Consider the following 72,089-nt stretch of genomic DNA (forward strand, 5'->3'; position numbering starts at 1 on the left):
TCTTTTTCAACTAAATAATGATGGACTCCAATGATATCAAGAATTTTGAAGTTTGAAACCTTTTTGAAAAGTAAGATCATAAATCCAAATTATTGTCGTGTTCACTGTTATCATCAACTATGAATCTAAATCATAATTTTTACTTTTGTTTTACTATAGTCTATTGATGTCATCACCATAATGATTGATGTTATTGTTGATGTACTTCTATTTCTTATTGTGATATATTTATTATTGTTTTTATTATGCCATCATGTTATACTGCTATAACAATGTTGTCATGATATAGTCAAGAAATTTCTTTGAACCTACTGTAATTTTTCAGCAATTCCACAATAATGTAGTATTTTTTGACAAGTGTTCTCATGTGAATAAAGTAATTAACTCTCTGAGCAATGCTAATACTGCCTATCTAAAATTTTCATTGAAAACATCATGTAATGTCATAACCATTCCTAGATATAAATTTTGAAGAGTTGTTGCAAACAATTGCAACAAATAATTGTTATATATCTTGTTCTTTTACAATGTTTGTAGGCCTCAACCTATTAGAGGCCCCAACTACTAAGTGTATATGCACCAACTCACTAGAAGCAACAACTCCAACAATTTGTAGGCACCAACCCCTTAAAGAAAAGAACCAACTTCACTTAAGTCTGAAATTTCACCTTGATAATGTTGCTATCTTTAGCAAATGATGGACATTATAATCTCTTTAAATCTTATACCTTTCTTCTTTCATTTTTCTTATTCAATGATCTTCTCAAATCCACCTTTTATAATCTCTTTTAATATACGTGCCTTTTTATATTTGCTTCATATTAATTTGCCTTGTTTGCACTTAGCCTTTTCCCAAATCAGCACTTTTTATCCTTTAATGTCTACCCTTATTATCCTTTCAAATGTGCACTTATTCATCTTATAAGTCTTCCATAGACATGGTAAATCTACATATAATATCTCTTGTTAGTTTATATGATATATCTTTATCATACACATGACACACACATGTTCCATTTCACCTACCCTCATTATGTCTACTCTTTACTTAGATATTTCTCATTGTACACACCACACATGTACTTCTGTTCTATATTTGCCCCATTTTGTATGATGATATATTGTAGAACTTACACTCTTTTCCTCTCTTAATGATTTTCAATTATCTCGTATACCTTCATGTCTTCATGTAGAAAAATTTCTATTTGAAATGGACATAGCCTTTCAGTTTTATCATCTTTCCTTTAATCACACTTGTTTCTTAAAAAAATATTAATATATCTCAAACACATTTAATTATGCTTCTTTAGTTATGAATCACACCAATTAAAACAATAATCATTATAGTCATCTTTGAAATAATAAAAGATTGATCCTTTCTATGAATCACTATCCTCAAAAAAACTCTATAATTATTGAATCACTATCCTCAAAAAAACTCTATAAGTATTGTATCTTTTCTCTTAACAACTTTTCTACAACACACTTTAATCATTTGTTTCAATTTGTTGACTGATAGTCTTACTAATGCAATGTGATTGTTGTTCATTTTGAATAAACTCAATTTGAATATCCAGCACTGAGATACTTTTGCTAGCTTATAGATATATAATCCAATTGTCAAGTCTGTTAGTAAATTAAAGTCTTTTATAAAGTTGACCATATTAGGCTAAGTTAGCCATGACTAATTTGAAACATTATTCTACTTGATTAGCATTATAATTTACATTTGCTTCTAGGCAGCAAATTAATTGGTCATATTAACAAAGTGTGACTAGTGGTGTCTCTCTATCTTTCATTTCATTTGGTGTTTTCTTTAATTTTCATGATGTTTCAGTTGATAGAGCAACTGAGAGTAGTACTTTTGAAGCTGATCCATTTCCTGGAGTAGTCCATGTGATTAATACTGGTTCATATGAAGGGATATTGTTGCTGAACAAGAAAACTATGTTTCTGTTAAAAGAAAAAAATCTTCCAAGTGCTTTAAAATTGTTATTATTTAAAGTGTAAATTTAGTTTACTTTTACATTACTCATTTTGGACCGATAAGCCATTTATGCTTTTGTAGGTAATAATGCTTTCTTTGATCATCTTTTCCATATGACATTGAGACTATTTGGACCCACCATATGTAAAAGGTATGTAGTTTCATATCATTGCTACATAATTTTTCTGTTCTTCCATTTATTGTAATATATTATAGTTATTAATCTAACAATCTTTTTTTTTTTTAAACATGGAATTTACAAGCTATGGAATTAAAAAATCAGATGATTGCATCTTTTAAGGAGAAATTTGGAAAAAACATTTTTGGCACTAGCCTATTTCTCAAAAGAGCATCAAAGCATATAAAGACTATGAGGGATCAATATAGAAGGGCTCTTAAGTATAACCCAAAGTATGAACATCCTCATATGATTCCACTAATGGAGTGAAATAATAGAAGATCCAAAGGAGAAAAGACTATGTGAAAATAGAGTAATTGAAGCAACATAGGCCAAAAAAAGGTATGTCATGATAGTATTAAGTACATTGTAATGATGCACTAATTATTGGTATTTGTAAATATATAATCTAAGATGTTTTAAATTTTAGGACACATCCATGGCTAGAAAAGCGAGACTAGAAAAGTTTGGCCAACACAAACTTGGCTCTAGTGATTGTATGAATCTCCAGTCTTGACTTGTGAGTAGGAGCAATGAAATTTCATATTAATTTTTTTATATAATGTTGCAAAAATATTTGTTTAATGAAACCATACATGGGAAAATAATGATATTAAGAAAAAAATACAGGGCATAGAATTCAATGTGGATGTCATAGATGAAGATAGAAAAATTGTCGTGAAGGAAGGCTACAAAGTTGTGGCTACATGCCTACACAAAGAATCTGAAAGCCTTGCCCAAAAATCCAATGCACCAAATGATATCTCATAGGTAAAATGGTTAGATGAAAAGTAAATGAAATTGAATAGTTGAGAAGATTCTTTTTTGGTATTAGTTTTGAACATAAATTGATTGCATAACAATGTGCATAACATTTTATTGAAGCCTTTATATCCTACCACAAAACCTACTCATGACAAAGGCCATGATGTGCATTATAGTGGTGGAGGTATTAATTTTCTATTTGAAATTAATTACACAATTATGAATACAATTTAACATCTTCAATTGTAACTTGACGTGTATTCTTTTCTTAAATATTTTAAAGCATGTTGAACATCATGTTGAAGGAGTGGAGTATGTTTCAAGTGTTCAACATGTTGACATGGCAGTGGATCAAAATGTTAATGTACATGATGTGGCATTGTTAGCTAAGAAGAATGCATGTTATGTTATACTAGTACATAATTACAGACTTGTAATAGTTTTAAAAAAATGAGTATGCCAATTTATCCCATTTACTTGTTCTTACAATAGAGCCCCTTTTAGTGCAGCAACCTCCTGCTCCTCCAAAGAGAAGGAGCCATTGTAACTTGACATTACATATGCTAGAAGAGGAGGAGAATGATGTAGATATGGATGCTCCTATGAGAGTTTTTCTTAAGAGAGCTAAGAAAAACAAAAAGAACAAATGATCTTTTAAAAATGCTATTTGATAAACCTTGTTGGATAATGAAAGAACTTTGTTTTAAGTAATTATCTATGAATGATTCATATTAGTACTAATTTTTATTTTATGTTAATGAATATTGTTGTGTGTTAATGAAGTCTTGATTAGTATTGTGTATTAATGAATTGTAACGCCCCGCCAAGGGATCCAAAAGAATTAACCTAAAGTTTCACTAATTTTGGTAGCATTTTTTTTTTTAAACATGAAAGTAAAACCATTCATAACATAGTAGCGAAAGAAATAACATCATTTAACTAAAAATAAACATGAACACACAAACATAACTGGTTACATTCTTAAAGATCCTTAATGTTGAATCACTTCTAACATAACTAATTATGTTTCCACCTAATACTACATCCACATGAAACAATAATGAAAAGTCCAATGTTAATACATTACATTTACGATTTCTCAATCATCCACTGTACATGCCACAGGGTATGAAAGGCTTTAAAGAATATACATATGTGAATATAAAGTACATCATCCTATTCTAATCCATGATGCAATAACATGAATGAAATCCACATATCATACATGATACATCCTCACAAGAGATAACCATAAATCATCAAACATAATTAACTAAGTGCATGGTTCCTCCCAATCGTAAATAGCATCATTAGACTATCATGGATCCTAGCCATCCCTCCATGTGTAACATTCCAAATCATCGAAGAGATCATCAGTATTAACATAGTAGGAATGTCACTCCTAAAACATCTTACATCATATGCAGAAAGAAATCTAACATGCAAAGTAAAGCATAAGATAACATCATCTAACATATGAAAATCATCAATATGAGGATACATTTCTACCATCATAATCCATGAAGATAGACTACAACAATGAATGCATTAGCCATGGTGTCTCAGGATGATCTCAAATGGTAAGAGTGAAAAAGCACTACCACCCAACCACATGGAACCTAAATGGTCCATTCCAACTATGCTGAGGAGATAATCTCAAGTCCCAAATAGGTTATCAAAATCACATAGCATAAATACTCTCTAAGTTCAGGAATCCTAAAAGTATACTAACTCAAAGGTTCCAACACAAAACCGACATCTAATCCCAGAGGCACACAAAGACATGTAGGAAACCTACTATGTAAGCAAGAAAGTGTCATCACATGGATCATGCTAGAGTTACCCTACCAGTCTCTCTATAGACCCTAACCCCCTAATGATCCCTATGTGGCCACTAGTATCCTCTCATATAGACGAGGCATACTACAGAATGCAAGGTCACAACCAAGCGTTCTCTCTACTCCCATCCTAGTCTGTACTAGCACTTGAGGCATGGGTGAGAACAAACAATTATCTTATTAGGTTCATTTAATCCCCATTTAGTGTAAATGTTTTCACTTATTAAAACAACTTACAATGAGTTACCTTAGCAGCCACTTAGGGCTCCGACCCCCATTGCAAGCCACTTTTCGACACTACAAGTAGATAACCTACCCTAAGCTCATGGAATCATAAATCTCAAAATCACCACAATCCTATACAAGAAACTGAAAATAAATACCAAAAGATAATCCATAAAATGAGCATCAGATCTCCATGAGCAAATGAAAAGCATCCATAGATAATCATGACCACAACAGTTCTCTATTGGCAATTGAAGGTATCACTGATAATCAAAAGTATCAATTGGTTCTCAATAACCAAAATATATCTCAAAATCATACTGATTGAAGACTCCAAAATGGTTGAGTCAAAACATGTCAGTACATGACATCATTAAGAAATAAATTAACATTTCAGTCCCATCATGGCAACTGGAAAGTAGCCCAAGGATAATTGATCAATGACTCAAAAATGGTTAAGTCAAGTGTCTTAGATACATATAACTCAACTTCACTCAAGAAGACTGATGAGCAATAAAAATCAATAAATAGAAACATCTCATAGAGCATACCATCACATTACCATGGTTGGGTTGGGAAAGATCGAGATCAAATAACATCAACATGACATCACAATCATAACCCTTGAGCCTCTGGCAGACATCCTATAACTAGTCAACAACTAGTCAACCCAAAACCCAAAACAAGAAGCATAGAGAAAACACAATGCAAGCACATGTCTTGGTTTGCTAAAGTTACATAATTGAATAAAGTATGGAGGTTTCAGTTTCTATTTGCAAGTATACTTCAAGTATATAAGATTTATCATTTTTTTGGAATATTCAAATATGGAAAGAATAATGATGAGAGGGGGGGGGGGGGGGAATCAGAATTATTACACTTTATCCAATAAAACTTTTATCTGAAAGTAAATTGTATGCATGTAAATACATCATGAAAATATGAAACTAAGACATGCATCAACAACACATAACACTGGAATTTGGTAACCCAGAAACCCTCAGAAAATAAGAAGGTAAAACTAGGGTGGGGATGATAACCACAAAAATTCACTGCAGTAATATTGTTTAACCACTTCTGATGATCTGCCCTGTTAAAGGCTTTACATTGTGTCAATAGTGACCTGGTTAGAGGATTTACAAACACTTAACATGAAGTGTCATCCTATTAAAGGATTTAATCACCTTTTGATAATGATCTACAAATAGATGTTAAGCCAACCTATCTACATAGGATTTCCTTTCTAATACAATGGTAAGAGAGTATTAGGTATTATAAACCTGATAGTTTGCAATCCTTGATTGCTGAATGCAGGCACTTGTTCTGGCTCTCTCTCTGATATCGATCCTCTGAGATCTAATTTTTGTTCGTCTCCTTTGCTTTGTTCAGATCAACTGAATATTGAATTACTGTTCTTACTCTCTATGTATTCTTTTACTGAATTCCATTATGTTTTTTCCTTAACACTATTCTCCTTCTCTCATCATCATTATAGTGAATCTTTTGTCTTCCTTAAAAAGACTTCAAAGACTTAGGGTTAGATATGGATCTACAATCCACATTGAATCTCAATTTCCTTCTCAATACTTCCCTTTTTGCTGATTGGTTGCATGCCTTTCCAATTTTCTAATTGGCTGCATGCAGATTGCATAGAAAATGTAAAAGATTTGTTCTTATCTCTAGATCTTTCAAGATTTACCTTATGTCAGCTACAAAAATGGTTTTCATCATAGTTTGTGCAATTACAAACTCTTATGGTGATATCTTGAGTTACTCGGCTTCTAAAGTATACTAATGCTCGACACATGTTGTTTCCTGGATAGCTCGACACCTAAACAAAACTGTATCAGTCGGCACCATATGTTACTTAGCACTTGATATTACTCGACACTTGAATAACTCGGCACTTGATATCATTCGAAACTTGAATAACTTGGCACTTGATATCACTCGGCACTTGAATAACTCGACACTTGATATCACTCGGCACCTACTCTTTTCTCGTCATGTATAGTGAAGAATGGTTAAGTGTATTGACACTCAGCTGTCAAAATTATTCTTTAAACCAGCAATCTCCCCCTTTGACATGAGTGGCAAAAACACTTAACTAAGATCCTGTGATCTTGGCATTATTTCATGCATCCTCTTATTTTCTTAAAAAAAATTTAGAAACAAATAACAATATACCTTATGACTCCCTCTGAGTTGATTATGCCTTGTACACTCAGTGACTTCTGTCCTGTTTTTGCATTCTGACTAATATGTTATATCAAAATTTGTCAAAAATTCTCTATCTCCCCCTTTCATCATACTTACCATTTCATTCTATACTTAACTCCCCCATGCTTAATCTCTACTTAACTCTCATTCCATACTTATTCTCCCCCTTTTTGACACTTATGTCAAGGGTCTTATAAGGAAATGCCATACTTGGCCAAAACTGTACTATTTACTTCAAGGAGTACCTTTAGAGCTGCATCCCAATTTGCTAGTGGAACATCTAATGACTTATGTTGGATGGCAATCTCTACTACTAGGTGTACAAGTCCATAAGTTGTAGAAAGATTGGGGTCTTTTGTGAGGACTATTTCTACATTCATCTGCTCCTTGTGAAGTATTTCCAAATGAGGAGTGATAGGGGATTGAATTTACATCAATTTAGCTTTTGTTGTTGCCTCCTCTACTACTAAGATAGCTAACTGTCTTTGTGTGTGAAGCGATTGGGAAAAATGCTTCTCACTTTGAGCTAGATTTTTAGAGAGTTGCATGCTAGAAATGTTCAAATTTTTCTCCAAGCTCAGTATCTTCTAGCTAGTGTCCTATGTGAATGTGGAAAAGTCACACAACTTGTTGTACAGGGAAACTATGTTTCCAAGTATAGTTTTGACAATTTCAATTTTCTTAGCTAGGACTACTTGTGATAGTGCTATATCATCAGATATTTTCTTGTTTACCTTGCCTTGGATTTTTCTTTCTAACCATTCCAGTAGTTTGGCATTTGTTTCCTGGTCTTCACTAGTCACCTGGTCAACTATATCGGATAGTTGCTCTACAAATGGCCTTGACTCATCTAGAGACTATAAGCAGAAAGCTTCTGTGAATATGTCTTTGATTTCATTCAAGGTAAGCTTGTGCTTGCGTTCTCTTCTTAGTGCTTCTTGTCTCCTTCTTCTTTCTAATGCACTCTAAATTTCATTGATCTTCTCTTCAGTGAGAGTGTTGGATTCATAATATGGAATCTTTATTTCTTCATCAAGCTCAAGAATTCCATAGTGAAGTTTCCTGACTACCTTTGATGAGCTCGAGCCTGGTGTCCTAATTTGCAATTGTAACCTATCGGTGCTCGACTGCTGAAGAGTTTGTGTTGGAGTACCAAATTTGGGTAATGCAACCAATGTTTGTATTGCAGACTCCTCCTTCTTGCTTGTCTCATCTTTTTCTTCAGCTTGTATATCCTTTTGATGATCACTAGGTGGGGTTGAACTTGTTGGCTATTCAGATGTTTCTTTAATTTCCTCTGCTATTGTGCTCGGCATCTGAAGTATGTCAATGACTACACTTGGTGGAGGTGGTGGAGGAAGGAATAGAATACCAGTAGGTTGTATGATTGAAGGTGGTTCTTGTGTTTTCACCTTGACTGCCTTTATTTTGACTACTAGATTTTGCAATTCATCAACACTGACCAATACAAGATTTGAACATAATTTTGCTACTAGTGTTGATTGGTCAAGGATTTCTAAATCCTTTGCAGTTAATGGATTTATGTTTGGACTTGAAGTGTCTATAACATCCTTGATTTTGATAATCTTTGCAGGTGTGATGGTGGCATGAGGAGGACTAGGAGGGGATACTTGTGTGTCTTGCACACTTTGATCTTGCTGCACAACTGTATCTTTCTTTTCCTCTTTCTCCTCTGTATGTGCCTTTTCATCTTCCTTTTCTTCTTCAACCTTCTTCTCCACTTGTTCCTTTTCTTTTTCTTTGATTCCTAATGCCTTCTTCTCCTTTATCTTGGCACTTGCCTCTACCTTATATTCTTCATTATACACATCTTCTATTTTCTTGTAAACTATCTTCCACAATCTTGTGGATTTTCTAACTACCTCCTCAACTTTGTTCTGTAAGATGCTGAAAGCTCTATGTTTGAGAGTGAATCTATTGTTATGCCTCTTTATTGCATTTGTTACTTGATCCTTAGTGAAATCAGGCAACAATCTAGCTAATTTTGATTCCCTTATCTCCCTTTCCATTTGTAAACAAAAATGTCGTTTATCCTCTACAATTTTTTACAATTCTTTAGGCATTGATTCATCTAATTCTAGAGGTGTGTACTTATACTCACCCATCATAGCATACACTGATTCCTCTAATTTATTTTGTTCTTCTTTGGTGAACTTAGAAAAAGTTAGGTTCTTTAAACCTTTCAAATCATCATTCTTGATCTTTGAACATAACTTATCAATAGTAGTCTGAGGTTTGTGCCTTGCCACTTGAAATTGGTTGTTGTCCTCTAACTCAGTCTTCTTCTCATCTGTTTTAGGCTAGGCAACAAATTTTCTTTTCTTCTTTGGCTAGGCAGTAGTCTTCTTTGAAGTTTTCTTCTTCTTTCTTTCCTCCTCTTGGGCTTTTTGTGCTATAGCCCTTGTAGTAGTTCTCTTTGGTGTTGGAGCAGCTACTTTCTTTCCCTTGGGTTGAGGAGCAGGAGGAGTTGTGGCCTTTCTTTTTGTGACCTTGGTTTCAACTTGTGCTTCCTCGGCTTCTTCTTCCTTAGCACTTTCCTCTTTATCTTCTCCTAACCCTTGATTCAAACCTTGTGGTTCATCTCCCTCATCTTCAATGTCTTCTTCTTTCTCTTCTGTTGTTCCTTCTTCTTCAACACCAAATTTTTATTTGATTTTCCTTACCAATTTTTCTTTCTTCTTTACTGCTGAGGCAGTTTTCAAATCGGTTATCACCCTTGATTTTACAACATCATAGGTTCCAAAGGCTTTTGCATCTTTATCAACTTCTTTTTCAAGGAGGGCTATTATTGCTACAGAGGCTTGATCAATTTCAAGTTCATAGCCTAGTGGCCTAAGCCATCTTACTCTAGGTATGACTACTTGTATATAGGTATAATCAATATCTACAAGAAAATAAATGTCCTTTTCATATTTGTCAGTCAATGAGACTGGAATCCTCATTCTTTGTTTCATGGATTGTTTGAAGTCCTCAAAGTAACTAGTCATTTGGGCATCAAAATTGTCACCCATCTATTCAATATATCCATTGATTTATTCAACAATTGTTTTGTCTGGACTCCATCTCACCTTACCCATAGAAGGGAATTCTTTCATCAGATAGAAAAACATGCACACCAAAACTAATCCAAATTTTCACTGAGCTCCCTTGCTCTTCCTTATAGCTCCCAGATTCTCATTAATTTGTTGAAACATGGGCTCTGCTAGATGATAGGTATGATCCTTTTTAATCAATTTGTATGCAACATCAACTGCTATACAAGGCACACTGTTTAACTTGCTTGACTGATAGAATTTGTGCAAGATGATTCTCATAGCAAGATCTAGTAGGGGTTCTATGATTGTATCAATAGTCATTCCCCTATTATTCCATTTAGCACCCGTGTTTCTCTCTATTACTTCCCTTTTATCACTACGCAGGGTCTTTGGCTGATCTAGGGTTGGAATACCAGTAACCCTATGAATAGTTCTCTTGGTGAATTTCACTAGCCCTATTTCTAACCAAAAGGCTCTATCATGTATTCTACTCAAAACTATATGTACCCATTAAACTTTGAAAACAATAAAAAATTCTAGGGTTTTGGTCAATCCTTTTCTCTCGACTATTGCAAACTCATCTTTCAGTATGTTGTTCTCACATAGCTTGTCATATGCATTGTGAATTTCTAAATCTCCTATGGCTCCAATTTTGCAGTTATAGGATCTACGAACATCTTGGACCATAACAACTTTATCAAGAATGACTGATAATGCACCTGTGGGATCATTCTTATATGCAACTTCTGGAATGGGCTTAAATTCTAGTTGCTTGACCTCATTACTAGCCAACTATATCTCATGACTCTCTTTGCTCTTAGTGGTTCCAGAACTAGATGCCATTATTTTCCAAACTAGGGTTTACAGTTTAAAAAATTTTATAAACACTACGTAGCTCGATACTTAAGTAAAATACCTCAAATCAATGAGACTCGTGCTAAATCACTGTGGAAATTTTCACAAGTGGCTTTTGAGCTGGCCTTGATCTTCTACGCTCTTCTCATCTTTGCTTCGTGTTTGAATGGTAAGAAATGATCAAAAATTGAACTATGTACTCTTCAAAATAGAGTAATTAATGCTTAGTGCACTGACAACTATCTACTCAACACCTGAAAGATTTTGACATGACTCGGCACTCATTGTGTTTCACTTCGCTCAGCTCCCATTGATATTTCATAGCTCAGCATCATCTATCAACTCGGTCGCTATTAGCAACTCAGCACCTGAAGACAATTTTGGCAGATTTTGCAAGACTCTCAATTTAGCATCTTTGCTTATGCTAATTTCTTCTTTGCAGTTCTTCTTTGTTTTGGGACTGATGTATGATGTAACTTAGTTTATCAATCCCACACACCCATTCTTGCTTAATTTGATGAAGTTTGATCACTTGACCTATTTGGTGAAGTGATCTCTGCACTTGATGTGCTACACTCATCTTTCTTCTTCCATGTCTTATTCATCTCACTTCTGATGTGTTCAACATCTATCTTTGTCTTTCCATTATTGAACTTAGAACTTGGTACCTTTGACCTTGTTGGGAAATTCCTACTGATATGACCAATTTTTAAGCAACTGAAACATGTGGTTTGACTTAACCATCTTTTATAGTTTCCCCTAAAATGTGTTCTTATGCAATTTTGGGGTATATGTCCATATTCTTGACAATAGTGACAACTGTACCTGGTGTTGTAATCCCAAAATTCATGGTTTGATGTCTTTGCTGGTTGATTTGATGTCCACATAGGCTTTGATCTGCATTCAAAAGCTCTATGTCCATATTTCTTGCAATTATGACAGTGAACCTCAAATCTTGATGTCTTAGTAGTCTTGGTTCTACATTCATATGCTTGATGACCTTGCTTCTTGCACTTGTGACAATAGTTTACATTCTTAGGCTTATCATACTGATGGGCATTCTTGCTTCTACATACATTAGATGTATGTCCTTTCTTTCCATAGAAATGACATGTAAGTTTGACATTTTTACCTTTGTCGCTTCTTTGTTCAGCACTCTTTGATGATTCTCCAACTTCAGTGTTGTTGTATCCAAGTCCTAATGTATCATGGGTTGATCTTGGGGATTTCAGTAATTGCTCAAAATACTTGATGCCTTCATTGGGTTTGTTGAAGCTTTCTGAAATTTTATTTTCTCTTCTTAAGTCATTCTGCAATTGTTCATTCTACATCTTTAGTGTAGAGATCTCAATGTCTTTCACATTAAGTTCATGATGAAGGCTCATCATTTGGGCAAGTGTATCCATCTGCATGTTTGAGATCCTTGTTAATTCAATACATTTTTCTTCAAGTCTATTTGCAAGATTCCTTTTGTCATTTTCTATCATGGCTTTATCTTCAACTGCTCTTTTCTTTTGTTCAGTAATTTCACATAACATTATGGCCCGTGATTCATGTTCCATCTTGAGAGATCTTATCTCATCTATTTGAACTTTGTTTTTCTCCATCAGTTCTGCAATTGCTGCATCAAACTCTTTAGTATCTCCATTGAAAAATATATTTGTGGTATCAATCTCCTTGTACTTTATCTCATTTTCGGCTATGGCTAAATCCTTCCTTCTTTTCAATGAATTTCTCAACTTATCTCTAGATTCCTCCAAGCCATGTAGAGCAAGTTGCACATCTATCACCTGATTCTCAATGATCTTTCCAAGTTTGAAAACTTCCATCTTTAGATATTTTCCTCCAAGCTGTCAGGCTTTTTCTTGTGAGAACCTAATCCACTCTTATACCAATTGTTGGAATCTTCAAATATGGAAAGAATACTACTGAGAGGGGGGGGGGGGGTGAATCATAAGTATTACACTTTATCCAATAAAACTTTTATCTAAAATTAAATTGCATGCATATAAATACATCATGAAAATATGAAACTAAGACATGCATCAACAACACATAACACTGGAATTTGGTAACCCAAAAACCCTCTAGAAATAAGAAGGTAAAACTAGGTTGGGGATGATACCCACAAAAATTCACTGTAGTAATATCGTTTAGCCACTTCTGATGATCTGCCCTGTTAAAGGCTTTACACTGTGTCAATAGTGACCTGGTTAGAGGATTTACAAACACTTAACATGAAGTGTCATCCTGTTAAAGGATTTAATCACCTTTTGATAATGATCTACAAATAGCTATTAAGCCAACCTATCTACATAGGATTTCCTTTCTAATACAATGGTAAGAGAGTATTAGATATTATAAACCTGATAGTTTGTAATCCTTGATTGCTGAATGCAGGCACTTGTTCTGGCTCTCTCTCTAATTTTGATCCTCTAAGATCTGATTTTTGTTCGTCTCCTTTGCTTTGTTCTGATCAACTGAATATTGAATTGTTGTTCTTACTCTCCATGTCTTCTTTCATTGAATTCCATTATGATTTTACCTTAACACTATTCTCCTTATCTCATCATCATCACAGTGAATCTTTTGTCTTCCTTAAAAAGACTTCGAAGAATTAGGGTTAGATATGGATCTACAATCCACATTGAATCTCAATTTCCTACTCAATACTTCCCTTTTTTCTGATTGGTTGCATGCCTTTCCAATTTTCCAATTGGCTGCATGCAGATTGCATAGGAAATGGAAAAGATTCATTCTTATCTCTAGATCTTTCGAGATTTACCTTATGTCAGCTACAAAAATGGTTTACATCATAGTTTGTACAATTAAAAACTCTTATGCTGATATCCTGAGTTACTCGACTCCTGAAGCATTACTAATGCTTGACACATGCTATTTCTTGGATAGCTCAATACCTAAACAAAACTGTATCACTCGACACCATATGTTACTCATCACTTGATATTACTCGGCACTTGAATAACTCAGCACTTGATATCACTCAGCACTTGAATAACTCGGCACTTGATATCACTCAGAACTTGAATAACTTGGCACTTGATATCACTCAGCACCTACTCTTTGCTCGACATGTATAGTGAAAAATGGTTAAGTGTATTGACACTCAGCTATCAAAATTATTCTTTAAACCAACAATCTCCCCCTTTGACATGAGTGGCAAAAAAACTTAACTAAGATCCTGTGATCTTGGCATTATTTCATGCATCCTCTTATTTGCTTAAAAAAAATTTAGAAACAAATAACAATATACCTTATGACTCCCTGTGAGTTGATTATGCCTTGTACACTCAATGACTTCTGTCCTATTTCTGTATTCTGACTAATATGTTATATCAAAATTTGTTAAAAATTCTCTATCTCGCCCTTTCATCATACTTACCATTTCATTCTATACTTAACTCCCCCATACTTAATCTCTACTTAGCTCTCATTCCATACTTATTCTCACCCTTTTTGACACTTATGTCAAGGGTCTTAGAAGGAAATGCCATACTTAGCCAAAAATGTACTATTTACTTCAAGGAGTACCTTTAGAGCTGTATCCCAATTTGCTAGTGCAACATCCAATGACTTATGCTGGATGGCAATCTCTGCTGCTAGGTGTACAAGTCCATAAGTTGTAGAAAGATTGGGGTCTTTCTTGAGGGTGTACAAAAATGGTTTACATCATAGTTTGTGCAATTACAAACTCTTATGCTGATATCCTGAGTTACTTGGCTCTTGAAGCATTTTTGATGCTCGACACATGCTATTTCCTAGATAGCTCGACACCTAAACAAAACTGTATCACTCAGCACCTTATGTTACTCGGCACTTGATATTACTCAGCACTTGAATAACTTGGCACTTGATATCACTCGACACTTTAATAACTCGGCACTTGATATCACTCGGCACTTGAATAACTCGGCACTTGATATCACTTGGCACCTACTATTTCCTCGGCATGTATAGTGAAAAATGGTTAAGTGTATTGACACTTAGCTATCAAAATTATTCTTTAAACCAACACATTTGACCTACAAGTCAACCTATTTGTTCCATCGATAGTGTTGGTGTAAATATGTATTTACTTATTACACTTACTTAAGTTTACTTAATTTAATGCACTAGTTAATTATTTTGCATTATTTTATTATTTTTATTTGTGAGACACTTAGGAGTTTGCACACCTTTTGAGTTGTCATGTAGACAACATAGGACCATGCAAATCTATTTAAGCACATGGTGTCTGCAACACTATTTTGCATGTCCCTCCCTTGTAGGCTTATCCTCTCATCATCGCACTTACTTTTGTGCTTAATGGAGGATAACGCATATCTGGTGGACATGTGCTTGGTTGTATGACACATCATGATGCTAACTTCCATGCATTCTAGAAGTTCTCTTGAGGCATTTATATTTAGGCACTCCTAGTATACTATGAGCAACCAATTATTGAATACATGGTTATTCTAATCATACTCTCTCTCTCTCTTTGGTCTACTGTGTGATTGTGGTTGAGTTCTTAGTTCCTAGATGAATTTTTCTCTTAGGAAAATATTTACATGGTATCAGAGCAACTTGGATATTTTCTCATCACAAGCCATTTGAGACCTCTTACTTGCTTCATCACCTCAGCCCAAATCTAGAGTGCTACAGAAATTGGGAGTGTCCAGCATCAGATCTAACCTTGCCATTGCGTTCAAAATGCTAAACTGGTGAAAATTGACTATAAGCATGCCTACTTTGGCCCAAAGTTAACCGAGAGGCAAAAAAAATTTGCAAATCGAAACTCAGAGGCCTCAATTCACGGTATGGGTATGATCTCTTTTAGATATGTAGTTTAATTTTTGGATCTACATTTTCTTTGTTAATTTTTGTCAATATATTTTGTGAAATTTTTTTGGCCTTTTGGGCACATGACAAAGAATTTTTTTTTTTTAACAGACCTGGCAGTGACACCTCAGATCTACCATTTGGAGGTATTTAATTGTTCACATGACATATTCAATATTAAGTTCACGGCCTTCGCACACAGAACAGGCTGTACTACGAACACAAATAGATCAAGCCATGCCATAGATTAAATCCAACCTCCTCCTATTATCGACGGCCATCTCTATTTTAACTGTCCATAGCTTTTGAGTTATAAAGCTTTCAAACTCTCACCATGGGCTGCATGTGGGATTATACTCCTGAGCGTTTTCCAACTTTTTGGCACAGTCTCTGAATTCTGGCAGTTGCAGACTATTCTCCGGCACTGCATAAAACTCTCACTTGCGATTGGAGATCCAACGAAGCGAAGGTAACCCCCACTCATTCTCGCAGATCAATCTTTTATGGTAATGATGTAAAATTTTTGGCAGCGTCCATCCTTCTCGACCACTGTTTGTGCATTTTCGGTGTCGAACTGCATATTCTGGCAAAGACATTCTATTTTCTCACTCGTAGTCAAAGGAACTCCCACCCAATTTTGGAGAACAAACTGTGACAAGTGGATGCCATGCAAGCATTTTTGCCTTGACCCCAGGCCAAGTATAGAGACCCAAACCTCAACATGTCATAGTATCCTTCACCCATAGAGGACGCAGTCAACGACAGAGTCAAATATAGTCACAGACACACTGAAACACGTGGTCTATTCTCTGTCTGACACATGTACATGATAGTGACACATAGTTCTCACCCTGACATGTAATCCAAAATTTCCATGTTTTCCATGTGGAAAGATGAATCATATTTTTGACATGTCACTATTCCATATAGTACGGATACAAGTCATCTGCCACGTCAGTGCAAGGCCAAAATTTTTGCTGATGTTAGTAGAACACTTGATTAAGTTTGATAGCCAGTTGACCATCATTTTAGGCATTTTTTAATTGCATTGATGATTTTTTGACTGTCAAACTTAGACTCGTAGTTTCTCCTCTAGACCCCTCTGCAGATTGCTTTTCGGTTTGGCAGCCTAACTTTGCGAGCTTGTAACTTGGAGATTCATACTCTGATTTAGGTGCAATTTTTTTTGAAATCAAGTAGAATTTCTTGAATTTTCTAGTGGTGGTGTTGTTTTACAGTTTTGGTGCATAGATTTTGCAGAATTTGCATTTTTTGGTGACTGTACCTGCATAATCCTACATTTTACAACTTCAGAAGCTCCGTACGGGCACATCTGGTCACCTTTTCAGGTTCCATTTTTTTTGAAAGTGCATTTTTTTTTGTCTACTTTCTAAATCTAAAGTCAGATTCTAGGGTTGTGTGGAAAAATTTCTCACTTTCAAAATTAGACCTTTTTTAGCATTGTAATGCTTTGATTCTTTTCAAAATTGTTGTAAATCTAAGCTACAGTGCTTAAGTGACAGATTTCAACCTTATAAGGAAATTGTACAAGCAAAATCAGAAAGTCCACTTTGTTCATTTTGACAAGTGGCCCATTGTAAATGCACTACTTATAAAGTGCCAACAACATCTTTTTTGGGGGGTCTTTTGATTGAGTGAAAAGGGGGGGGGCGGGGGGGAGTGGGGGGTTTATTGTGTTTTTGTGTCTCTCTATTGTTCTCTATTCATTTTTGCATCATGGGTTTTAAATGCCTTCCTCTAACTTCATGCAACTATTCTACATGGAAAGATATTGCATGGAGTAGATTAATGGAAAAAGGATATAGTCTTTATGGTGATGGTACAATTACCAAACCTACTGATGCTAAAGAACTCATTGATTGGAAAAATCAAGACCAATAGCCTTTAGGTGTAATTAGGATTTGTGTACATGGGGATCTTCTATTTCACATTAAAATTTGTTTAGAATCTAAGGAAGCTTGGGACAAACTTGAACAGTTGTATGGTAAAGTGGATGAAGAAAAGGGATTTTAGATTGAGGATGATCTACTTCTCTTGGATCCTAAGAATTATGACACAATTCAGGATTATATCATCAAAGTCAATGAGTATAGGGCACTTCTAAAAGATTGTGGAAATCCCATTAAGGATGATAGGTTGATTCATCACATCCTCAAGAAGCTACCTTCTGAGTATGCCAACTTTGTTTTGAGTTTTAATACTCATAGGTTAACCATGGGATCTACTTACTAGAAGCCTTCCTTTGAAGGATTTGTAGATATTTTGATTGTTGAACAATCTCACTTGGTGGATTTTGGACTTCTCAAGTCATCTAAGACCAAAGTCTTGGTGGTTAGTGATGATTCAAAATCTGGTCAAGGGGGAAAAAGAAACAACAAGAAGAAGTAGTGGAAGTAGAAAATGCAATCTGAGACACAACATCACTCCTCTCAACAAAGAGGTTCTTCTTCAAACAAGAAGGGAAGTAATAAAAAGAAGGACAAACTCTTTTGTGCATACTGCAAAAAGCCAAATCATGACTAGCATCATTGCAAGACAAAAATAATCGATGAGTTAGAAAATCTACTCAAGAAGAACAAAATACAAGTTCTAGGTACTTCCAAGGATACTACTCCTACCTCTTCAAAATGTAAAGGTCAAGCACTTATGGCAAACACAAATTCTTCTTTGGAATGGATACTTGACTCAGGTGCCTCTTACCATATGGGTTCTTCAAGGGAAGACTTTTCTTCATTGAAGTAGTCAAAGGTACCATACATCTTCGTGGGAGATGATACTAAAATAGAAGTTGAAGGAAAAGGACATGTTTAAATGGAATATGGGGAATTCAAAGATGTTCTCTACATTCCAAATCTAAGCTCCAATCTCCTATGAGTTTACCAAATCACTCACCTTGGAGATGGTCATAAGGTTGAGTTCCTTCCTGATTTAGTGATGGTGTGAAGTCTCAAAGATGATTCATTGGTAGTAGTTGGGAAAGTCAATGATGGCAGGAGGCTTTATACCTTCTCCCACTTTGTGCCTAAGAGTCCTTCCCAAGCCTTGTTAACTCACTCTACTACACAAAAAAAATTATGGCATGAGCGGTTTGGTCACCTTGACTTTTTCTCTCTTCAGCAACTTTGCTCAAAACACATGGTCAAAGGTCTACTTAACATCAACTTTTCTAAGGGAGAATTCTCATCTTATTTAGTGGATATGAATCTCAAGGAGAAGTATGATAAAGGGAAGTCTTCTCAAGCTCCAGTTGTTCTTCAGCTAGTTCACATGGTATTAGCAGGAACCTTTGCAGTGACTTCAGTCAGCCAAGGCCGCTACATACTCACATTTGTGGATGAATTTTTCAAATTCACTTGGGTCTTCTTCCTTCATCATAAGAATGAAGTAGTTCCTAAGCTTCAAGACTTTAAGACTCATGTTGAACACAACTCAAGGAAAGCCATCAAAGTACTAAGAGTGGACAATGAGAATAGATATGTTGATAGAAGACTTAAGAACTTTTGTAGAATTAAGGGGATTGATCTTTAGAACTCACCAGCATTCAGTCCACACAAGACAGATGTTGTAGCTATGAGGATTAGGACCCTCAATACCATGGCAAGTTGCATGATTAAGGCCAAGTCTCTTGATCCTATGCTTTAATTTGAAGCCATTAGCAGTACTACTCACATACTTAACAGATCTCCTCATCTAGCCTTAGATGGCAAGACTCCTTTTGAGGCATGGTGAGGCAAAAAACCAGTTGTGAGTCACCATAGAGTCTTTTGTTGTCCAACATGGGCAAACCTTTCTTCCAAGAGTTGCAAGGCACCGACACCTAGGCCTTGTACCTTTATCGGTTATGAAAATAATGTGAAGGCTTACAAACTTATGGATCCAGACACTCATAAGATCTTTGTGGAGAAGGATGTTCACTTTGAGGAAAGTTCTCTGAGCTTATCCTCTACTCCTCTCTGCACATATTACATAGTGGAAACTGATAGTGACACTAGCGATTGTGCTTCAATAGGTTTAGACAAGTGGGGTTCTATCGATAGTTGTAGTGAGAGGTCACATCAGTCCAATCCACATGCTTATATTGCCATAGTGAAAGGTCCAACACAGCATGGTACATCTCATCTTCTAGCTCTGATTCTTCTACAATTTTTGTGAGGGCTCACTCTGACCCTCATGTCCATTCTCTACATGATCAATCTTTATAGGTTGGCATGATTGTGGATCCTTATGAACAAAAATTAGTGGAGGTCTCTTTGTCAGTTGAGGAGACAAATGGTTCAGTGGAACAAGTTCAATAGACATCCTTGACCGATCTGCATTCATTCTTTTCAGCACAGCCAGAAGGCGTGAACTTCAGCATCAGCACAAGGATACTTGAGCAAGTTTTAGGGCCCGCACACATCTTCAGGATTGTACCTTTGCCATTGTTTCTTCCTAAGGGGAGGAACACCATTTTTTATTCATGGACTTGCTTCTTCATCAGAGTAGCTTTCACTTTTTAGCATTCTTCTTTTTGGGGCAGGGAGCCTCTTCTATCTCTCTTCCTTCTTTCATTATCTTATGTATATACTGGATGTATGTAGTAATTGGGGGGGGGGGGGGGGGGGGGGGTCCAGATTACTCCATCCATTGATGCATCCTTATTTATCTCTCTTTTTGGGGGAGGGTTTTTCCCATGAGGTTTTCCCTCTTTCCTCGCTTTATGGGAGATTTGCATTTCATTATGTACATGGGTACCTTACATGGCCTAGTAGTTGGGACCCATTTTGCATCTTCATCCTAGACTGTAAGCTTAAGGGAATTTCCCTAAGTTGCACTTAAGGGGGGGCGTTGGTGTAAATAAGTATTTACTTATTACACATACTTAAGTTTACCTAGGTTAATGCATTAGTTAATTATTTTGCATTATTTTATTATTTTTATTTGTGAGACACTTAGGAGTTTGCACACCTTTTGAGCTGTCATGTAGACAACACAGGAGTATGCAACTTTATTTAAGCAAATGGTGTCTACAACACTATTTTGTGTGTCCCAACCTTGTAGGCTTATCCTCTCATCACCGCACTTACTTCCGTGCTTAATAGAGGATAACCCATATCTAGTGGACATGTGCTTGGTTGTATGACACATCATGATGCTAACTTCTATACATTCTAGAAGTTCTCTTGAGGCCTTTATATTTAGGCACTCCTAGTGTACTATGAGGAACCAGTTATTGAATACATGGTTATTTTGATCATACTCTCTCTCTTTGGTCTACTGTTTGCTTGTGTTTGATTTCTTAGTTCCTAGGTGAATTTTTCCCTTAGGCAAATTCTTACAAATAGCATTATCCTTCCATTATTTAAAATAATATTCTAAGAATAACTGAAGGATAAATATTTACTCATTAAACTAAGCTTCATTGACTCTTAATTAAATCATTCGCTTTATTTTGCTAAGATCAATGTTACTAATTGAATAACTCTTCCTTGTCATTAATTCAACTTCTCCAAACAAAACCAAAGGATCATTATTCTTTTAAATTATAAGAAATCCCATTATCAATCCTCAAATAAGAAGATTATAACAACAAATTAACTAGTCTTACTTTAAACACCATGCTTTATTAATTAATCTTAATTAAATTAATTAATAACGTACACAATCCACAACTCTATATCATTCTAATAGTTCTTAATTAAAACTCATCTAAATATTTCAAAAATTTAGGTCTCTTAATTTAATCATTATAATAATTAAATCATCACTAATAACCATTAAGATATCTAAAGTCATTATTCAAGTTATTAGAATAAGACTTATCAACTTTGATGTAAATACTTTACAACTTCGTTAAAAGAACCATATCAATTAAAACTCTATTACATAACTTAATTATTAATATCATAACTAATAATTCAATGATTATTATCAAGCGAGAAGACTCTCTTCTACCCTGTGGATATCCCGTTTATGTAGTTCGATCAATTAAGTTTAACCCTCCATTTAATTTCGATCTTCAATATAACTTACCCATTGAATTCCAATAATCAATTAGCAATTCTAATAAATCCTATATTATCAAAACAATAATTGCATAAAAATTTTGATTTATAATATATTCTATTGATTAACCTTAATTAAGATAAATTAAATTAAATTAATTATTATGTTCTAAATATATAAAACTATATTAATATCTCTCCTCCTTTAATAATAATTGACAAATTATTATTAATACTTTTAAATCATCTATCATTTTTAATAAATCAATTTTCAATTTCAAGAACCCTAAAATAATCCCAATAATCCTTATTTGAATAAATTTATTTAATCTAAATATACAACAATATTATTTACTTAAAATTTAATTAGTTTGAATATTCAAATTTCATTAATATAATATTATAATATATATATACCATATAATAATCAATATATATAAATTAATAATATAAAATTGAATTATAAAATTTGAATCATATAATTGCGTTTTTTCAAAAAAATGAGGAAAGCAAATTATAAAGTTTCTTTGAAGTGATATATATATCACTGTGGTGCTTTTATATTAAAAGAGGCGTCATGCGGCCCCCGTACCCTATTGCAGGGCTTGCAACAGTAGTCGCAATACTTGCGACAGTTGTACGAGCGACCGTCGGTCGCAGCCTTCAATGGCGTTGGGGGTAGGGGAAATTACATGCCACCCCACCATATAATAATACTTTTTTTTTTTTTAAACGTTTTCATAAAACGTTTCTTCTTAACCAATTTGAATTTTTATAAAGGTTTTTCCTACTACAATTTTATATTCAGTGCCTCAATGAATATATATATATATATATATATATATATATATATATATATATATATATATATATATATATATATATATATATATATATATGTATATATGTATGTCTGTATGTATGTATGTATGTATGTATGTATGTATGTATGTATGTATGTATGTATATGTATGTATATATATGTATATATGTATGTATATACATACATGTATGTATATATATGTATATATGTATGTATATACATACATGTATATATATATATATATATATATATATATGTATGTATGTATGTATGTATGTATGTATGTATGTATATATATATGTACGCAGATCGATATATTTAAAAATAATAATATATACATAGCTTTTAAATAAAAGGGCTTTTGTCATGCCTAACCACTACTTTGGTTTTTCTGCATATTATGACTTTGTGGTTATAAGTTTCTTTCTGGTGTTATGTGCATGTTATTTGTAGAACTTGGTTTTTAATGTTCTAGGAACATGAGTTTAAGTCAGTTACATATTGTTGTCTTAAGATTATCATGTTGATATCTCTGATTTTACATTATTGTTGTGTATGCACAATACTTTTGGATTAATATTAGAAAGTTTTATTTCAGTTGTTTTGGCGAAACTAATTTGTAAACATTGCGAGTTATTTATTGGCCAATGTTAAATTCAAGATATGCTATATGAATTTTCTTTGCCTAGATATAATTGTTTATAAAATAGTTCTATTTGATTTTCTAACTTAAGGAAATGAATTCAATTGTGATTTTAGTGGGGTTATTCATCTTAAATATGTTTATGTAATTTTAATTAGTTCAATTATTCTTACATAAATTCTTTTTATTGATAAGGGCTAAATATCCTAATGGCATTAGTATTTATATACCTTGTGTTCTTTTGGTAGGGGTTTAAACCTGTGGCTAATACCATTTACCCATTGTTTATGTCTTATCAAATGTTTTTGATTATATGAAATAAGGTTTATATTTATAAAACCTCATGGGTTTTGTATGCTATCATATGAAGGGATTTTTGCATTTGTTTCAAATGCTATGTTTAAAGGTAATATGTTTATTGTTTTGAAAGCCAGAATATGGCGGTGGTAATGGGATAGTCTCATGTACTCGGCCTGCATTGTGTCACTAATGAATTAAATGTAAGATTAATGAGGTTTTATGGAACTAATGGTTTTGATCACCATACCTTTGCAAGTTGAATTTTTGAGGAAGCAATGTCGATAATTTGGCCTCATTGCTCTGCGAACACATAAGATTTGTGTTCTGTTACTGGAGTATTGACATCATGAAGGGTTTCGATTGGAAAGAAATCCTTGGTTATGAAGTCTTGCAAGGAGATTTCTCAAGGGAAGTTATTTGCTATTTGATGTTTGATTTTTTGCTGTTATCTTTCATTGTGGAGGTCGGTTGCAAGTTTTGTGTGGTAGCTCTGTGGAGATTGCTTTCTGTTGGACATTTCAAGATTTTGTATCAAGTTTATTTGGGGTTTTTCCACCTACTATGATTTGAGGTAGGGGTCATTTTTCTAACCTAAATCTTTTACTGTTCGTGTAGTGTTAGTTTGTTGAAGAAAATAAGAAATCTGTGGTTAAAATATGCTTATCGATACCCAAGTATGGGTGTATGCAGGGTTGGGCAATTAAATTGCCAAGTTCTATATATATTTATATTTGGATATGGGTAATAAATATATAAACATAAATGTGTATTCCTTAGAATTGAGCTCGTTGAGAATTCATGCATATGATAATTATCATGCTGGCGGATTTCGTAATAACATATAAGTTTTTAAAAACCTCCTATCGAGCTCTATGAGCACCCATGAATCAAAGCTATCTTATATGATTAAGATGTGAGAGGCTTAGCCTCAGATTAGATTTCACTTAAGTTTTGAGCTCATGAGCATAGTCAAGAGCCGAGGCATTTTGTCAAATAGTTAACCTGTAACGTTAATAATGTTGAATTTACTTAGTATAGAACCGAGACATTTTATCAAGCAGTTAGCATGGACTTTAACTATGTTAAATTAGTTTGAAATGGTAAAGAGGTATGATGAGAATGGAAATATTGTCAATTAGTTGATACCTGTTGAAATGACTTGGGGTTTATGAACTATCACTAAGTATTTACATTTTACCAAATACTTTGGATCTGTGTTTTGTTTCTTGGATATGCATTAAAAGTCATTGGTTTGGATCTAAAACTCTGATTTAGAAAACTTTTGGAGATGAGAGTTAACTTAAATTGGTTGTTTTGGAGCGAAGGTTGTGGTTTGAATTACTTATCAATTGTTTTGGTGTTATACGATATTTGGATATTTAGATGTTTGCTAACCTATGACATTAGTGATGGACATTATGACTGTAGATTTCATTAGCAATTTTAAACCATAGTTGAATTTCTACTTTGACAACACAATTATTGTGGGCATCGACATATAGGAAATTGTCAATGGAATAGCCGATATGTTGTGTAATCAAGCTTTTAAAAAAAAATATGATTAGGTTTCTGGAGTTACTTATATTATTGAGATTTCAGTTGTTTTATGTTGTCTGGTAAGTTGTAACTGGGTAGTAGTTTTGTCAAACTTGTTTGTGTAGTAATTAAAATAAAAGACTTGAGCTTGAAAGCCGATAATAAATAGAATTTGAAATTTGGAATTTTGATATAATATATAAAAAAAAACTTAACATTATTGATTAAGTTGATTTCTATGAAAATATTGGTAATGATTGAACTGTTATTTACTTGGATGTTGTAGAAAACTGTTTTATGGTAGTACGTGATAACTTAATTAGTGATTATAGTTAGCAAGAATTCGAATTGAATAACCATTGTATTCTTGAATGGAATGGGATTGAGATATCTACTATGCGAACATCATATGTATGAGAATTGGAATTATATTTCTAACTATGTTATACTGTTCATTATTAAATTGGAAATTTGCTTTAAAAAAAAATTAGATTTATGATTTTTTTTTATGAATGTCATTTAAAACAGGAATATCATATTTACTCTAATTCTAATATCATAGTCATTTTGAAGATTAATCTAGTTTATTACGATAGCAAGGTTCAATTGTGTAGTATTAAGAATTGATGAATATCGTTAAGGTAATTTGTCAATTAATTATATTTATGAGATCTTAATATTATAGTTTTGTTCTTGTTGTTATAGTAATCTAGGTTACTTTTGAAAATGAAAGAATAAGATGTATTATGAATGGATTAAAGGATGTAGTATCATGTTGTATACTGATTTTATATCTGTTGCATGTACATTCTTTTGTAAATCTATTTGATGTGTATTTTAAGAATAGCTGTGATGAGCATATATCGGGGTGGTTGAATTTGGTTTATCCTATTTAGTTAATTAATTCAGTGATAACTTTAAAGTAAATTGGGTGGGTTAATTATGTTTTAAAAGATAATTGGCCTTACCTATGACTTAAACCTATATGGTTAAGTACGAAGAACAAGGCATATCTCTATTCTGTCATTGAAAAGTATAATAGAGAATACCATTATGTGTTGACTATGAGCATACCATACATGGATACAGAATCTTAGAGCCATAAAAATGACACCTCAGTATATATGTTTCATTTACAAGTTATTATTAGTGCGAGTTTAAATTTTGCATTGTTAAGTAAATGTTTACTTCTTGCATATTAATTTTGGAACTGCACTATGTTAAGTGGATCAGATATCTACATTATGGTTATATATATATGCTTATTCTAACATGTATGTAGTTGGATTACAATTTTCAACTCAATGTGTACTGAGCCCCATTTTTTTGTGTATTGTGTTGCATTTTTGTATGTTTTACAGGTGCTTCAAGTTGGTTGGCAAGTAGCTGAGGATGATTAATGAAGTTTCTTCTAGAATCAGCTATTAATTACTTGTAGTGTCTATATGTTGGACATTAGTGATTAAGAAATATGTTGTACTTCATTATTGTACTGAACTTTATAGGTATTCGCATTATAATGGATATGTACTTGGATGACATTATCTTTCATTTTGAGGTTTTCAGATTGAGAGTGGTTCAATCTATGTATTTGTACTTATATTAAGTTGATATAAAAAAAACATTTGTTGTGTTTATTATTCTTTGTTATATATCTTTCGATTTATGCTTAGTATGGCTTTACATTTGGTATCAGAGGGAGGTTAGTATATCCAGGACTCTTGGGTTATAGGTTTTAACCCGTTATCGATGTGTATTAATAGTTAATTATTTGTAGGTTGCTATCATGCCTCCTGTCACTAGAGGAACTCGAGGACATGGTATTCCTGAGGATAACCTTGCTAGCAGAGGCAGAGGTAGGGGTAGGGGCCGTGGTAGAGGTCCTAGGCACTAGAATGATGCTGGAGTTGGTCAGTTTGATAAGAATGGTAGGGTTGGAAACAACCAGGATAACCAGGCAGACCAAGTTATCATACTTCAGAGGATACTCGAACGTCTCTATAATATTGAGACTAACAACCAGATTCCTGGTGGGGGAGTGAATGATAGAAGACTTCTTGTGTAGGGTATTAACCTTCCTATAGAGGATGATCCAATGGTAAGAGCTTAGCTCAAGGATCTTTCCAAGATGAAAGGGTTGTTATTTTATGGTATAGAATAGGGTACAGCAGTAGAAGCTTGGCTACTGAATATTGAGTGATGCTTTTTCTTACATCGTTACTTGAGTAACATGAAGGTAAGATGGATGGTTATGCATTTGAGGAGATTTGGTTCCTTGTGGTGGGAACAGGAGTTGGAGAAGTTGGGCATCGACATTTCTCTTGTTACATGGGAACTCTTTGTAGAGCATTTGAAGGAGAGGTTCATGTTTGAATACTGGTGGTAGGCCTGTGCAAAGGAGTTCTTTTAGATTATGCAGTCTGGCTCTACAGTGAAAGCTTATGAACATAGGTTCTACGAGCTTAAAAAAATTTCTATTTGGGCAGAAAATGATAAGGCTATGATACAACACTTCATTAGAGGGCTTATGCCCAAGATTGGGGAGGAAGTGAGAACTTTTTGACCTTTGACATGCAAGAAGCTTCAGAGCGAGAAAAGTTGATTGAGATGAAGTCTAGTTATCATGGGGCTTCATACAAAACTAGCATGAATCCACCTACTATGTATGTCAGTAAGAGTCAAAAGCCTCCGCAGAGTAGTGTGAAATCAAGTTTTTCAGGCAGGATATTTAAGAAGAAAAATTTTGATAAGGACTCCAAGGGTTCAGAATAGCCTAGACCATCTCAACCACCTCAGAGTGTGCAGAGTAATAAGCCATCTCCAAATCCTTCTGGTCAGAACATGGGATTCAAGAAATCTGTTGAGTGTTTTCATTATGGACAGTTAGGTCATTACCAGTCTCAGTGCCCTAACTGGGATAAGCCGAAGGTTGGACCTAAGCTAGCTAGGTCGAAAGTGACAGTTGGAGATTTTTCCAGGAACCACTGTATCTTTGCAACCCTGGATTAGAAGCAAGCCAAACACCAGAACACAGTTATTGAAGCTTAGGGTAATACTCAAGGTATGAAAGTATCTATCTTATTTGACTCTTGAGCTACAGACTCATTTATTTCTTCTGCTTTAGTTGTAAATAGTGGTATTATTGTGGTTAGGGCAAGGAATAGATGGCAAGTGGAGTTAGCATCGAGTTCTAGGGTGAATACGAATATTGTTGCTCTTGACTGTACGATTCATATGACATGTTTTGTTACTTCAATGAACCTTAGGGTTATACCTTTAGGTTCATATGACATAGTTTTGGGAATGGATTGGTTAGAACAACATCAAGCTATTATGAATTGCAAGGATAAGTCAATCAATTGTTTGGATGATTTTGGTTTAGCTAGAGTTATTGCTGGAATCAAGAGACCCATCTCTTTGAGGACAATTTCTACCAAGCAATTGGCAAGGTGTGCTCAGAAAGGCTATAGTTTGTTTTCCATTTCAGTAAACAATTTAGAATATTCTATGGTTAAGAGGTATTCTCTCGATCATCCAGTTTTGCAGAGTTTTTCAGATGTTTTTGTTCAAGAGATTCCTAGAATACCTCCGAGAAGAGAAATTGATTTTTGAATCGATTTGGTGCTAGGAATGAAACCAATTTCCAAGACTCCGTACAAAATGATAGCTCAAGAGCTTGTTGAAATTAAATTTTAGTTGGAGGAGCTTTTGGAGAAAGGTTTGATTTGTCTAAGTGTTTCACCATGGGGTGCTCCAGTAATCTTTGTCAAGAAGAAAGATGGCTCTTTAAGACTTTGTATTGATTATAGATAGTTAAACAAGGTCACTATTAAGAATAGCTATCCTTTGCCTAGAATTGATGACTTATTTGACCAAGTCAAGGGTGCCCAAGTCTTTTCAAAGATTGATCTAAAATTTGAATGTCATCAACTTAGAATCTAGGAAGCTAATATTCATAAGACACCTTTTCGCACTAGGTATGGGCACTATGAATTCACAGTGGTACGTTTTGGGTTAAAAAATGCACCTTCTATCTTTATGAGCCTAATGAATGGTGTGTTTAGGACTTACCTAGACAAGTTTGTAGTTGTTTTTCTAGATGATATTTTGGTGTATTCTAACTCTGCTGAGGAGCATGAGCAACATTTAGAGCAAGTTTTGGAATACCTTTGTAGGAACAGACTGTATGCCAATCCTGAGAAGTGCGAATTCTTCAGATTGGAGATTTGTTACTTGGGGTATATTATTTTTGGGGATGGAATTTCTGTAGATCCATCCAAAATTTGGGCTATTGTTGATTGGCCAGTACCTACAAATGTGTCCGAGGTTCGAAGTTTCATGGGCTTAGCAAGCTATTATGGCAGATTTGTGTCAAACTTCTCCAGAATAGAGCATCCTATCAATTCTCTTTAGAAAAAAGGGAAGAAATTTGTGTGGTCAGATGAGTGCAAGGTAGCATTTCAAAAACTTAAGGAATGTTTGACCAGTGTACCAGTTCTGGCAGTCCCTGATTCAGCTAAGGATTTTGTGGTCTGCACTGATGCATCTTTGGATGGCATAGGGGCAGTGTTAATGCAAGATGGATGTGTTATCGCTTATGAGACCAAAAATTTAAAGAGTCATGAGGTGAATTACCCTACTCATGATCTTGAACTTCCTGCAATTATGCATGCTTTGACCAAGTGGCAACATTTTCTTCTGAGACAACGATTTGAGTTACATTTTGATCACCATAGCCTTCAATATATTTTCACACAACTAGACCTCAATGCTAGGAAGCGAACATGGATGGAGTTCCTGTGTGAATACAATTTTGAGATTAAGTATGTGTAGGGGAAGGAGAACGTGGTTGCTAATGCACTTAGTAGAAGGCGACATGCATTATCTTCTCTAATCCTAACAGTGGATCTTAAGGATAAGATTTTACAAAACCTTTCCACAGATCATTGGTTCTAGGATGTTAAGGCTGTTATGGACAGTGGTAGCATCTTGGAAGGACATATTGAGGGGTATTTAGTGAATTCTGAAGGTTTGTTGTTGTATAGAGGAAGTGTGTACATTCCTGAGTTGGGTGATTTGAGAAATCTGGTTATGGTTGAGGCCCACAAAGCACCATATTCAGCTCATCTGGGTGTCAAGAAAATGCATGCTGACCTTAAGCCACATTATTATTGGCCTGGAATGAGGAGAGACATAGAGAATTTTGTGGCTCTTTGTTTGGAATGTCAGCAGGTAAAGGCTAAACATCAGCACCCTGCAAGGTTATTGTAGCCACATAGTATTCCAAAATGGAAACGGGACACCATTTCTATAGATTTTATTACTGGATTACCTATTACAGCTCATAGCCATGATGCTATTATGGTGGTAGTGGACCAATTTTCTAAGGTTGCTCATTTTATTCCTGTTAGATCATCCTATAATGTAGCAATAGTTGCCAAGATTTATATGTAACAAGTAGTTAAGTTACATGGAATTACTAAAAAGATTATTGCTGATAGGGATTGAGTGTTTACATCTTCTCTTTGGCAATCCATGCAGCATGAGTTAGGTACTTAGCTGAATTTTAGTTCATCTTATCACCTAGAAACTGACGGACAAACTGAACGTGTCAACTATATTTTGGTTTACATGCTTAGGATGTATGTAATGGATAGACAGAATAAATGGGAGGAGTATCTACATTTGGTAGAATTTTCTTATAACAATGGATATCACAGTTCCATAGGGATGGCACCATTTCAAGCATTGTATGGTAGACGTTGTAGGACACCTCTTAGCTAGGATAATTTGGAAGACAAGACTCTTTTAGGACCTGATATGTTGCAAGATTTGGAGCAACAGGTTAAGAGGATTAGAGAGCATCTTATTATTGCTCAAGATAGAAAAAAGAGATATGCGGATAAGCATAGAATTGACCATCAATTCTTGGTGGGTGATAAAGTGTTTCTCTGTGTAAGACCACGTAAGAGTCCAATTCGCTATGGAAAGGGATGCAAGTTAGCACCATGATTTGTAGGTCCATTTGAAATTCTAGAATGGATTGGACCTATTGCCTACAAACTTTCCTTGCCACCGAGTCTTTCACGCATACATAATATATTTCATATTTTAGTTTTACGTAAGTATATACCTAATATTGCTCATGTGCTTGATTGGAAAAATTTGTAGATTTTGGATGGTCAAATCATGCTAGAACCAGTATATATCATGCAAAGCAAAACTATGAGTTTAAGAGGAAGAGAAATAAGGCAGGTAAAGGTCCTATGGGACCCCAATGATGAAACATCTGTGACCTGGGAGGACACTGAAATGATGAGAGTAGATCATTTGCACTTGTTTGCTGACTTCCAAGAGAAAGTCAAATCCTAGTGGGGGAGGGTGTCATGCCTAACCACTACTTTGGTTTTTTTGCATATTATGACTTGTGGTTATAAGTTTCTTTTTGGTGTTATGGTCATGTTATCTCTAGAACTTGGTTTTTTATATTCTAAGAACAAGAGTTTAAGTCAGTTACATATTGTTGTCTTAAGATTATCATGTTGATATCTCTGATTTTACATTATTGTTGTGTATGCACAATACTTTTGGATTAATATTAGAAAGTTTTACTTCAGTTGTTTTGGAAAAACTAATTTTTAAACATTGCGAGTTATTTATTGGCCAATGTTAAATTCAGGATATGTTATATGAATTTTCTTTGCCTAGATACAATTGTTTATAAAATAGTTCTATTTGATTTTATAACTTAAGGAAATGAATTCAATTGTGATTTTAGTGGGGTAATTCATCTTAAATATGTTTATGTAATTTTAATTAGTTCGATTATTCTTACATAAATTCTTTTTATTGATAAGGGCTAAATATCCTAATGTTATTAGTATTTATATACCTTGTGTTCTTTTGGTAGGGGTTTAAACCTGTGGCTAATACCATTTACCCATTGTTTATGTCTTATCAAATGTTTTTGATTATATGAAATAAGGTTTATATTTATAAAACCTAATGGGTTTTGTATACTATCATATGAAGGGATTTTTGCATTTGTTTCGAATGCTATGTTTAAAGGTAATATGTTTATTGTTTTGAAAGCTAGAATATGGAAGTGGTAATGGGACAGTCTCATGTACTTGGTCTGCGTTGTGTCACTAATGAATTAAATCTAAGATTAATGAGGTTTTATGGCACTAATGGTTTTGATAGCCATACCTTTGCAAGTTGAATTTTTGAGGAAGCAATGCTGATAATTTGGCCTCATTGCTCTGCGAATGCATAACATTTGTGTTCTGTTACTGGAGTATCAGCATCATGAAGGGTTTCAATTGGAAAGAAATCCTTCATTATGAAGTCAAGCAAGGAGATTTCTCAAGGGGAGTTATTTTCTATTTGATGTTTGATTTTTCGTTGTTATCTTTCATTGTGGAGGTCGGTTGCAAGTTTTGTGTAGTAGCTCTATGGAGATTGCTTTCAATTGGACATTTTGGGTTTTGTATCAAGTGTATTTGAGGTTTTTCCACCTACTGTGATTTGAGGTAGGGGGCATTTTTCTAAACTAGATCTTTTACTATTCATGTAGTGTTAGTTTGTCAAAGAAAATAAGAAATCTGTGGTTAAAATATGCTTATCGATACCCAAGTATGGGTGTATGCAGGGTTGGGCAATTAAATTGATAAGTTCTATATATATTTATATTTGGATATGGGTAGTAAATATATAAACATACATGTGTATTCCTTAGAATTGAGCTGGGTGAGAATTCATGCGTATGATAGTTATCATGCTAGCAGATTTTGTAATAACATATATGTTTTTAAAAACCTCCTATCGAGCTCTGTGAGCACCCATGAATCAAAGCTCTCTTATATGATTAAGATGTGAGAGGCTCGGCCTTAGATTAGATTTCACTTAAGTTTTGAGCTCATGATCATAGTCAAGAGCTGAGGCATTTTGTCAAATAGTTAACCTGTAATGTTAAAATAATGTTGAATTTACTTAGTATAAAACCAAGACATTTTATCGAACAGTTAGCATGGAATTTAACTATGTTAAATTAGTTTGAAATGGTAAAGAGGTATGATGAGAATGGAAATATTGTCAATTAGTCTATACCTATTGAAATCACTTGGGGTTTACGAACTATCACTAAGTATTGACATTTTACCAAATACTTTGGATCTGTGTTTTGTTTCTTGGATATGCATTAAAAGTCATTGGTTTGGAACTAAAACTCTGACTTAGAAAACTTGTGGAGATGAGAGTTAACTTAAATTGGATGTTTTTGAGCAAAGGTTGTGGTTTGAATTACTTATCGATTGTTTTGGTGTTATACGATATTTGGATATTTAGATGGTTGCTGACCTGTGACATCAGTCATGGACATTATCACTGTAGATTTCATTAGCAATTTTAAACCATAGTTGAATTTCTACTTTGACAACACAATTATTGTGGTCATTGACATATAGGAAATTGTCAATGGAATAGCCGATACCTTGTGTAATCGGGCTTTTTAATAAAAAAATGATTAGGTTTCTGGAGTTACTTATATTATTGAGATTTTAGTTGTTTTATGTTGTTTGGTAAGTTGTAACTGGGCAGTAGTTTTGTCGAACTTGTTTGTGTAGTAATTAAAATAAAAGGCTTCATCTTGAAAGCCGATTATAAATAGAATTTGCAATTTAGAATTTTGATATATGATATAAAAAAAACTTAACATTATTGATTAAGTTTATTTGTATGAAAATATTGGTAATGATTGAATTGTTATTTACTTGGATGTTGTAGAAAACTATTTTATGGTAGTACGTGATAACTTAATTAATGATTATAGTTAGCAAGAATTCGAATTGAATAACCATTGTATTCTGGAATGGAATGGGATTGAGATATCTACTATGTGAACATCATATGTATGAGAATTGGAATTATATTTCTAACTATGTTATACTGTTCATTATTAAATTGGAAATTGCTTTTAAAAAAAATTAGATTTATGATATTTGTTTTATGAATGTCATTTAAAACAAGAATATCATATTTACTCTAATTCTAATATCTTAGTCATTTTGAAGATTAATCTAGTTTATTATGATAGCAAGGTTCAATTGTGTAGTATTAAGGGTTGATGAATATTGTTAAGGTAATTTGTTAGTTAATTATATTTATGAGATCTTAAAATTATAGTGTTGTTCCTGTTGTTATAGTAATGTAGGTTACTTTTGAAAATGATAGAATAAGATGTATTACGAATGGATTAAAGGATGTAGTATCATGTTCTATACTGATTTTATATCTGTTTGATGTGTATTTTAAGAATAGCTGTGATGAGCATATATCAGGGTGGTTAAATTTGGTTTATCCTATTCAGTTAATTAATTCAGTGATAACTTTAAAATAAATTGGGTGGGTTAATTACGTTTAAAAAGATAATTGTCCTTACCTATGACTTAAACCTATATGGTTAAGTACGGAGAACAAGGCATATCTCTATGCTGTCGTTGACAAGTATAATAGAGAATACCGTTATGTGTTGACTATGAGCATACCATACATGGATGCAGAATCTTAGAGCCATAACAATGACACCTCAGTATATATATGATTCATTTATGGGTTATTGTTAGTGCAAGTTTAAATTTTGCATTATTAAGTAAATGTTTACTTCTTGCATATTAATTTTGGAACTGCACTATGTTAAGTGGAACAGATATCTTTATTATGGATATATATATATATATATATATATATATATATATATATATATATATATATGTATGTATGTATATATATACATATATATATACACATATACATATATATATATACATACATATATATATATGTATATGTGTATATATACATATACATATACATATATGTATGTATATATATATATATATGTATATGTGTATACATATATATATACATATATATATACATATATATATACATATATATATATATATATATATATATATATATATATATATATATATATATATATATATATATATATATATATATATATATATTCTAACATGTATGAAGTTGGAATACGCTTTTCAACTTAGTGTGTATTGAGCCCCTTTTTTTTTGTGTTGTGTTGCATTTTTGTATGTTTTATAGGTGCTTCAAGTTAGTTAGCAAGTAGCGAAGGATGATTAATGAAGTTTCTTCTATAATCAGTTATTAATTAATTATAGTGTCCATATGTTTGACATTAGTGATTAAGAAAGATGTTGTACTTCATTATTGTACTAAACTTTATAGGTATTCACATTATAATGGATATGTACTTGGATAACATTATCTTTCGTTTTGAGATTTTTAGATTGAGAGTGGTTCAATCTATGTATTTGTACTTATATTAAGTTGATATTAAAAAAAAATTGTTGCATTTATTATTCTTTGTTATATATCTTTCAGTTTGTGCTTAGTATGGCTTTACAACTTTCTAATACTTAAGAATTTCTTTTTTAAATAATTATTCACAAATTTACCCATTATTTATTTTTAAATAGAATTGTCCATATGCATCTAAAAACCCTAGCCCATAGTTTCCTTAGATTTATGCATATGAAAATTTCTTATATAGAATTTAACTACCCATAACAAAAATATGCAAACAAGATATGCAAAATCCTTAGAAAGCATTCAGAAGAGACGAAGAAGACAGGAAGTGCAAGATGCGAAAATAACATAAGCAAAGTCACAAGTGTCTACCCTGACACTGATGCTAAATCACTTCTCCTTAGAATCCGCAGAGCAAGCTCCTTCCTTCTCCCACATTCTTGATCCTCCAACCATGCTCCAAATACTCCCCCTAAGCTTCTAAGAGTGCCTCATTATAAAGAACTCTCAAGAAGCACCTAGAATGTCTCTAGAAACAACCAGAAGATATGACAACTAAGCATGAGTCTTTTCCAACCTTCTAGATGAGTCATAAGGTTTTAGACACAATGTGCTTAATTTGTGCGCTAACTCCTATGTTGTTGACAACACGTGCATAATTAGAGTGTAAACTCCTATGTTGTCTACATGACAACTTCCGAGAATTTGCAAACTCCTATGTGAACAAATATTAATGTAATGCACATTAATTTATTTAATATTCACTTTACTCTTTTCAATTTAATTTATTAGTTTTTAAATCCCATGCACTCACTTTAATAACTCTGCTTGTTTTATCTTAATATATTTATATTTTAATCACATGCACACATCATGCAATTTAAAATCTTTTAATAATTTTAATATCTTTTCCAATTTTAAATTCATTTTCAAAACTTAATTGCTAAAATATTTATTAACTTAAATAAATATTATCACATTCCAACTTTAAAATTATAACTTTTATCTTCAAATTAATTCTTTTTATTTAATTAATTTCCCAATTAATTAAATAAAATAAATACTAAAATACCATATTAATTTTCCATTAAATTAAACTGTTAATTAAATCTTTTAATTAGGCTTAATTAACAAAAAATACACCAAAGACTCATAAAATAAAATACGAAAAAACCCACTATAGAAAAATACATACAAAATCAAATCAAAAGGATTAATATCATGAATTATGTCATCTGACGCATTCAGAGGGTACTCAACTCAGATACTTGTCCTAATTTCCAATTAAGACAAATGGCTTAAAGTGTTGGGATTTGGACTTGAGAATTTATCTCCCCTCTCTTACCATTGAGATAATGCGATAGGGTACGCTCATCCTAGCAATTCAGGAAAGTTGGTACTTGGTACCTACAACCTGCATAAAAACCATGCATGTACATACAATATATATATATGCTAAGCTAAACAGGCAATGGTAGAAAGTGGTGCATTGTGTAGATCTCGACTAGCAAGTGACTACGACTCCCTTCCTTAACAACATTATAAATGCCATCCAAGAACAAACACACACACCATACACATGCAAGTATGGGGTAAGTATCCATAAGAAAACACATGTGATAATAAACCATCTAACTAATCAATAACTAAAAATAATGTAATAATCATCATGCATACATGAAATGCAGAGTGTAAGTAATCTCATCACATATCAATTGAATCCAAAGCACAATATCTGATAGTTTGAAAACAATGTTGCTAACCATCAACATAAAACTAGTCCTAAAAGAGTTCGACAATGATAAAAAAAAATGTGACCTAGGGGTAGGCACTACATCGACCCCCCCTAGAATTAGGCTTACTCCTGGAAGCTTGCAAGAATGAAAAACTAAGATACTCATTATGTGGGTCTCCTTGAACCCTTTCCCCCTGTAGGGGAATATGATTCCACTAAGAACACTAGAACATGCTCAGAGCAATATGATTCTGGTTTAATGATAAACTAAAAATCTTATTGATCCAACATTTATTCTTTTAACAATTATTGAAATATATCCCCTAAAACATTCTAAACAAGAGCAACATAATGCTCGCAAAGATAATCAAAGGCATACTACCTTAATACATAGATAAAAGATACATGTTTTGCAACTAAAATGAGTTTCAATTTTCAGTTTTTCCCTCGTTTAGGTTTTCAATATAATTTTGGGTTTGAAACCTAAGTGTTGAAGTATGAAAAATATGCAAGTAATAGTTTAAGTTCTGTTTCATTTCACCTAGTTTCAAGTTTTTAGTTTGAAAGAGATACACATGATAGTTCAAAGTTTTCATTTTGTTCAACTAGTTAACAACTAGTGGCATTCCAATATACCCAGAGCTCCCAATGTTGAAACTCAGGCTTTGATACCAAATTTAATGCCCTACCAAGGGATCCAAAAGAATTAACCTAAAGTTTCACTAAGTTTGGTAGCATTTTTTTTTAATTTTTAAACATGAAAGTTAAACCATTCATAACATAGTAGTGAAAGCAACAACATCATTTAACTGAAAATAAACATGAACATACAAACATAACTGGTTACATTCTTAAAGATCCCTTAACATTGAATCACTTCTAACATAACCAATTATATTTCCATCTAATACTACATCCACATGAAACAATAATGAAAAGTCCAATGTTCATACATTACATTTATGATTGCTCAATCATCCACTGTACATGCCACAGGGTATGAAAGGCTTTCAAGAATATACATATGTGAAAATAAAGTGCATCATCCTATTCTAATCCATGATGCAAAAACATAAATGAAATCCACATATCATACATGATACATCCTCACAAGAGATAACTATAAATCATCAAACATAATTAACTAAGTGCACAGTTCCTCCCAACCGTAAATAGCATCACTAGACCCTCATGGATCCTAGCCATCCCTCCGTGCATAAAATTCCAAATCACTGAAGAGATCATTGGTATTAACATAGTAGGAATGTCACTCCTAAAACATCCTAGATCATATGCAGAAAGAAATCTAACATGCAAAGTAAAGCATAAGATAAAATCATCTAACATATGCAAATCATCAATATGAGGATACATGTCTACCATCATAATCCATGAAGATAGATGCCAACAAAGAATGCATCAACCACTATGTCTCAGACTGATCTCAAATGGTAAGAGTGAAAAAGCACTACCACCTGACCATGTGGAACCTAAATGGTCCACTCCCACCATGCTGAGGAGATAATCTCAAGTCCCAAATAGATTATCAAAATCACATAGCATAAATACTCTCTAAGTCCAGGAATCCTAAAAGTATACTAACTCAAAGGTTCCAACACAAAATCGACATCTAATCCCAGAGGCACACAAAGACACGTAGGAAACCTACTATGCAAGGAGGAAAGTGTCATTGCACATATCACGCTAGAGTTACCCTGGCAGACTCTTTATAGACCCCGACCCCCTAGTGATCCCTATGCAACCACTAGTATCCTCTCATACAGATGAGGCATACTATGGAATGCAAGGTCACAACCAAGCATTCTCTCTACTCCCATCCTATTCTATACTAGCACTCAAGGCATGGGTGAGAAAAAACAATTATCTTATTAGGTTCATTTGATCCCCATTTAGTGTAAATGTTTTCACTTATTAAAACAACTTACAATGAGTTACCCTGGCAGCCACTTAGAGCCCTGGCCCCCATTGCAAGCCACTTCCTGACACTACAAGTAGATAACCTACCCTAAGCTCATGGAATCATAAATCTCAAAATTACCACAGTCCTATACAAGTGACTGGAAAGAAATACCAAAAGATAATCCATAAAATGAGCATCAAATCTCCATGACCAAATGAAAAGCATTCATAGATAATCATGACCACAATAGTTCTCTATTGGCAATTGAAGGTATCACTGATAATCAAAAGTATCAATTGGTTCTCAATAAACAAAATATATATCAAAATCATACTAATCAAAGACTCCAAAATGGTTGAGTCAAAACATGTCACAACATGACATCATCAAGAAATAAATCAACATTTTAGTCCCATCATGGTGACTGAAAAGTAGTCCAAGGATAACTGATCGATGACTCAAAAATGGTTAAGTGAAGTGTCTGAAGTACATATAACTTAGCTTCACTCAAGAAGAGTGATGAGCAATAAAAATCTATAAATACAAACATTCCATAGAGCATACCATCACATTACCATGGTTGGGTTGGGAAAGATCGAGATCAAATAATATCAACATTTCATTACAATCATAACCCTTGAGCCTCTGGTAGACGTCCTATAACTAGTCAACAACTAGTCAACCCAAAACTCAAAGCAAGAAGCACAGAGAAAACACAATGCAAGAACATATTTTGATTTGCTAAAGTTACATAATTGAATAAATTATGGAGGTTTTAATTTCTATTTGCAAGTATACTTCGAGTATATAAGATTTATCATTTGACCTACAAGTCAACCCATTTGTTCCCTCGATAGCATTATCCTTCCATTATTTAAAATAATATTCTAAGAATAACTGAAGGATAAATATTTACTCATTAAACTAATCTTCATTGACCCTTAATTAAATCATTTGCTTTATTTTGCTAAGATCAATGTTACTAATTGAAAAACTCTTTCTTATCATTAATTCAACTTTTCCAAACAAAACCAAAGAATCATTATTCTTTTAAATTATAAGAAAGCCCGTTATTGATGGGGACACAACCCAAGAATAGAATGGACACAACAAAAAAGGGGAAAATTATATTGACTGAGAAGATAAGCTAGTACAAATAGTACAGAGAAAATATTCTTCAAAACATGCCCTAAGGCTTACAATAGTATAAATCTGGAGATAATTTCTCCTTTCAGTACCTCCTCTCAAACTCCACTCCGAACTGCCTTTTACAATGCCAAAAATCTCCTTAAATAGACCCCAAAGGGTTAAGGACTAGGAGTACATTCTAGAAAGTGCTAGTAGGTATCCACCGACCAAATAGAAGGTTCCAAAAGCTGCGTTAGAAGTTGGTGCAAATCTAGAAGAATCCAAAAATGGTAATCGAACTTCCGAGAGGTATAACTTTTGAACTGTAGCTTCGATTGATGAACCGTTTACATTTTCAGAAAGCTCTTGAAGCACTCTATAGCCCTATGGACAAGTTTTTCTTGTCCCCCATTCTTTGGCCCTTTTTGAGGTCATTGAATACCCCTAACCTGACTTTGAAGCATTCTTATGAGGTCTCCAAAACCCAAAAAACTACAATAACTTTCAAACCATGGGGCCTATTGACCTGATTCCTTTTCTGGAATTCTCTAAATCACAATTAAATTCATCTAGCCAATTCACACCTTCTAGGTGACCAAAATGATGGCCAAATTACATGCTCCTATTTTTTTTGGATTTTCTAGCACACTGATAGTTGAACTGTGAGAGTTGGAACCTTTATTTGACCCAAATGGGTATCCAAAAATGAAAAGACATGAACATAAACTAATTCTAAGTACATTTTTTTGGGTCACATAGGATTGCCCTTATACCTCTAGATGTTCCTGCATCAGACACCCAGGGTAGATCCAAAAGTGACCCTGTCACTTTATGGATGGTAGAGGAAATCCCAAATGGGAAACCTCAGCTGCTGAAATCCAAGTTGAGTCCTCGATCGATCGTCCTTTCCATTTGACCAAATACTCTTCATACTGCCTATTTCTAGTACTCCTACCCACACGATGATCTAGAATGTCTTCTATCTCCTCCTTCTTAGAAGCAGGAATTGGACATGGTTCTAACACTAGCTCCTCATCTGCACCATCATCATGATACTCTGTTAAATTTGCAATGTTGAAAATGGGAGAAATGTGAATACCATCTGGCAGCTCCACTTCATATGCATTTCTTGAGTCATGTTTCTTCAAAATTTTGCAGGGGCCAAATTTCTTCATTTTTAGCTTGTTGTAAGTACTGGCTGGAAATCTTTCTTTTCGTAAGTGCACCATGACTAAATCTCCTACTTGGAATTCCTTATGTCTTCTCCTTTGATCAGCCCTAGCTTTATACTCTTGATCCATCTTGGTAATGTGTGCTTTAACCTCCTCATGTAGATGCTTGATATGTTCAACAAATTCCTCAGCTTCAACACTTGTCCTCTCCCCTTGTTCTATCTTCCTCAGCTCTAGTGCAATCCTTGGGCTACTCCCATATACAATTTGGAATGGTGATTTTCCAGTACTCCTATTTATAGAGTTATTATAAGCAAACTCTACCTGTGGTAGAATCAAATCCCATCCCTTGGGCTTATCCCCAACTAAACATCTCAGCAAATTGCCCAGACTTTTGTTTACCACTTCTGTTTGCCCATCAGTTTGTGGGTGATGCGTGGAACTGAATTTCAAGTTGGTTCTTAACTTTTTCCACAATGTCCTCCAGAAATACCCCACAAAATTAGTATCTCTGTTAGAAACTATGCTCCTTGGAAGACCATGTAGTCTTACCACCTCTTTGAAAAACAAGTCTGCAATATGGACAGCATCATGAGTTTTGTGGCATGGAATGAAATGTGCCATTTTTGAGAACCTATCAACCACCACAAATACTGAGTCATTACCCCTTTGTGTCCTTGGCAATCCAAGAACAAAATCCATACTTATGTCCTCCCATGGCCTTGATGGAACAGGAAATGGCTGATATAGGCTAGTATTGTGACTAAACCCCTTGGCAACTTGACAAACCTGGCAACTCTGTACAAAATTCTTCACATCCTATGAAATTTGAGGCCAAAAATAATGTTCTCTTAGAATGGCAATGGTCCTATCTTGACCAAAATGTCCTGCCATCACTCCACTATGTTTCTCCTTAATCAGATTTTCCCTCATGGAACTTCTTGGAATGCACAATTGACTACCCTTGAACAACATGCCATCCTAAATCAAATAGTCTAACCACTTGGTTCTATCTACATAAATAGGTTCTTTACAAGCTTTCCATGCTTCCACAAAATTAGGATCCTTGGGGTACAAATTCTTGAGTTCATCAAACCCAACTACTTCAACTTGCATTACTATAAGAAAAAATTGTCTCCTACTTAGTGCATTTGCAACCCTATTAGATTTTCCACTTCTATGCTTCAACACAAATGTATAACTCTGCAAGAACTCTACCCACTTCATATACCTGACTTTGAACCATTCTTAGGAGGTCTCCAAAACCCAAAAAACTGCAATAACTTTCAAACCGTGGGGCCTATTGACCTGATTCTTTTTTTGGAATGCTCTAAATCACAATTACATTCATCTGGCCAATTCACACCTTCTAGGTCACCAAAATGATGGCCAAATTGCACGCTCCTATTTTTTCGAGATTTTCTAGCACACTGATAGTTGAACTGTGAGAGTTGGAACCTTTATTTGACCCAAATGGGTATCCAAAAATAAAAAGACATGAAACACAAACTAAGTCTAAGTACATTTTTTTGGGTGACACGGGATTGCGCTTATACCTCTGGATGCTCCTGCATCAGTTATCAATCCTCAAATAAGAAGATTATAACAACAAATTAACTAGTCTTACTTTAAACGCCATGCTTTGTTAATTAATCTTAATTAAATCATATAATTAAATTAATTAATAACGTACACAATCCATGACTCTATATCATTCTAATAGTTCTTAATAAAAACTCTACTAAAATTTAGGTCTCTTAACTTAATCATTATAATAATTAAATCATCACTAATAGCCATTAAAATATCTAAAGTCATTATTCAAGTTATTAGAATAAGACTTATCAACTTCGATGTAAATACTTTACAACTTCGTTAAAAGAACCATATCAATTAAAAATCTATTACATAACTTAATTATTAATATCATAACTAATAATTCAATTATTATTATCAAGCGAGAAGACTCTCTTCTACCCTGTGGATATCTCGTTTAAGTAGTTGGATCAATTAAGTTTAACCCCCCATTTAATTTTGATCTTCAATAAATAACTTACCCATTGAATTCCAATAATCAATTAGCAATTCTGATGAACCCTATATTATCGAAACAATAATTGCATAAAAACTTTGATTTATAATATATTCTATTGATTAACCTTAATTAAACTAAATTTAATTAAGTTAATTATTAAATTCTAAATATATAAAACTATATTAATATCTCTCCTCCTTTAATAATAATTGACAAATTATTATTAATTATACTTTTAAATCACCTATCATTTTCAATAAATCAATTTTCAATTTCAAGAACCCTAAAATAATCCCAATAATCCTTATTTGAATAAATTTATTTAATTTTAATATACAACAATATTATTTACTTAAAATTTAATTAGTTTGAATATTCAAATTTCATTAATATAATATTATATATATATATATATATATATATCATATAATAATCAATATATATAAATTATTAATATAAAATTGAATTATAAAATTCGAATCATATAACTGCATTTTTTCAAAAAAATGAGGAAAGAAAATTATAAAGTTTCTTTGAAGTGATATATATCACTGTGGTGCTTTTATATTAAAAGAGGCATCATGTGGCCCCCGTACCTTGTTGCAAGGCCTACGACGACAGTCGTAGTACCTACGATAGTGATACGAGTGACCGTTGGCCGCAACCTTCAATGGCGATGGGGGTAGGGGAAATTACATGCCGCCCCACCATATAATAATAATTCTTTTTTTTTTAAACGTTTTCATAAAACCGTTCTTCTTAACCAATTCAGATTTTTATAAATGTTTTTCCTACTACAAGTTTATATTTAGTGCCTCAATGAATATATATATATATATGTATATGTATGTATATATATATGTATATGTATGTATATATATGTATATGTATGTATATATATATATATGTATATATGTATGTATATATATATGTATATATGTATGTATATATATATGTATATATGTATGTATATATAGGTACGCAGATCGGTATATTTTAAAAAAAGAATATATACATAGCTTTTAAATAAAAAAGCTTTCTAATACTTAAGAATTTCTTTTTTAAATAATTATTCACAAATTTACCCATTATTTATTTTTAAATAGAATTGTTTGTATGCATCTGAAAACCCTAGCCCATAGTTTACTGAGATTTATGCATATGAAAATTTTTTATATAGAATTTAACTACCCATAACAAAAACATGCAAACAAGATATGCAAAATCTGCAGAAAGCATTCAAAAGATGCGAAGAAGTTAGGAAGTGCAAGATGCAGAAATAACATAAGCAAAGTCACAAGTGTCTACCTGGACACTGAAGCTAAATCACTTCCCCTTAGAATCTGTAGAGCAAGCTCCTTCCTTCTCCTACATTCCCGGTCCTCCAACCACACTACAAATGCTCCCCCCTAAGCTTCTAAGAGTGCCTCATTATAAAGAACTCTCACGAAGCACCTAGAATGTCTCTAGAAACAACCAAAAGGTGTTGACAACTAAGCATGGGTCTTTTCCAACCTTCTAGATGAGTGATAAGGTTTTAGACACCATGTGCTTAATTTGTGAGCTAACTCCTGTGTTGTTGACAACACATGCATAATTAGAGTGCAAACTCCTATGTGAACAAATATTAATGTAATGCACATTAATTTATTTAATATTCACTTTGCTCTTTTCTATTTAATTTATTAGTTTTTAAATCTCATGCACTCGCTTTAATAACTCCACTTGTTTTATCTTAATATATTAATATTTTATCACATGCACACATCATGCAATTTAAAATCTTTTAATAATTTTAATATCTTTTCTAGTTTTAAATTCATTTTCAAAACTTAATTGCTAAAATATTAATTAACTTAAGTAAATATTATCACATTCCAACTTTAAAATTATAACTTTTATCTTCAAATTAATTCTTTTTATTTAATTAATTTCCCAATTAATTAAATAAAATAAATATTAAAATACCATATTAATTTTCCATTAAATTAAACCATTAATTAAATCTTTTAATTAGGCTTAATTAATAGAAAATACACCAAAGACTCATAAAATAAAATATGAAAAACCCACTATAGAAAAACACATACAAAATCAAATCAAAAGGGTTAATATCATGAATTACGTCATTTGACGCATTCAGAGGTTACTCAACTCAGATACTTGTCCTAATTGAAATGGCTTAAAGGGTTGGGATTTGGACTAGAGAATTTATCTCCCCTCTCTTACCATTGAGATAATGCGATAGGGTACACTCATCCTAGCAATTCAAGGAAGTCGATACCCAGTACTTGCAACCTTCATAAAAACCATGCATGTACATACTATATATATATATATATATATATATGCTAAGCTAAATAGGCAATGGCAGGAAGTGGTGCATCATGTAGATCCTGACTAGCAAGTGACTATGACTCCCTTCCTTAACCACATCAAAAATGCCATCCAGGAATAAACACACAGACCATACACATGGAAGTATGGGGTAAGTATCCATAAGAAAACACATTTGATAATAAACCATCTAACTAATCAATAACTGAAAATAATGTAATAATCATCATGCATACATGAAATGTAGAGTCTAAGTAATCTCATCACATATCAACTGAATCCATTGCACAATATCTGATAGTCTGAAAACAATGATGCTAAACATCAACATAAAACTAGCCCTAAAGAAGTTCGACAGTGATAACAAAAATACAACCTAGGGGTAGGTTCTACATGAATTTTATATCATATTAATGAATGTTATGTGATTGTATTGATTGAATGTTATAGTTCATAAATGGATGAGTGAATGAATGAAGTATGTAATTGGATGATAATGGGAAATTTAGATTGATGTTAGGGGGAGGGGGGTGAGGCTAGATGAGGTTCCACCTTCACATGGTTGGGCTTGTTAAGTAGAGAATATTATAGTATTCTTGAAATCAAGTGAAGCTCAAAATAACATAAAATGGACACTTTGCATGTGGTAGGTCTAAACTGATCTAGGACTACTTCTTCCCATAACATGAATTTGTGAAATACATTCTAATATCACCAATTTCAACACTCTATTCAAAGCATAGGAGTGGCCTATATTCTTAGCATGAATTTCAAGTAATGCCTCAGTCTAGATTGCCTTAGAAGTGGCTAGAAGAAGCATGCACAAGTCTGAGACTATGAACTCTCCCTACCTTGGCCAAGAAGAACTTACCAAATCTCTAGTATTAGGGCAAACCATAGAGTGGTGTGGCTGGTCTGCAACCAACCAATAACTTCACAATTAAAGGAATGAGCCTTCCTTCACAAAGGATTGCCAAGCAATAATCTCAAGTGTACCAATTTTATCAATGCTCTAATCCTTATCAAGAATCTTGTCCCAATTTATCTCTAGATGAAATAGGGACCCAAATTGATTGGTAAAATGGTGAATAACACCTAAACATCTAAAACTTTCATTCTTATATCTTCCAAGGTCACTCCAATGAATCCCAACTAGTTTCATTACTTCTTGCTGAGAAATCCCAACATTGACACCTAACTAAGATTGATTGACCCAAGACCAATGCATCACATAAAGAAGCTACATTCCTAAGTGTCATAAAAAGTGCAATGCACTCTTAGTCTACCTCTTTATTTGCATATATCACAAGTGGTAGTGTCCTTGGAGAGTAACTAATCATCCCATGATATGAAATGGTATCACCCTCATGTTTTCAATCATGTTTCAACCTGTGGCTAGAGTCATCTATCCAAGCTAATACCATGTATTCTCTTTTAAGTGCAATGCTAGAACCAAGTGATATTCCACCTATCTCATATAATGGTATGACTTCTCAACTTCCATCTCATATAAGTCTTTTGTCTCATCATTAAATCTTCCTTTGAATCATCAGCAAATATAACTTACTTTAAACTTATATTTTACCAAACTCAATCATTTCATAAAATCACTATCAAATCACTAACTTTTATAATGCTAATTAGTCATGCAACATATTTTCAGAGAAATTGGAAGATTTAAAGAACTATATAATCCATAAACTTGATTGCAGAATTATCAAATTATTTCATAAAACATAACAAAGAAAGAATTACTATGACTAATACCAGTAATGTTATTGGACCTATTTATTGTTGTTAACTATGCTAAAGGATGTGAAAACCTATGATCATTCCCTCCTTTAATTCAATCATTCCAGTGACATAATAACATTGCTATGTTTTTCCTTTGAAACTTCTTTTATTTTGTGATCTTACACCCGACACATATGCATCGTATTTCACAAACACTCTTTAGAATTTTGATCTTCTATATTTTACACAACACTATGTAACAAGTTCACTTAAAAATATACATTCATGTGCCTACAATTTTTAATCCTTTTGAACACTAAACTAATATTTCTCAAAGTTTCATCTCACATACTCAATATCATAAAAATGGAAATTTATATCATATGAGACACATGCATCACCTTCAAATTTGATTTGAAATTTATAATATTAGTTGTCTATTTTGAACCGCATGTAGTTATAACTTCTCTAGCTTCTCCAAACATTAAGTTCATAAGATTTGAAAGGTAAAGCTTTTTTTTTGTGTATATAAATTCTTGTGTATTTGGACTTTTGTTATTCTATTAATTACTATGTAGTTTATCGTACATGTAATTGCCTCACTACATATTTCACATTTTTGATCATTGGATTTATAGCCTATAATCTCACATGGAAAATATTTGAAAGGTAAAGCTTGTATTTTTTCTCTATATATATTCTTGTATTTTTCATAATCTTGATAATTATTGTAGTGTTTCATATTTTTAGGTCACTAAAATGCAGCAACCAACAAAAAAAGTTGAGGGGAGCAGCTCTGAGGAGGATGAGAGCTCAGAAGAAAGCGACAAGGAGCCAAAGGCCGAGATAGGCATTAAGGTAAAAGAAGATGCCTTCCATTACGTATGATCATTTACATATATGTTAATTTCTGATGAGATTCTTCATATTATGAACAAGGTTATAATTTAAATCCTATGTTTATTTTCCTGTAAATTTTATTGAATTATGTTATAAATTTCATCCAAATTGGAGTGAGTTGTTTGAGTGCTCCAATATGTTTTATCTTATGCATTTCTAGAAGAAAACATTCCTTAGTTATTTCCTTTTGATTCGGCTTAGATATAATTTTGATCTTGTTTCTTATCAGTGATTGCAATGGTTGTATGTGAGATATGCATTTTCATGTTTGTCATATATACTTGGATATAGTTGTATTTTTTTCCATTCTTGAAACTTTCAAAAGTAAAATTCTTTTCCTATTTTTAATGGTTATTTTTTTTAACCGTTGCATGCCTCGTCAGTAATGATCTTTCCTTAATTGTATTTTCCCAGTAAGTTCTAGGAACAATTATGAAGTTGGAAATATGATTGCAAAGGCCTTGAGTAAAGTTGGTAGGAAGGGTATAGTAATTCCCTTGAAGTAGGAAAAAGTTCAAGAAATAATTTATACATTGTAGAGGGAATGCAATTTGATTATGGATATATTTCCTCATATTTTTTGACAGATAGTGAGAAGATGATAGGAGAGTATGAGAATTGTAAGGTAAATAATATATGGATTGAAATCATTTTTTCCATTTTTAGCTTTTCAAAAAATGAGCAGTTATCATTTAGCTATTGTAAGAGAGTGGTTGGACATGTATTAGGAATCAGGCAACTTTACGTAGAAATGAATTTATTTTTCTTTACAACCTACAGCTCCTATTGGTTGATAAGAAAATAACAAATGCAAGAGATATGATTGGCATATTGGAAGATGCAATTCATGGTGATTATCCTATCTTAATAATTACTAATAACATTGAGCAAGAAGCCTTGGCTACCCTTTTCATCAATAGGCTTCAAGATGCACTAAAGATTGCTGCTTTAAAAGCTCCTAGATTCGAAGAAAGGAGAAGTCAGTATTTGGATGACATTGTCGTGTTGACTAGAGGTATCATTTATCATGGTATCTTTCTATCCAATGTTAATTATGTTGGTCAGTTTGTCATAGGCCATAATAAAGTAGCCTTTTTAATATTTTTAACATTAGTTTAAATTCAGTGCAAAAAGTAAGTTGTCAGCTTAGGATTATGTTATTTTAGAGTTCATTCTCCTAATATGTTATTCAGTAATATAGATAACTATAAACATTTGAACCATGTATTCTAATGCAAGCACTATAATTAGAGATGAAGTTGGGTTGGCCCTTGACATTATTGGAAATGAGGTTCTAGGAACTGCTACCAAGATAGTGCTGACAAAAGATTCAACAATAATAGTTAGTGATGGAATGACTTAAGAGGCTATTGAGAGAAGAGTTAATCAAATTAGGAGCATGATTGAGGTATGCCTTCTTGTTTGTGTGTGTATGTTCTTTGGTCCTTAACATGGACTATTAGTCTTATGCTTTGTAATTAGAGCACTTTAGTTGTATTATTTATGTTATTTCTCCTTTGTCTGCACCTAGTATCTCATCATGGTTAACACTCTATCTTTTTTTGAGCATGTATCAATATATTGGTGAAGAATAAATCATTAGAGAATTGTGATATTGTCAACCTAGCTTGTAGAATGTATTTGACAATTGAATATTTTCTTTATTTCTAGGTTTCTAAACAAGATTATGAGAAAGAAAAATTGAATGAAAGGATTTCTAAACTATCTAGGGGAGTTGCAGTTATATAGGTGAAGTTATTGAAATGTGTCTAGTCTTCTATAGTGTTTCACTATTAAATACTTCTATGAGTACCAGATAAATTTTGTTAATGATAAAGTCTTGACTAGTAATTCTTATAAATTGTAATGTCTCTCTCCTATTTCCAAAATTATTGCTAATCTATTCTCCAAACAATTTATTTGTGATATAAATGCTTAATTTTCTGATTTACTTATGGTTTTTTGGTGTACTTTGATTTTTGTGGTTTTCTCAGTATATGCAATGCCACACAATATATTTATAGTTGAACCACTTGTAAATGGATATAGTGCACTTCTAGATTTATTTAAATACCAAAGTGCGATATAGAAACTCTTATTATTTTTCTTTAGTAAGGTAAATATTAGAAAGCTTTCCTACCATAACACTACCCAAGTCAGATTATAATTTCTGAGAACTAAAATATGACTAAACACTTCTCAATTCCACTTCACAAATGTATGATTTGATTTATAATTACTTGTAGCAATTAAAATACTATTTTTGATATATATTTTTACCATATTTCTCAATCCTTGCCTTTACTTATGTGCAGCTCTTATTTTCCTATAAATTTGGACTTTGCCCTTCATTTGTTATGATTTTTGAGTCTGTGATATAAAGCCTATGATATGATAGGTGTTTCCTTGGTTAGTTTTTTATTTATTTATTGATGTTATTTTCCTTTTCTCTAATTTCTTCCAATCAATATTTTTCTTTTCATGACTACCCAAGGAACCCTATCACAAATATATGCCCTATCTAATCCATTGAGTTAACATGTTTTCACTGATGGCTATTTGTTCATGGATGTCTGATTATGATCATAATGTAGCCTAAGGTTGTCACTCATGTAAAATATACCTTTTTCTATACATGATATGCCCTCTATAATCATTGGCTAACTTAGATTGAAGTAGATAATATTTATTTACTCTATAACTAGTTGCATATATATCATTCAATAAGATAGGCTTTATTGTGCCTATATCATTATGATAATAAATAAGCATGAGCCAAGTTAGGTGATGGATGATAAGAAGTATGATTGACAGGTAGGACCACAAACATAGACAGAGTTGAAGGAAAAAATGTTACAAATGGAGGATGCTTTAAATGCTACAAAGGTGTGGTAGTCTTCTTTGTAAATAACTTTGTCATTTGATATGAATGCGTAAAACTCCCATGCCAATTCCTATTGTAGAAAAAATTAACTATTAAGCCATTTGTGTATGGAATGAAAAAGTCTTTTGTTTACTATTCTGCAATGGTGTAAAGAGGACTAATTCTTTTATCTACTATCATTTTCTCCTCCTTTGTAGAATGAAAAATTAATTGAAGTTATATTAATTGTATTCGAGCAATCCACTAATTAATTTCTATAAATAAGTAGTTGTTGAAGAGGGAATTGTTGTTGGTAAAGGGTGTGCTCTTTTGAGGCTTGCTACAAAGGTTGATGCTATTAGAGATACACTTGAAAATGAGGAACATAAGGTAGCTTAATTTTGTATTTGCTACATAAGCAAGTATGGTTGGCATGACAGTGGCTTTATAATCCTTAATGGATGTGTAAATAATTCTTTGTCATATAAGACTTAGCTCTACAATGTGTTTTTAACATCTGGCTCTAAAATTTGTTAGTTCTTTGGTGTTTTTAGATTGGTGTAGGTATTATTAAATGAGCTTTGAGCTGCCTGGTGAAACTAATTGCAAAGAATGTAGGAGTAAATGGAATTTTTGTGGTTGAAAAGGTTATTACAACTCCTGAGAAAATGTTGAATAGAATCAAGTATATTTAAACTCAATTCTTTCATAGCTATTCAATAGAATCTTGTTGATTTAAGCTCTTTTTCTTAGGTATGCCCTATTCAATTTCATTGGAAATTAGCCTAAATGTAGACAACTCTTTCTAGTCCTTATGAAGCCTATTGAATTTAAGTAAATTAACATTGTGCCTAGGTGTACAATCTTATTCATTTTTTCTCGATGCCATACTAGATGCAAATAGCTCTTTCTAGTCTTCATGGTAGTAAAATGATAGCCCTATCCTTGTCTTTTTATAGGTCCTTTCCAATGATAATCCAAACTATGGATACAATGCTAGTACAGGTGGTTATGAAGATTTGATGGCTGCAAGAATTATTGATCCAACTAAGGTAAGATGGCATATTCATTTGATGTAATTTATTTTTATTTTTCCAATTTCTTAATTGGTGAAATAAATGCAAATTAGTGTCATTTAAGTCCTTGCAAACATGGTTTATCAAGATGTTCAATGACTATGCATTTGCATAGTGCCCTTGTTATAAAGAAAGAAGGAAAATGCAAGCCTAAGTTGGATGTGATGCCAATTATTTTAGGCCCTCTACCCTTTCTAAATTCTAATGTGTATTGTACATAGGTAGGGATTATATTGTATCATATTTAAACTGAATGAATACTAATATCTATCATAGCTACTACAATGTCATTTTCATTGACAATAGGATTATTTACCATGTATGTTAGTTTACAAGTCTATAAAGAATGCACCATCTTAGTGGTTTTTGTTTTCTTTGAAATATCCCTTATAAAAAGTTAACCCAAACTTAACACAAATTGACATAATTAATAGGAAAATCAAATAGTGTCCAATATGTCTTCCCAAAATTTGTTTTACAAGAAGATAATCCAATGGTAATAACATAAAAATAGTTTTGCTCTAACATCTACTTCAGTTTCAAGAATCTATGTGTGACATGAATATCAAAGAGTAATTTGAAAACAATACTTCTAGGTCTTGTTATTTAGATGTCAGAAAAAACAATCTTACTTCCATTTAAGCATCAGAACCCTTGACTCTACTTTTTGGAATAGGAAAGATTCCTAAGAAATAGACTTGCATGTGTAATCATGTTATGAAATGAACTTCAAGAAATGAACCTTTTATAATTGAACATGCATAGCCAGATCTAATTTCTAAAACCTTAATCTCTTCCAAGTTATATGCAAGTTCCCTAGCTTCATACTCTGCAACAAGTGTCAGATAGGGCCAAGGTTTTTGTCAATGTTTTTGGGAATTTAGTGTAATGCCCTCAAAATGTGCATGTTGGAATAGGTGTGGCAACAATTCCTATTTGCACAAATATAAAAGCTTACACCATTCACTACAATTAAGCTCAGCTTATTTTTTCTCAAGATATATAGAGATGGGAAAAGCTTTTGAGTTATTTTTTCTTTGGCAAGATTGAGCATGGAATAAATGTTTTTGTGCCAAAGCTAAGCTTTGAGCACATCATTTTTTTACTACTGAACTATAGAATGTCTTCAACTAGAGGTATGCTCCACAATATTAATCCTAATCTTGCCTTAGATATAAAGCTTTTCCTATGATTTAGTTCTAGAAGATTTTTAAACTTTTCCAAGCTTCTTGCAAGGTTTCAAAATAAAGGGAAGTTCTGCAAAAGGTAATTTCATTCTTTCATTTTCTGCTAAATTGTCTAAATGATTTACTCGTAGTTATGTTATGTTCCACACATATAATCTAGGAATCTATCATTGTAAGTAAATGATTCTTTTAACAAATTATCCCAACTCTTTATAGTCTCAAAGATCCCATTAGGTTATTCATTGGAGTCTCCTTGTTTGTCATCTAAAGCACCATCATCATTATAAGGCTTCAAATACCAATATACCAATTATTCATTCTACTAGGAGATTCCTAACTCAAATCTTCTTGTAGTTGGCATTATGATTAGATTTCCCATTAGCAAAGTATCTAAGAAAAGTGTGTCTTAAAGTTCCATTGAAATGCATTTGTTTAATGGAAGAAGTATTGCATAAGGAAAGAATCTATTTGCTAATAGATAATTCTCTCTCATTTTCACATGAATATAGAAATGAGTTGCTTTTATATAGATTTAGGCTGCCAACTAGTGTGAATGAAAACAAAATGGGTAAACTAATGAGGAAATTACTGTAATTTTCCAAATATTTAATTCATAAAATAAAATCAAGCTCACTAATTGTAAGGGAAGACAATAAAGTTCACTAATTTATGTTTCTTTATTATAAATTGTCTCTACAATTTATTATCAATAAAGTCAAATCACAAAATAATTTTTGTCATAGATCAATTCATTTTGTCTTTTTGAATATTTGACTATCTTCAATCATATTTTATATTTTAAATCAATTTAATCATAATTATGCCTTTAGTGTGCAGAACTATCTCTATTTTGCAACTTGTGATTTTGTTCAGATATGAAGCAATAACTACATATGGTTATTGTTTTTAGTTCCGGTGGTTATTGTTTTTAGTTATTGCATAAGTTATAATTTTACCCTTTGTGAAATTAAAAGGTTGGTACTTTTCTTTTGCTAAATTACTAGATGATTCAGTTACCCTATTATTTGCCTCTGTGAAATCAATACAAATCTAGGTATGCCAATTTTATTTTCCTAATCTGTATGCATTGTGGATACAATAGTGTGTATCTACCTTGCATTGAATCACTGGCCTTGCATTGAACTTGAGAATCAACATGGAGAAAAGATGTCATTTTTTTTAGAGATTGATCAAAGGTAGTATTTTATGATGGCCTTTAATGTTTCTTTTGCATATGGTACCCATGTGGTGATACATAACATAATTAATTGTACTTGGCACAAATACAAATGTCAGTTTCACTGCCATTTTTGTGAACAATATATTTGGTGTGCTCGCAACCAATTTCCCTTACTAATTTTTTTCATCCTAATTGTATAAACTTGTATAAGTCTTTTCTTGTGAACCATATTGAATTAAAGGATGCTTTTCCTTGAATAGGGCTGTTATGATGGGACTAATGCTTGATGCAAAATGTTGACATTTAATAGAAAATTTACAATATAAAGAGGCTCTTGAAATAGTTTCCATGGGAGAGGTATCTAGTGCATAGACAAGCTTTTGTAGGAAAAGTATTTCTAATAAACATAGATGTTGCTTAGACAAGCATTTCTAGTAAACATAGATGTTGTAGTTGGTGTCCCTCGCCATTTGGCTTTCCCTTCTAAATGTGATTGTAGCATTTAATGTAATTGTAATAAGTTATAATTGAACTAAAACTTTATTTATATGCTTGTGATAGATGACTAATTCGGTCACAATAACCATGATTGAAGTTTCCCATTGCAGTCTAGGAAAATTCACACCGACCTACTTTGGCATTATTTGAAGGTTGACAGATGGGGAAGTCATGGATGTACAAACTTTTTGCAATGACTTTATTCATCTAGGTCACAACATGGGCGCCTTTTTATATGATTATTTATTGTTAATCATGTCCATTCGCTACCAAACAATTCATATTCTACAAAATTGAGATGCTGGAACTTTTGTGGATGTGCGGACCATCAAAACATGCTACAAGGAGGATGACGAACTAGACTCAGGCAAGTGATACAAAATGTAGAATCTCAACATATGGTTATTCAAATTCTGTATCTCCTAAATGATTTTCTTTTAGCATATAACTTGCTATGCATAGTTGCCAAGTTCTCTTATTGTATCGAGCATATTAATGAAGAAGCATATTAGTTACTATCGATATTTAAGATAGTTTGACTAGTTACCTATGATGTTTTTCAGGCATTCTATAAAATAGTTCACATGCCTTATGTATGATTTGACATTTTACATACATCCTACACTTTCTCATCCAATTGATGATGGATTACAAAGAGTGACTTGAAATGATGATGCTAAAAACCACACACAATCAAATCCAAAATGAACTTGCATTACAAATTGATTGTGGAAATCTGATATTGTTAATTTTGTATGCATTTCTACCAAGACAATCACAACTTAAATGATCACAACTTTTATATGTTTAAGTTGTGATTGTCTTGGTAGACATGCATGCAAAATTAACAATATCAGACTTCCACAATCCATTTGTAATGCAAGTTTGTTTTTTATTTCATTGTTTGTATTTATTAGCATCATCATTTCAAATCACTCTCCATAATCCGTCATCAGCTAGATGAGAGAGTGTGGGATGGATGTAAAATGTCATATCATACACAATGCATGTGAATTATTTTATAAAATGCGTAAAAAAAATTTACACCTAGGCATTGGTTGAAATTTCTACCTTCATTGATCAAAATTTTGACCAACGCGTGGGTGTTTTCAAACTTCATTGGTTGAAATTTCTATCTTCATTGGTCAAAATTTTCTACCTTCATTGGTCAAAATTTCTACCTTCGTTGGTCAAAATTTTAAATAATGTCAAAGTTTTTTCTACCTTCATTGGTTGAAATTTTCTACCTTCATTGGTCAAAATTTCAAATAACACATCGGTGTTTCTACCTTCATTGGTCAAAATTTCTACCTTCATTGGTAGGAAATTTTTACCTTCTTTGATTAAAATTTTGACCAACACCTGGGTGTTTTCTACCTTCATTGGTAGAAAATTTCTACCTTCTTTGGTTGAAATTTTGACCAATGCCTGGGTGTTTTCTACCATCATTGGTCAAAATTTTTACCACTGCCTAGTAGAACTTACAACATGGATCTGGAAGGTTTTTGACCAATAGATTGGTCAAAATTTCAACCAACTAGTTTGTTAGTTAGAATTTCAATGCAAATTTACTTGACCAATTGGGTTGTCCAAATTTTGACCAACTCAGGTTAAAATTTCAGCCAAAAATGGTCAAGAAATGACTTCAAATGTACTAGTGGTTGTAGCTTGTTTAGTATTTGGAGAAAAAAGAGTAAAAGGGTTTGACATAATAGATTTGACATTTTTTGGGCTTTTTTCTTTATTTTTTGGAGGTGCGACAATAGTGGTTCAAAAAAAAAAACTACATAGGTGATTTTCAAATAGCAATATCTCCCTCATACAAAATCCTATTTTGGAGAAATTTTTTGTTTTGGGGTAGGATTTCGTGATCTACATAGTGATATAGGTTGTTTGAGATCTCTATTCTTGAATTTTTTTGCAAATCACAAATCTAATTTTTTGCAACTTCAAATGCTTAGTACGGGCTCATCTAGACACATAATTAGGTTCTATTTTTTTGAAAGTGTATATTTTTTCATCTACTTTCCAGATCTACAATCAGATTATAGGTTCTATGGAAAGAAATACTATTTTTAGAAATAGGCCCTAAATTGGCTATTGTAATCACACTAAGTATAGAGTGCCCAAATTATTTTTTGTGGAGGGAGCATTTTCTTTTTTGTAATTTACTTCAGACTAGACCCTTCTACTTCAATCTTCTCTCAATGTTGGATCCTTTTGTGCTTCGGCTAATGCCACACAACTGTCACACCTGGAAAGCACAAATGAGTAGGCTTCTCATGTCATGAGGCTTATGGTCATGTTTGGATGAGAACCAACCTATTCTATAGCACCCTTTTGAGGTTATCTAGCACCAAAAAAAGGACGAAGCCATGGGATTGATTACATTGAACATCTCTAATAGTCTAATGTTTCACTTGGATCATTTGACCACTCTTCAAGCTATTTGGACCAAGTTTCATGACTTTTTTGGCATAGTGAATGAGTTTTGGGTACTATAGCTTGATGTAGAGTTCACATCTTTGACACCTGCTAGCTTCCCCACCATTGAGGACTTCTTGATGAAGTTGAAGTCTTCATGTACAATTTTGTAGTGGTGTGGGAAAAGAAAAACAAATAATGATTGTATTTTGTTGATACTCTCAAAGTTGCAAGGACAGTGTTAGATCCTTTCTTCCTCTTTCTACTCCACTATGGATGGCTCGGGTACCAAACATCATATGCCTTCTTTTGAGATATTTTGTTATAGGTTAACTCATGAAAAATCCAAGATCACTCAGATGGATTCACTTATAGGTTCACAATCATAGGCATTGCTTGCCAAGGATACATAGGAGTAGAAGCTAAAGAAGATATCAAATTCCTCTTCTTAGCACTCTACGAGTCCATCATCTTCTTCTAAGAAGAAGGAGAAAAAGAAAACTAAGATTCCTACCTATTCCTATTGTCAGAAGGGACCTCATGCTGAGTCACATTATTTTTATAAGAGATTTGATGGTTATGAGAAATATATTACAAATTTACAAGCTATCCTTTAGAATAGCATTGTTTCCTCTCCATCCTCTTCTACCTCATAGGGGTCTTCCTTTCAGTCTTCTTCCACATCTACACTAGATTTTGGATAGGATCAAGCATTATTGGCATCCATTACATCCCCTTCCTAGGTCCCTTGGATACTAAATTTAGGTGCTTCACACCATATGACATCTTCTCACAGTGTCTTCTCTACTCTTGAGGCTTCTCCCATTCCTCATATTCTCATGGGGAATAACACTACCCTACTAGTCTATAGGAAATGTTCAATTAGCATTCAAGATGGCACCTTGAATGATTTATTATATGTTCCATCTCTATCTGCAAACCTTCTTTTGATTTCTTAGATTATACAAAGTGGATCAAGGAAGACAGTTGAGTTCACTATAGATTTAGTCTTCATTTGAGATCATGCAATAGGAGGCCTTATTGCTATAGGGATAGTTGATCATTCCACCTATCTCTACACCTTCTCACATTTTTTTCCACCATCTCCATTGTTGGAGTACAATTCTTCTCCTTTGTGAGAGCATCATGTGGTGCAATTAGGATACTCAATCCTTCGTATTGTTCTTGAGAACCCTGCTTTGAATCCCACACCACATCCAATTGAGGTCTTTTCTCTTCATCAAGATTCTTCTTCAGCTTTGCCTGAACCTCCAACTCCATTCATTGAGCCTCCAAGTGCACTTTTTGTGGATTCTAAAGAGGATATTCATCTCCTCCTTCATGATAGTGTTAGCACACCTGCCTTGGGAATTCCCTTTCAGGATTCTCATGTTTTCTTCTTTGAGTATCATTTAGGCCTTCTTGTTTCACCTCTCATTCAAGGGTTTCATTATTTTGTACCTTTGTTTCTTCAGCATTGGAGTTTCATTAGTCCACTCATTTCTATAGTGGCTCCATCATTCTAGGGGGCTTTGATGTCTCTTCTCTCTCTCATTTGGGGGTTGGTTGTACTTATGGTTTTGAGAGAGTCTCTCGACCCATTTTTGGTCTTTGCTTGGAATTAAAAAAGTTTTCCTTGGGGTGTCTTATTGAGGCCTTTCTTCCTTTATGTTTTCTTAGCATGTTTGTACTTACCTCTTTTTGGGGGAGGGTTTTTCCCATGTGGTTTTCCCTCTTTCCTCATTTTTAGAGGTTGTATTTCTTTGCATTTTTACATGGGTACCTTTCTTGGCCTAGTTGTTGGGACCCATTCTACATTTCATCATAGTTTTTGTGAGCCTAAGTTCCTTCCCCTATATTGCACTTAGTGGGGGGTGTTAGTGTAAATTATTATTTACACTTTACTTAAGTTTACTTAGGATAAATGCACATATTTATTTGTTGTCATCTAGGAGTTAGCATACTTTTATGTATTCACTTGTTGACAATATAGGAGCTTGTTCCTACCTTATCATACTTATCCTCTCATCTACATGGATGATAATCCACTTTTTGTGGATGTATGATTTGTTATCATACTTATCTCCTAGCACTTTTGAGAAGCTTCGTAAAGGCCTTTATAAATAGGCTCTCCTAATGTATTTTTGTACAAAATTTTACATTTTATTTGAGAATAAAATTTTCTTATGTTTAGACCAAATCCTTGCCTCTTCTTGTATTTTTCTTCTCTGTGATAGGTTTTCTACATGTAGGTGATTCAAGGGCTTGTGAATTTGATTTGCATATTTATTGAAATCCTACAATATTATAACTAGATAATTTAGATATATATAGTATACATGTTGCTGATTGAAATGTATAACCTCAGAAGTTAGTATAGATTGTATAGAATAGAATAATCATGTTTTAGCACAACAGGATAGGAGAATTGAAGGAAATGATTACTTTGTTTACAGAATAATTGCTTGTCCAATTAGAGCTGACATCAAAGATGTTTACTCTAAGTTAGAAAAGTATATTATGGTCTTAGCAAACCCAGCACCAATTTTTGTAAAGGTGTGGTATTTATGCAAAGGACATTTTGTAATAAGAAGTGTGCTATCATATAATTGTGATGCTGAAATTGTATGCAAACTTTTGTAAGAGCTATTTATGTAAAGTTTTATGAAAGCTATTTTGTGATCCAAGATCAAGTTGAAGATCATAGATCACTCAAGGAAGAAGTTACAGTACCTATACTCCAAAATTTTGATTACTTGTTTGGATAGTGAGCATTTCTTCTAATTGGAAATGCATGTTTGGGTAGTGGGCTCATCTTGCATCTACTGTACTACAACTCCTAACAAAGTTGGAATATCCTAATAAAGATTCAAAGTCTCCTAATAGGGAATCCTTATACTAAATTTTATCATTGACTCCTAGTAGGGTCCATTCTCTAACACGGTACTTATATATCAATATATTATCTAGTGGGTATCATCCCCATCAGGGTTTTCCCTTGGCTAGGGTTTCTCTAGTTAACAAAATATGGTGTTATGAGTTTTCTTTGTGCATGGTTACTATTACTATTCAACATTATTTTATTGCTCTATTATGCATGGTTTAAAGTAAGAAATAATATCTAGTTGGTGACTAAATTTTGTATATTATGGATTCACCTCACTCTCCCAGTAATCTTTATTTCTAACAATTGGTATCAAAGAAAAATTACTTTGAAGAGGTTTAACAACTTAAGTAAGAACCCTATGGATATGGAATAGTTCATAAAGAACCCTAAAGAGGCACTTGAACAAATTGATCTCCTTACTGAAAAAAGAGATAAGCTAAAAGAAAGATATGAAGAATCCAAAGTATACATTGAACAATTGAAGGAAAAGATTGCACATCTCAAATCCAAGCCTAAATCTATTGAATCTGGAACTAGTGATCTGATGATTATTTAAAGCTAAATATAGAGTACAAGATCTTGAAACATGAATTAAAGATTATGAATCTAAAGTTGACTTTAAGAAATGGTCCTAGCAAAGTTCAATCTAATTTAAAGAATAAGAATGTAGATTTGAGAGCAAGTTTGGAAAGGAAAACATTTGAATTTGAAACATTGAAAGAAGATCATGAAGAACTTCATGAGTAAAATACTATTGTGAGATATGAATTGACTCAGTACAAGCAACATCTTGAGAAGCTTTATTCTAGCAAAATAAGTCTTGATGATTCAATGTGAATATAGAGACCTACCAATGATAAGATTAGTCTTTTTTATTTAATTAACATGTCTACAAAGAAACCTAAGATTAGATCAAATTTGAAAGAAAAAGATAAATTAGATGATAAGATTAAATCTAATCAATCTTCTAATAAACCTAAATAAGTTGGACAAGATAAGGAAATTGAAATTTTGGATGAACCTAAGCAAGTGGAATCTTCAACAGAAACTAGGTATGAATTTAGAGGTAAGTATTTTTCATGTAATGAAATAGGAAATATGAAAAGAGAGTGTCCAAATAAGTCATTTAATCATGTTAAGGACTTTTATTTTCATAATTGTCCTAGTATGGGTCATAAAGAAACTAATTGTAGGAAACTTGAGTATGGTAATGATAGAATGAATAGTAGAATGTCTAGAAATACTAAACCTATAGATATAAGAAGATCTAGTAAAAGGGCATCAAGAGAAGGAAGATCTTATGAAGACAAAAGATAAATCATGTGTTATAAGTGTAACAACTTTGGACACATTACTCAAAATTGTTATGCACTTGATGATTAGAAAAATCCTATAAGTAGAGCACTAGTATCTTAGTTGTGCAACAACTTTGAACATATGGAAAATTATTACAGAATGGATAGAAATTTTAGAGATAGAAGGAACAATGGAAGAAACTTTGGGAATATAAGGAATAATGGAAAGAATGTCAGAAATGACAAAAGGAACTATGAAAGAAACTCTAGAACTAACAAAGGTAATGACCAACAAATAAATATTGTTAGTGAACTTTGAGAGAAACATAATGAGGCATTTGTAAAAGTAGATATCTCAAAGGAAAAGCTAGATGATGATGAGACAAGAAGATCAAATTCAGTTGTTGAGTTTGATTCAATTAAGTTTAATTAAGCTTGTTCATAGCATCAAAATTTGAGAACTTCATTCAAAAATTGAATTAGAGATAGAAAAGTTGGAAAAAGGTGTATCTAGTTATGTTTGGATAGTACCTAAGCTCAATTGTAATTTGGAGCTTGTCTAAACAAGTTATGAAGGAATTAAGAGTTATTGTATTATAGAAAAGGTTAATTTTGTAGAAAAAGATGAAAACTATATTTTTGTAGAGAATTTCATGAAGCAAAGTCTTAACGACCATTGTCATGATGAAAGGAGGCTATAGTGAACCTTGGGTGGCATTTGAATATGAGATAGATGATCTTGAGCAGTTACTTGATTATAGAATGTAATTGATAGCTATTTTTTGTTTGCAAAGTATGTGACTAATGCAAGTTCAAGTTGATGGAATAAATGGAGTACAAAATTGATTTTCACTTCATTGTGAATACATCTGAAGTGAGAAGCACTTGAAAGAGACTTGTTGAGGTGATTTAAAAGGAAACCCTATTCTCAAAAAAGGTATTTTATCATTTTCCATAAATTTTGTTGATCTCAAATTGGTTCTGACAATTGAAAGTCAACACATTTCTAGCAGGGTGTAAAATTCTTTAATAGGGTGGGATTTAATAGTCCTTTGTAAGCCTTTAATAGGGCAGGCCTTTCACAGGGTAGATCATGTTTCATGGCGAAAATTTGTAACCTTAATAAGTTACATTTATTACTACAGTAGTAAAAAGTTATGCATGTCATCCCCACCCCATTTTTAGCTTCTCATTTGGAGGGTTTCTAGGTAATTGTATCTGGTGTCAAGAGTTTGTGTAAATGCATTTACTTTACATGTTATTTCATTATGTTAATGCATGTATTGATTGATGTTAAACATTTTAATGGTTAAATATTAGTACTTCTGATTCACCCCCCACACCCCCCCTTTGAAGTATATTTCCCACTTGTATATTCCAACAACTCATATTAGAGCTAAGTTCTCATTAGGAAAAGCCTTATAGCTTAGAGAAAAGATCTATCTAGAGATAGAGATCTATAGACTAGGAAAGATCATAGAGAACCAATGAATTAAGATCCAGCTCATGCTACACTCATTGGAAGAAGCCAGAGAAGAAAAAACATTGTCATTACAAAAATGATACATAGTACAAAGAGATTGACACCACCAGGTTCTTTGCTAGTGAAGAATCAAATGAGTTTGATGTAGCAATAGTAGATCTAATGGAGAAGAATAGAACTCAAGCTGAATTGATCAAAAATCTCAACATTGAGCAAAAATCACAAGCCATGATGCTATGTGAAGTGACTAAATAGAAGAAGAGAGTCATTGAAGAGAAGGTCATGATAGAAGAAGACAAGATAAACCTAACCAATAGGCTAGAAGAGAAGTCAACAAAGCTTGCTAGAATCTCTAACATGCAATTAGATACTGTAAGCTAGATGTTGAATGCTCATCATGAGTTGAATGTCAAAGGCATTGAGATCACCACATTAAAGTTGTAGAATGAAAAACTAAAAAAAGATCTAAGAAGAGAAAGAGATATTGTTGAGAGCTTCAACAAGCCAAATGAAGCCATAAAGTACTTTGAGCAACTATTGAAATCCCCTAGATCCAACAATGCCACATCAAGAGTAGGCTATACCAGCACTGAAGAAGCAGAATCATCTAAGACTGCTAAAAAAAAGAATGAAAAAGGTAAGAACTCCAAACCCACTTGACATTTTTGTGGTAAGAAAGTGCATACTACTAATGTTTGTAGGAGAAAGAATACAAATTAACATGAAAATCCTAAAAACATGGGTCACTACCACCAGTGCAAAAAGCAAGGTCATCAGGCACATGAGTGCAAGACTAGAACCATGCATGCACCAAGATTTGAAGGTTACTACTATAATTGTAAAATGTATGGACATAGAGCCTTCTATGCAAATCTAAGCCCATGTGGTCACCAAACAAAGCAACAAAGACAAGAAGTCATGCACTTCTATAATTGGGACTACAATACTAGGCAAAGCTATCACTACTGCCAATAGTATTGACATATCCCTGAGAACTTCATAAGAACACATTTTAGGGTAACTACAATAGATGGTTGATTCAAACCACATGCTTTAGCTATTTCAAGACTGGTCATATTAGCAAGCATTTCCCAACAAGGTCAAAAGCACCTAATTTTTAGTTCAACAAAGAGAAAGGCAAAGTGGATGTTGAACACATCAGAGGAGAAATGACCAAAACATGGAAGAAGAGAGATGGAAGTAGCACATAAAATGGAAGGATCACTTCACCTAATAGGTCAAGTGGTCACACCTCATCAAACTAAGCAAAGGGAGTATTTGGGACTGATATTTAAATTCTTTATCATACATTAGTTCCAAGATGAGTTAGTGCTGAAAAGGATAAATTAGCATGAATAAACATGCAAGTCAACAAGGAAAAACCAATGTCAAATCTTCAAGTTTTCACATTATAATAGATTGTGACAATTCCTCTTCAAATGTTGAGTAAATGATAGTATGTCCCAAGTTGTTAGCAAAATCCAATTGGAGTTGAGTATGTAGTGGTTGAGGTAATTTTAATAGCAGTCGAGTGAGGGTAAAATTCCTATAGATGCCGAGCTATACAAAAACTATATTGAAGTTGAGATTATAGCTTTATATGTACCATGCATTAAATGCAATGTTTTGACGAGTACAAGGTCAATTTTTGCCCATTTTTTATCATTAAAAATTTAGAGCAAGAGCGAGCAGAGTGAAGAAGTGATTTGCGAACTAGTTTGAACCATTTGCAAAGATCACAATAGAGATCATCTATCATTTCATTAATCTTAGAGGTATTCTTCATGTGTTGAGTTACAAAGTTTTAAATTTGTTAAAACCCTAGTTCACAAATATGGCATCTTGTTCAAAAAATGTGAAGGAGAAAGATACCTTTAAGGTTCAATTGTTTAGTAATGAGGTTAAGTAGCCCAATTTCAAAGCAATACTAGATATTTCCTAGAAATAGGATGCTTCTGGTGCTTTGTCTATGATTTTTCCTAAGGTTGTAATGGTACAAGATGTGAGGAAATGTTATAACTAAAAGGTCAAAGGGATTGGAGACACTGAAATATGTCAGGTCTATGATAAATTGTGTGAAAATAGGGTACTGAAAGAAGATTTTAAACTTATAGAGAGAAAAGGCTTAACCTATACCCTAGAATTTCCCACCATTTTCAAAATAGAATGGATTAAGATAGTCCTAAGTAGAATACATGATGGATGCCTATGGTTAGAGGGTGGACCCATCAAAATAATGAAGAAAATTATGCATAGAGTTACATGTTACCCAACCATAGATTGGCCCAAGACCCTAAGGAGCAACTCAAAAGAAGTGATTGAGAAAAACACAAGGGCCAAATGGAACAAATGTGGAATGACAATCAATACCATCATAGACCCTCTGCTTGACTTTGATATTAGAGTCATTTCCAAAAAATTCTATCAATCAAGTAGATTGAATAGTGTTTCATGTATAGCAGTAGATGTAGGTTATAAGATTGTGAGGAATGATCACATCTATAATCTAGCAGAACTTCAGATGCAACAAATAATGGAGAACCTAGGAGCAATAAGGAAGTCTAAAAGTGCTCAATGTAAGTTTGGTTCCATATTGGTGTGTATATTTTTCTATGGGCAAAATGAATTCCCATCTTTTGGAAAGTTAGGATGGAAGACCAATAGGTCAATTGGTGTGCAAATCAATGAATACATTGAAAAAATGAGAGACAATTTTGAGTTAGTAATGACTAGTTACTTTGAGGACTTCAAGAAGTCCATGAAATAGAGGTTGAGAATTCCTATTTCCCTTGTAGAGAAACATTACAATGACATATGTTTCCTAGTAGACATTAACTACACATAAATTTAGACCATAATACCTAGAGTCAAATGGCTAAGACTTTTGGGATATGAGATCAACATTGATGAAGCATCAGCTACTATCACTGCATTACTTGTAGAAGAAAGTGACAAGACAACAAAATTTTTTGGCAATTATGATATTGTAAAATCTAAGGTTGAAATGGAGTTGAAAACTACCTCAACCCTGAAAAAGAAACACAAAATGGTAAGAAAGCTAAAGGCTAAATTAAGAAAAGGTGCTAGAGATAATGATGAAGATGAAGAAGAAGAAGTTGAAGAGGAAGAAGAGGTACAAGGACAAGAACCTCTTGGCTTAACCCAAGGCATGGGTGAAGATGCAAAGGAAGATGGTGCCAAGGAATAACAAGCCAAGGAAGCACCAGGAAAACCTAAACCAAAGAAGAGGAAGGCTAATACATAGCCTATAGCATAGCCAAAGGAAAATAAAAATGCAAAACCAAGGCCTACAAAGCCTACAGCTCCAAAAAAAAGAGTTAGTACAAGGGATACCACTCAAAAAGCCAAAGAGAAGGAAAAGGAGGAGAAAAGGGTTTCTAAATAGAAAGGTCTTGTGTAGAAGAAAATATATTGCACAACCAAAGAATGATGATGGGAGGATAGAGTTTGAGGACACAAGTTAGTTCAGAGTGGTAAGTCATGCTCCCAAATCTAACATTGAAAAAAATTGCAAAAATGTTAGGGATAATGTAGATTTAACAAGATTGAAAAATATTGAATTTGATAAACTTAGGAGAGAATACCAAAATAGATTAGAAGATTTAGTATATTCCATGATGGAAAAATTCAAGAACACTCTTGAATTGGACAACACACTGCCTAATGAACTATATTCAATTGTTAAGAAAAAATGGCATTACTACCTAAAACTAGAGAAAGAAATAAGGTAATCACCCCTAGCATAGGTGATGCTAGAGTTAACAAGGGGGAAAGTCACCAAGGCAAGTAAGAAAAAATAGTAGCCAATTTTTACCCAAATATAGAGCATTCTGTATTTTTCAAAATAACATTGAAGATGTACAGAAATCCACTAAAATGTGGAAATTAATATATGGGTTGACTACTATAAATCAAGGAGAAGAAGATCCCTTTGAGGGAATCAATAATGAGGAAGATGATGAGGACAAGGAATAAAAGACAATGAAAGAAAAGGAAGATACCACTATGAAGGAGGCACAATAGAAAAGGGATGAAATGGCAACAACTAATGAGTAGTAAACAAAACAAAGTGTGCAAGACACATAATTTCTAGCATTAAGCCCTTCACATGACACAAACACACTTGTAGAGTCCATAAAAGTGAAAGATGTTCCTGATAGCCCATCTTAGAACATCAATCCATTACTTGGAAAGGATCTAAAGAAGATCCTTGACCAATCCACACTACAAGCTAAATTGTGTGATAATCTAGTATTGGTCAATGTGGATGCACTATAGATAGTAGTAGCTAACATAACTAGGGATAAGGTGAATACACAAGAACCACCTTTTTTCATCCTTACACCTACTAGTGGTCAACCTCTAGTAAAAACATTAGATGATACAATTTTAAAGGTTGACACCATAGTAAAAGTTGTTATGATTGAACAATAGACATAGATTGTAGAGGAGCTCACAAATGATCAAGCAGGATTGACAGTGTTATCTGTGCCTAATAGAAAAACTCAAGGTGAAGGACAAATAATTATGATTGATCAAGGCATATCAAATGATGATAAGGACATCCTAAAGGAGAATGAGCAAGAAGCCATTCAAACATCGATAAATTTACCAAAAATTGGCATTGCTATCAAAGTCCTTTAGAAGTTGAGCACTAATGCAATACCACTTTAGATTTCAGCACCAGGCTCAAGCTCATCAAAGGTTGCAAAGGTACTTCACTATGATGACCCATATTTAGATGAAGAGATAGTGATACCAAAATATGACTATGCAACCATGACCCTAGAATAAATAAATATAATACAAGAGGCATTAGAGAGAAAGAAGAAACAAGGGATACTCAAGAAAGAGTATAAGAAAAGGAAAGTAGTCCATGAGATTAAAGATATATTTTTAGATGCCTTTAGCTTGAAAACACCTGATGAATCTAGGTCTATACTAGAGAAATTGTCAAAAATTGTGGAATAGGTGAGAAATGAAGACCAAGATACTAATAAAAAACTCATGGAATTTTCTAAAAAGAAATTTCATGGTAAAGTTAATGAGAAGATATCAAGTGAGATATCACTATCACAAGTGGAACTAGCTAGAAAGATTGAAAAAGTGAAGGAAGTACTTGATAATATATTCTCACTATACATAAAATTGTGTGATCCCACACTCTTCACACAAGAAAGGAGCTAGAGGATTATGAGTCTAGAAAGAAACTTGAAGATATTAGCCATGCAATTTCTGCAAAACCCAACTTAGAGTGAGAAGCATTTCAATATAGTGCTTCACACACAAAAGGAACTAGTTGTATTAACAACAGAAGAGGCTAACACAAGAGCTGAGTTGGTCCACATTCAAGCTTCCCTAACCCCTGACATGGAAATACTCCAAAAAGGACTAGCCTATACTAAAACAATAGTAAAGAAAGATCCTAATCTTTCAACTTTAGATGACTTAGTTCACCTTGTAGCAAAGATAACCATCCAAATCAAATCCTTAGATGTTACAATAGATAATTGGGATGCTACTCTGAAGATTATAATGAAAGTTAATAAGACTTTTCTGACCAAATACAGAATCACTATATAGACCCTTTGACATAATTATCAAAAAGGGGGAGATAGAAATGAAAGGGTAGAAAAGTATGCAAGGGAGAACAATATGAAATGGGGAGATAACCCAAAAAGGGGAGAGCAGACAAAGGGGGAGCAAACAAAAAAAAAACATAGAAACATAGCATATCAAATAAACAAAAAGTATTAGCAAGAGGCAAATCTACTTAGAAGAGAAGAGACCTTGGATATAGAAGAGGCACATCAACTCAGGGGGGATACAAAATTTGAGGTATATAGTCTATTATAGAATTTTGAAACATTTTGAATTTTTGTATATATGTCAAACTGTATATATATTATACTTGGGGAGATTATGTTTGTTATGTATAGTTAAGTGTTTTTGACACTTATGTCAAAGGGGGAGATTGTTGATCTCAGATTGGTTTTGACAATTGAGTGTCAACACACTTAAGATATTTACTAAGTTCATGTCAAGCTAGTAATATATGCCAAGTATAATATGTATAGATGCCAAGTTGCAATGAGTGTTAAGTCACTCATGTGTTGAGTTAATCAAGTATCAAGAAAATAGACAGTATTGAGCCAAACATAATTATAGTAAGTGTTGAGCATTAGTATTATCAAGTGCCAAGTAACACCGAATGGATCTAGTTGTTTGTGAAGGCACAAACAACTATGAAAAATATTTTTGTGCTAGCTTATGGATAGATCTTGAAGTCTTAAAGATAAGATCAAATCTATTTGATTCCCTATGAAATAAATATCCAAGCAATCAAAAAATTGGAATGGTAAAGAGGCAAAAAGGATGAATCTCATCCATACATTCATACCTAACCCTAAGTCACAAAATCTTTATAAGTTGAAGCCCCATAATTCAATTTTTAAATGTGATGCATGTGAGTGAAGAAAAGAAGGAAGAAAGGGGGTAAATTATTTAGAAGGCATTCAAGGTGACTTAGAAGAGTAAAAGAATTGTAGAATCACTTTGCAGAACCAAGGATTAGTGATACAACATTTTTATATCAGATCAGAAAGAATCAAGATGAATTGAATTGAGATTTGAAAAATTAGCAATACAAGATTCTAAGGGATCAAATCAAACATTCTACTATACCTTCTAACAACTGTATTAGTAGGATGAAATCCTTTGGATTGAGGTTGACTTAACAATCATTGATAAATCCTTTAACTGGGTGGCATTCCAAGTGAATGTTCAAAAATCCTTTAAATAGGTACACTTCTAGTAGGGTGTAAAATTCTTTAACATGGTGGGTTTTAATAGTCCTTTGTAAGCCTTTAATAGGGTAGGCCTTTCATAAGACAGATCATGTTTCATGGTCAAAATTTTTAACCTTAACAAGTTACATTTATTGCTACAGTAGTAAAAAGTTGTGGGTGTCATCCCCACCCTACTTTTACCTTTTCATTTGGAGGGTTTCTAGGTAATCAAATCTGGTGTCAAGTGTTTGTGTGAATGCATTTACTTTACATGTTATTTCATTATGTTAGTACATGTATTGATTTATGTTAAATTTTTTAATGGTTAAAGATTCATACTTTTGATTCACACACCCCCCCCTCCCCAAGAAGTATATTTCCCACTTGTAAATTCCAACAAAATTTATTTGGTAAAATTTTATATTTGATAAAATCATGGATATGTCAATAATGCACAATGTTGAGAATGAGGATAGACCTAAGTTAAATTTTTTTCTATGAAACCTACTTAAGGAAACCCTAACTTAGTGTTATCAGTTACTCCTAACAATGTATATTTGGAAGATGTAAGAAGTTACCTGAATAGTAAGTTTTAATCTATTGGGACTGAATATAGGAACAAGGATATGGAATTAATTTTCAATCATGACATGACTATGAAGCCTAGATTTGAAAATTTAAAGGACCTAAACCTATTCAAATATCATTTCCACCATGAATTGGACACAAATGAATGGACACAAATCTTATTAAGTAGGACACATTATGTAAAACTATGGATGCAAGATAGTGTAATTGATATTTTTGTCAACCTTATTCATGAGGTAACTAGTCTTAGTAAATAACAAAGTGTACCTATAGGTGAGAAAATGGTCAAGAAGAAAGTTGAGACTTATACCAAAGTAGTTTATAATGGAAAGACTATGGAGATCAACAACATCAAGCAAGATGATGTAAGATTTTTGAGTGGAATCATTTCCTACTTTGTATGTGCAAGCTCAAAGATTTATGAATTATCAACCAGATTCATCTTTTTAGCATATAAGATATGTGTAGAGAAGGAACAAGTTAACCTCAGTGAGATTCATAGAATGCAATTACTTGAAAACCTAGAAAAGATCAAGAGGACTAAGAATAGTAATTCTAGATTTCAATCACAAATCAATCACATATTCTTTCATGTAGTTAAAAGATTTCCATATTTATCAGTCATAGATATAATGAGAAGTGATAGATGTACAATGGAGAAGATCACAAAAGTATGCAAAAAACATCTTATAGATAAGATATTGGATAGTGGGAACTTGATAATGAAGACATTTCAAAATGAAATTAGACAAAGATTCAGAATTGAACTTTCAATTATAGACAAATACAAAGAAGACATTTGTATTATGGTTGATACCTATTACACTTATACTCTCGCAGTAAAGCCTTACGAAACATTTATTGATCCCTGGGGCTATGAATTGAATGATGATATAGCAGTTGTTTTTATTGATCTATTGCTGAAATTAGAGAAGCATAAAGAAAAATACAGATTTGAAACCTATAATGAGATTACCAAGTAAGTGCACCAAGTTGTGGTGCCAAAATGATCACACCCTTTTTTTTTCTACTTTTGAAAAGTGCATATGCACTATAGTGCCCATGTGCTATGGCTTGGGTGTATCCCAAGCCATAGTCTGTACGCACTTTTCAAAATATTTTTTTATATATAAAGTGTGTATGTGCTATTAAGAATTAAATTTAAAAAGCTTTAAATAGCATGTGCACACTATAGCATGCATGCACTATAGGGC

The 72,089-nt window shown here is 33.1% G+C and overlaps 1 pseudogene; it reads left to right on the plus strand.

The window, feature by feature from the left end:
• The first annotated feature begins 28,114 nt into the window (after positions 1 to 28,114).
• LOC149580393 (ruBisCO large subunit-binding protein subunit beta, chloroplastic-like) lies at positions 28,115 to 52,527 on the plus strand (annotated as a pseudogene).
• Positions 52,528 to 72,089: the final 19,562 nt, after the last annotated feature.

This window comes from Cupressus sempervirens, chromosome 1 (genome assembly GCF_028749045.1).
Source record: "Cupressus sempervirens isolate cs-2001-9-10 chromosome 1, ASM2874904v1, whole genome shotgun sequence".
Taxonomy (NCBI): domain Eukaryota; kingdom Viridiplantae; phylum Streptophyta; class Pinopsida; order Cupressales; family Cupressaceae; genus Cupressus; species Cupressus sempervirens.